At 41.9% G+C, this 60,948-nt stretch overlaps 1 protein-coding gene and 1 long non-coding RNA gene across 3 annotated transcripts; both read right to left on the bottom strand.

The window, feature by feature from the left end:
- Positions 1-249: 249 nt before the first annotated feature.
- Positions 250-38,199, bottom strand: ZNF507 (zinc finger protein 507). 2 transcript variants are annotated; one of them, NM_001260941.1, is given in 7 exon segments: positions 250-2,266; positions 2,382-2,516; positions 23,184-23,298; positions 27,085-27,202; positions 28,867-30,995; positions 36,476-36,569; positions 38,026-38,184. In NM_001260941.1, coding segments are annotated over 5 exon segments (2,862 nt in total). In that variant the 5' UTR covers positions 30,994-30,995; positions 36,476-36,569; positions 38,026-38,184; the 3' UTR covers positions 250-1,899.
- Positions 8,876-13,700, bottom strand: LOC144337371 (uncharacterized). The gene is made up of 3 exons (XR_013410413.1): positions 13,086-13,700; positions 12,670-12,824; positions 8,876-12,237 (listed from the first exon to the last, which is right to left on the bottom strand). It is a non-coding gene; the product is annotated as an uncharacterized LOC144337371 (long non-coding RNA).
- Positions 38,200-60,948: the final 22,749 nt, after the last annotated feature.

Here is a 60,948-nt window from a genome sequence, read left to right as displayed (position 1 = left end):
CCATTTTAAATGTTTTATTTGAATTTGAAATTAAAATGTTTCCATTCTGAAAAAAGGAGAAAATGCATGTAAGTCCACATTCAGTGGATTTGAGGAATACAGTATATATAAATCCATTTCATATTTTTAAAAACCATGTATCAGAAATGGATTAACTTTCATAAATAAATTAAAGCTACCTAAATAAAAAGGCTGCAAAGTTACAATCATTTATGTTTGCTTAAATATCACCAAAATGAGATTAGAAAGAAAAAAAAAAAAAACCAACAAATCAGAAAATGTTGCAAGATGCCTGGCCCCACTTAAATAATTCCTAGTAATAATTTTATAAATATTAATCCAATCATACCTGGACTTTGGGAACAGAATTCTTCCTAAAATGTGCCTACAGCGTATCCCATTCGAAAACCTTCACAGTGTTCCAAGTTGATCGGTCACAGCCTCATCTCAGGTGTTAGAAATCAATATTCAGATATTCGGAAATAGCACCATGAGGATGGTGCACGGAAGAGCGCACCGACCTTTTCACTTGTAGGCAGAATTTACTTTAACAAAACAATGCCTAAATGAGTAATCAGAACTACAAAAACAAAAACACCCTGTTTTCTTCACTCCTTGAAATAATTAAATCACAAAATGTGTAATTAATAAGACTACATCTATTTGATGGTGAGTTTTAATGCTTAAGCACTTTGCATTGGTTTTCCATATGTCCTGTCGCACTCTTAACAAAATAGAATTTCCCAGATAGGAGGAATCCTATATAGACTTGCCAAATGCTATTTGTTATTAAAATTTTTACAAACAACCTGAATTTTTGCTATTAATTTTAGTCACATTTGGTTATATTCCTCTTCTGCTAAATATAACTAAATTAATATATCCCAGGAAGGAAAAGCTCAACACAGCAGTACTCATTTTCAGCAGCTTCTAAATTTCACCCCTCATCCCCTAAGGGATTTTTGGAAATAGTTCCAACTATTTCCAGTGCAGGATGATCAAATGTAAATTTTCATACATGGTTTCTTTTACACTTTCAGATAACAAGTGTGGTCTCATTTAGCAGAGAGTATTAGAAGGTCTATGCACTATGGAGAAAGTATGCCAAATTCTAACAGACACTGAAAAGAACCTCTGAGGACACGCAAGACGATTTAGCATTACTATGAACTGAGATCTGGTTTGAGTCTGGTGGGAATTCACCTGTTTCGCCCTCGGCTCACAAGAAATTCATTGTAAATTTAAGACAACACTTCTTGAATGCCTATTTACAATCTAGTTTTGAATTGAGAGGTCTTTTCTTTTTTAAGGTTATTCCTTAAAACATGTCCTAGATTGAGTATGATGCATTTCTATCAATTTAGGGATTTCAGTAGATCATTTCAAAGCCCTCTAATTATGTTTCCTTGTTGACTCTGTTGGTGACACTGAAAACACCCCTCCCAGAAGTGCCTCCCATTTCTCACTGGAGGCCTCACAGTCTGCATTTGAGAAGTGAGAAGAAAACTAAGCTCTGCTTCAGACTGTGACCTTTTTATGACTTTTAGAATGGTTCCTGAAAAGCCCTTTCTTAACTCTTTTGCTTGCATTTCTACACTCTAATAAGCTTTAATAAATACACTCAACACTAAGAAGGGGTGACAGAGGGTTAATACAGGATTACACCTCTGCTTCCTCTTCGACCCACTCCCCCTCACTCAAAATATTTAAATATCATTACTGCTTGTCCATTTGGAATTCCTTTTATTACAAGTTTGGTTCCAAAGTCACATCTGTCATTTTCTCGAAAATCACATCAATGATTTCTTCTGTGGCTAGGAAGTTGTTTGACAGCGCAAATGTGAAACTGTGGTGAAGGAATCCTCTTCTACTGCTTTCGTGTTTGAGTCATTATTCCACCTAATTTGTGTTTAGAGCTGTGTTGTGGTCCTTATTCAGGATGATGTTTACAATTTCACCCTCGTGCTCTTTCATATGATCCAAGAGGTTTTCTTTGCTGGTTGATTCAAAACCACAAATACAACAGCAGAAGAGTAAAACGCAGTACTCCATACCAGGAGGGGCCAGACTGGAGATTTTTTCTAAACTATATGAGGTATTACTTGTAGGGCTCAGTTTTTCATTCTCGCTGGGACCCAGAACTTCAGTGGGAGTCTGGGAAATCAGTTCTGCAGATGACACTGCATTTTCCGAACTTCCAGTGATGGGATCAGAACTCTCTTCACTGCTCTTTAATGGAGTCTTTCCAGGGGATTTCCCCAGAACTCTTAAAAACAAAACAAACACACCACACCGTGAGGAGGCTATAATGTAGAACTAGTAGATTTAATCCTGGCTTTAATTTACATATAGCAATAAAGGGAGGGGGTAGGATGAAATACCTGCCACTTTGTGAAATTGCGTCGTTAATAGCCTTGTTTACTTGTTCGTAGTTGTAATTTTGGTCACTTGCATGTTTCCACATATGAGACTTCAAAGAAGGAGGATGGCTACACACATACCCACACAGAGAGCATCTGGAAGACAGGCAGGCAAAGGAAAATAAGAACGGTCCCATAACACCAGTGAAAAATTATCATGATTCTGTAACAATCATTATAGCCCTTCTTCCGGACCCTTATTAGACATATCGTATTTCACTGAATCTAAGATGTTACTTAGAATCATTCTAAGAGGTACACTGATTTCAGAGAGGTCCTAGAATAGATGTCCTGGAATCAATGAAAGAAGGTGTTTTATATGATAAAGAATGAGTAACAATCAAGACAAACATTCCAGATTACTTTAGCTATTACAATATTTGGACAGATTTTTGATGTAGTAATATGCAAAATATTTGCTCTAAATTAATCACACACACAAAGAAAAACTTACACAATTAATACTTTATACCACTCTACTACTTGAGAAAGCAAAAAGGAATGAAATGATTTTCAACATGAACTCTGCACTCTTTACAGACCCACAAAAAATGGAAGCAGTCATCTTGAAAAAGCTTCAACAATTTAGATTTCATAAATAAAACAAATAATCTTAAAAAGTTTCTATTAAAAAACAATTGTTCCACATAGTTGGGTACACTTGGTAAAATCTGAATTTAACAATGAAGGATTTTTAGAAAAATTAATATACTTTATTTTTTAGATGTCTTTAGGTTTACAAAAAAAACTGGTCAGATAGAACTGAGTTCTCACATGCCTCCTCCTCCCCTGCTCCAAATTCCTCCCATTATTAATATCAGTGTGCTATATTGGTTATAAATGATGAATCTATATTGATACATTTTTTATTAACAAAAGTCCATAGTTTACATTAGGGTCCGCTATTTGTGTTGTACAATTCTGTGGGTTGTTTTGTTTTTGTTTTTTGAGACAGAGTCTTGCTCTGTTGCCCAGGCTGGAGTGCAGTCTTGCTCTGTTGCAATCTTGGCTCACTGCAACCTCTGCCTCCTGGATTCAAGTGATTCTCGTGCCTCAAACTCCTGAGCAGCTGGGATTACAGGCGTGCACTTCCATGCCTGACTAATTTTTATATTTTTGATAGAGATGGGGTTTCACTATGTCGTCCAGGCTGGTCTCGAACTCCTGGACTCAAGTGATCTGCCCAACCTCCCAAAGTGCTGCGATTACAGGTGTGAGCCACCATGCCCAGCCAATTCTGTGTTTTGACAAAGGTATAATGCCATGAATCCACCATTCCAGTGTCATATGAATAGTTTCACTGCCCTAAAAATGCCCTGTACTCCACCTTTTCATCCTTCCTTCCTGCCCCTGAATCCCTGGCAACCACTGATTTTTTTATTGACTCCATAGTTTTGCCTTTCCCAGAACATCACATAATTGGAATCATAGCAATATGCATGTACGGTTTTTCCATGTCTGTCAGGGGTTGATCATTCTTATTGCTGAGTAATATTACATTGTGTGGATGTACCATAGTTTGTTCACTCACCTGCTGAACAATATCTTGGTTGCTTCCAGTTTTTTGCAAATACGAATAATTGCTGATATGAACATTCATGTGCAAAGTTGTTTTGTTTTGCTTTTGAGACTGGGTCTTACTCTGTTGCCCAGGTTGGAGTCTAGTGGCATGACCAGAGCTCACTGTAGTCTCAAACTCCTGGGCTCAAGCAATCCTCCTGCGTTAGCTTCCCAGCAAGCGCAGGTTTTTATAAGGAAAGCTCAAGTTTTTATAAGGATAAAAGTTGTCATCATTTGGGCAAATACCTAGGAGCATAATTACTGGGTCGTACTGTAAAACTGTCATCTTTTTAGGAAACTGCAAATGCACTTTTCCAAAGACATTTTTGTTAAATACTTAATTACAAACCTAACAAATCAGGTAACTTACCTGAACTCTTTCCTACACCAATAAGAGACACAGTCAGCAATAACGAGGCACAAAGAAAATCAAACGGCATAGGAGTAAATAAAACAATTAAATACGGGCAAAGACTAAACTCTTATTCTGACCCACCTCCAATTTAACTTTGTGATAGCATGCAGCAGTATTCTTTTTTTATACACCCTGAGGAATCAGGCCCAAGGCCAAAGGCCTCTGATCTCAAGAAATACCAGCCCACTTACAGGCAATACACAGGCAGTTCTTTTTTTTTTTTTTTTTTTTGAGACAGGGTCTTGCTCTGTTGCCCAGGCTTGAGTGCAGTGGTGCGATCATGGCTCACTGCAGTCTTGGCCTCCTGGGCTCAAGTGATCCTCCCGCCTCATACTCCTTAAGTGCTAGGATTACAGGCATGAGCTACCATATCCGGCCCAAATAGGCAATTCTTGATAGAACTTCTAATAAACTCAACTATATGAAAAGATGTTCAATCTCATCACTAACAATCAGGGAAATGTATCACACCCCTCAGATTGGCAAAGATAAGTAAGTCTGATAAGATGTGGAATCTGATAAATCTGGTAAGATTTTTCAGAGATGTGGAAAAATGGAAATGTACAAATTTTATGTATGGCACTCTGAAGAACAATTTGGCAATATCTATTAAGGCTGAAGTGGCACACACCTGTAGCCCCACAATTCTGGTGTTCACAAGGAAACACATACAAGAATCATCCTAGCCATGAACAGCAAAAAAGGATACAACCCACAGCCCCTGTTCTTCCACAAGGATATGAAAACAAATTGGTTTATTTTCATATAGTGGAATGTTATGAAGTGGGGTTGAAAAAAAAAACAACCAAAAAATCCCCATAGAGATCTACACTTAGCACCAGGAACCAATGTCAATAATGATCAGTGAAAAGAAAAATAAAAAGACCTGTTAGGCTTTTAACTTAAATAGTTGAAACACCAAAACCAACAGAATGTATTGCTTAATACATCCATATATATGTATATACACATACATATATGTTATGTACATAGAAAAGTTATTCACGAATACCTGAAATGATACACATCACTATCAAGACAATGGGATACCTCTCAGGAGGAAGGGTTGAAGAAGTAAGACATTGAAGCTTTAGCTATATCTACAATGTTTTATTTCTTCAAAATGTGGTAAAATGTTTGACGTTTCATTATTTAAATATTTAAAAAATTGTTCCTCTTTTAAGCTTTTACAGCCTGCATTCTCCTTAAAACTTTATTACAGCTGGTATAATAAAATAAAATCACTACATTTTATTCTTGGTTATCTACAAAAAAAAAAAAAAAAAAAAACTAATCTTAATTCATTTTACTTTGCCCATTGATATCTGAGATGCAGCCATTTTTTGACAAACCTCAATAAATCTATAATATTTTCACTAACATCTTTATCAGAGGGTGGGCAGCTGGCAACTTTTCCACCCCCAAACCATTAAACTCAGTGTCTGTATCTGTGACTGTCACACGGTGGTGGTGTGTACTATAGTGTGGTTACAGTCCCCTGCTCAAATGTCTCTGGATCAGTTGCTTGAGAAGGGCAACTGCCCTGCGCCATGGTGGCTGGGCACCCAGCTCGATGCCAGCCAAGAGATGCCCACTCCCTTCCACCTAGTGCCTCTACCAAGGTGCCTTTACATGTCGGGCTCTCATACGTTAATTTTTATGTTATGCTAAGGGGAAACAGACACGAAATGCTGGCTCTTTAGACACCTGCCTCCTAACTTACATTCAGACTGTGGTCCTGAGGCCTCACCTGAAAATTCTTTATCCGGAATGATCCCCCAATGACAAGTCAGACTTATGCAACAAGAATTTCATACTTTTGCGAAAACTGGGTCAGAAAGTAAACACCAGAAATCGCAAATGTATCCTATAGAACATCTCTGTTATTCCAACCTTTTAAAAATAAGAGAGAACTGTTTACTGTTTTCCTTAAAAAAAAAGAAAGAAAAAAAGCTTCTCATTTTAGAATAGTTACAGATATAGATACAGATACATAGAAAAGTTATTTCCCTTACTGTTAACATGTTACATTCCTGGGGTACATCTGTCACAAATCAGGAGCCAATGTTCCTTACATCATTATTAACTGAAGTCCACACTTTATTCGGATTTCCCTGGTTTGTACTTAACATCCTGTTTCTGTTCCACGACCCCATCCAGGACACAACATGGCTTTTAGTCCTCACGTCTCCTTAGGATCTTCTAGACTGCAATTGTTTCTCCTACTTGCCTTGTCTCTTTTGAGACGCATTTTCACTCTGGCGCCCAGGCTGCAGTGCGGTGGTGTGGTCTCGGCAAACTGCAACCTCCGCCTCCCAGGTTCAAGCGATTCTCCTGCCTCAGCCTCCGGAGTAGCTGGGATTACAGGCGTGCGCCACCACGCCTGGCTAATTTTTGCGTTTTTAGTAGAGACAGGGTTTCGTCATGTTAGCCAGGCTGGTTTCTAACTCCTGACCTCAGATGATCCGCCTGCCTCGGCCTCCCAAAGTGCTGGGATTACAGGCGTTGAGCCACCAAGTCTGGCTAACTTGCCTTGTTTTTAATGCCCTTGACAGATCTGAGGAACATGGGTCAGATATTTTGTAAATGTCCCTCAAGTTGGGGCTGTCTGCTGTTTTTTTCACGGTTAGACTAAGCTGATTAGTTCTTGGGAGAAAGGCCACAAAGGAAAAGGGCCGTCCTCCCGACATCCCACTCTCAGGAGAACTTGCCCCTGACATTCCTCCCCTGGCTGAGCTCAGGTTTTTCCAGGGACAAGCTCCTCTTTCTCAACCCTGTTTCCATAGCATACCACTGGGAAGGTGGTCACTGTGTGCAGCCCACACTTAAGAGCTGGGATGATCACCCGCCTCCTCGAGGGAAGGGTATCTACGTCAATTATGTGGAATTCTTCTGCACGGGATGTGTCTATTCTCACCCACCTATTTATTCAACCATTTATGTACATCAGTATGGACACATGGGTATTTTATACTTTGGGGTATAATTCTGTATTGCACTATTTATTTTGTTGCTCAAACTCCTCCAGCCTTGCCCCCTGGGCCTCTGTGGTTGGCTCCCATGTCCTTCTGCCACACCCTGAGTTTTGTTTCTTAAGCACTTCCTTACTTGCTGGTCCTATGAGACGCTCCAAGATCACCTTGCATATTCCCCACCAGTCCTAGACTAGACTGATAATTTCTCTAGTTCTTTCTATTGGAAAAAGGTATCAGAAACCAAGATTTGGGTGATAGGTGAACTGCTTTAATTTTGTAAATAACTTTTTTCCTGATTTCAAAAATTCACTCTAGAAAATTAGAAATATACAGGAAAAAAAATAAAATAAAAATCAATCATAGCCTTTTCACTAGATATAACCATTATTATTTTGATGTTTATTTTCCAGTATTTAAAAATACATATATTTTTATAAAATTTGAATTATGGAAGGCTACTGTTACAATTTAAACTTTCTACAATAAAGTATTTATTGACCACAATAAGCTGCCTAGCATTTCACATTGGATGGAATTGGTGGAATTCCATTTAATTCTCTATTTTATGCAGAATATATAATTCTGACAATTGACAATCATCTTTGCATAAAAATTTTAGGCACTTAAAGCTTCTAGGAACACAGTCTATAAACTTTAATTTGTGCACCAGCATGTGCTCATTCTTCTAGGGGAGACTTATTCTAGGAATACAGACAGTTCAGTATTAGGAGCTTCATTATTATGAGTCACCATTTGAAAGGATTGGAAGAGAAAAGGCATATTTTCGCTGGTGTTGCTGAGACTAAATCTAAAAAAATCAATATTCATTTTTAAATTTCTGATTATGGAAATCGTTAAACAAAGGCAAAATTATAAATAAAAATGTGACGAATCCGTACCATCCAGTTTCAATAACTGATTGTTGGCATTTTGCTAATCTTGTTTCATGTAGTCTCCTAACTTAAAAAGTTGCTTGATTTTTGCAGACATGTCTTATTCAAATTAGGATCCAAATGAGATCTACATTTCATATTTGGTTGGTAAGTCTCTTAAGTCTCTTTTAATCTATAATATCTCTTCTTTCTTTCCCGTCACCCCTCATGCATGTATCTGTTGAAGATATCAGGCCATCTGTCTTGCAGAATCTCTCACCACATGGACTACACTGAGGACTTTCTGGTGATGTCGTTTATCATGTCCCTGTGTCCTTCATGTTTCTTGTGAACTGGAAGTGAGATCTAGAAAAAAGTTTCTCAGCTTCTGCATTCCTGTCATTTGGGGCTAGGTAATTCTTCACTGTGACAGCTGTCTGGGGCACTGCAGGTTGTCCAGCAGCATCGCTGGCCTCTACTCACTAAATGCCATTAGCGCTTTCTCCGTCAATTGTGACAAACACAGTAATGTCTCCAGACACTGGCAAATGTCCTCTGAGGGGGCCAAAGCACCCTTAGTTGGGAACCAATGATCTACAGATTTCATTTCATTAGATTCAAGGTCATATTTAATTTTCTTTCTTTTTCTTTCTTTTTTTTTTTTTTTACAAATATACTCCATGGGTATAGCTGTGTATTTCCTACTGCCATACTCAGGAGGCACTTAAACCAACAACACCTAACCCAATACACATTCTTAATAAAACTTCTCTACAAAATAAGGTAGATGGGTAATTCTTCAGTATCATCAAAATATAACTTTCTCAACTACAAAACTAGTGTCAAGCTTAATTAGGAACCACCAGGAGCATTTCTATTAAATTCAAGAACAGAACAAGGACATTTACTATCCCCACTGTTATGCAGTGTTGTGGAGGTACCAGCTAGGACAATCAGACGAGGGAAAGAAAGAAGAGGTATACGCCGAGTGTGGTGGCTCACACCTGTAATCCTAGCACTGTGGGAGGATGAGGTGGGCGGATCACCTGAGGTCGTGAGTTTGAGACCAGCCTGGCCAACATGGTAAAACCCCATCTCTACCAAAAATACAAAAATGAGCCACGCATGGTCGCGGGTGCCTGGAATCCCAGCTACTTGGGAGACTGAGGCATGGGAATCTCTTGAACCCAGGAGATGGAGGTTGCAGTGAGCCAAGATCATACCACTGCACCAACGCACTCCAGCCTGGGTGACAGACAAGACTCTGTCTCAAGAAAAAATAAAAAATAAAAAATAAAAGAAAGAAAGAAAAGCTATAAACAGAAAGGGAAGTATGAGAAAATGATTTGCAGATAATGTAATGATGTACCTTAACAATCCAATAGAAAATTAAAAACTGTTAACTAAGCCACAAATCTAACATTCTATACAGATCAACAACTTTCTTATACAGAAACAATATTAAAATGCTAGCAAAATGCTAGAAGAAGGAAAAAACAATTTATAATAGCAATGGAAAAAATAAAATATACAAGAACAAGCCTAACAATGAGTGAGAGTGTGTGTGTGTGTGTGTGTGTGTGGTCCTTGCGTTGCACGGTTCCGAGCTGCATGAATTTCAGTTACTATGGCTTAGTTAAACATTATCAGTCCCCCAACAGCATGGTTCAAATTTCAGTTATTAACTACTATGAGAATATGAACTGTGAGTAACTGCAGAGAACAAACTTCACTGGCAGCTCTTCTGTCTACTATGTAAACAGAGATGTATCATGCCCAGTGACCAAGCAAGCCTTTCAAAGCTGGTGACTGGTCACTGTGCTATGCAGTTCACTCCCCAACAGCAAAGCATGTAGTTATGCTGCATCCTTATCTCCCAACGTTAAACCTGCAGGACATGTTATGAAAATGGATAGTCACAAGAGAGGAACTGGCCAACAAAATTGAAGTGCAGCAAAAACCCACAAAGTGATAATGCTGGAAGCAAAATTAGACATAAATGTAAATGAATTCTAGAACAAATAAATAATTGGCCACAGGAATGCTGACACTGCTGACACTGAAGAAAACTTGGGATATGCAGCCAGAGGATCTTACTGAAAGTGAATTTAACAACGAGGTATGTAGTTCCTGAAGGAAGTTATGGCAGCAAAAAAGTCTGCATTAAATGAACTCTTGGAGACAATTTCTTAGAAAGGACAACTGACCACTTGCCAAAGCATAGGAAAGATGCTCATTCTAGACTGTAAAGGACACAATGAGAAGGCAAGCACTATTCAAACCACTCGATAAGTCTCTTACAAAGAGACAAAACATTTTATTTCTCAAAGTTTCTAAGTGTCGTATGATTTGAATTTACGTGTCCCCCGCCTCCCACCCCCGCCCCCGCCTGCCTGAAATTCCTGTGTGGAAACTTTAACCTCCAAAGGGATAGTATTAAGGTGGGGCCTTTGGAAGGTAACTAGATCATGAGGGCAGAGGCCTTGTGAATGTGAGTGGTATGATCTGGATGTATGTGTTCGTGCCCCCCGCTGAAATTCCTATGTGGAAACTTAATCCCCAAAGGGATAGTATTAAGAGGTGGGGCCTTTGGAAGGTGACTAGGTCATGAGGGCAGAGGCCTTGTGAATGGGATTAGTGCCCTTATAAAAGAGGCTCAGGGGAGCTTTATTGCCCCTTCCAGTATCAGGATGCTGCAAAAAGGTGTTATTTATGAAGTAGGGAGCAGGCCCTCATCAGACATCAAAGCTTCTGACACCTTGAGCTTGGACTTCCCAGCCTCCAGAACCGTAAGCAACACATTTCTGTTGTTCATAAATTACCCAGTCTAAGGCATTTTGTTATAGCAGCCTGAATGGACTAAGACACAGCACCACAGTTTAGATATGGTCTGTCTGTCAACACCAAAACTAACGTTGAAATTTGATCCCCAATATGGCTGTACTGGGAGGAAGGGCCTCATGGGAGGTTTCTGTGTTTGGGGGTGGATCCCTTATAAATGGGATGTTGGTGGTGTTCTCTCAGTGGTAGGTGAGTTCCTGCTCTTCCAAGACCGGACTGGCTCTCGGAATGAATTAGTTCTCTTGAGAGTGGGGTGTTATGAAGCCAAGACACCCCTCAGTTCTTTGGTTCTTCGCATGTGTCCCCCCTTTTGTGACTTTCTCCGCCATGTTGTGTCGTAGCACAAAAACCTTCACTAGAAGCCAGGGCCAGGCCCTCAAACTTTTCGGCCTGCAGAACTGACAGCTGAAAAAAACGCCTTTTCTTCATTTGGAGCATTGTGGGTTATCTGATTTGCCATGCTATCAGAGCCCTTTGCTTATGGATTGTTGTTTTAAATTACTGAGCCAATTCCTGTCCACTCAACTGGTCAGCAAATGCTATCTCTTTATTTAAACCCTTTTCTGATTATATAATCTATATTCCTTGCATAAAAATGGAATATAGGCAAGTATAAAGACAAATTCTAAAAAATTACTTGCATAGCTTTCTGGTCTTTTTAAATGTACATATGTAGATCTGAAGCAAAAGTAGAATCATACTATCGATTTTTAATCCTACTTTTGACAATGTTCCATGAGTATTTTCTCAAGTTAAAAATTATGCATTTTCAATGGGGTATAACGTTCCATCCTACGAAAATATCCTAATTTAACCACTCTACTAAGTAGCATAGAGCTAGAGGTTTTTGATATTTCTGACATTATAAGCAATGCTATAACAAATTATCTTGTACATCAATATAAATGCATTGCAGATTATTCTTTAGGGCAGAGTTCATTTCCCCCCAAGACTCCTTAATAATAATAAAGAATGGGCCGGGCGCGGTGCCTCATGCCTGTAATCCAGCACTTCGGGAGGCCGAGGCGGGCGGATTACAAGGTCAGGAGATTGAGACCATCCTGGCTAACACGGTGAAACCCTGTCTCTACTAAAAATATAAAAAATTAGCCAGGCACGGTAGTGGACACCTGTAATCCCAGCTACTTGGGAGGCTGAGGCAGGAGAATGGCATGAACCTGGGAGGCAGAGCTTGCAGTGAGCCAAGATCACGTCACTGCACTCCAGCCTGGGCGACAGAGCGAGACTCCATCTCAAAACAAAAACAATAATAATAATAATAATAAAAAAAATAATAATAATGATAAACAATGAACACTCCTAGTTGAGACACAGAACATTACCAATATACCTTTGAGACTCCCTGTGTGCCTCACCTCAATTGCCTCCCCTTCCTTTCCAGAGATAAGAACGTTCCTGGGCTGTGGGGCACAGCGTTTTTTTGTTTGTTTGTTTGTTTGTTTGTTTGACATGGAGTTTCACTCTTGTTGCCCAGGCTGGAGTGCAATGGCGCAATCAATCTTGGCTCACCGTAAGCTCCCCCTCCCAGATTCAGGTGATTCTCCTGCCTCAGCCTCCTGAGTAGCTGGGATTACAGGCACGTGCCACTACACCTGACTAATTTTGTATTTTCAGTAGAGACAGGATTTCTCCATGTTGGTCAGGCTGGTCTCGAACTATTGGCCTCAGGTGATCCACCTGCCTCGGCCTCTCAAAGTGCTGGGATTACAGGCATGAGCCACTGCGCCTGGCCGGGCACAGCCATTTTTAAGGCTCTGATCTATAAATGTAGTACCCAGAAAAAGGAGAAATGACAGAAAATATGTTTTGACAGTATGGTAAGGACATAAAAACAGAAATGCAGATCCATGGAACAGAATAAATGGCCCAGAAATCAATCTAAACATACACAGTCAATGAATATTTGACAAGGGCACCAAGAGGACATAATGAAGAAGAATAGTCTCTTCAATAAATGGTGCTGGGAATACTGGATATCCACATGCAAAAGAATTAAAGTGGATCCATATCTTACATCATCCACAAAAATCACCTCAAAATGGATAAAATAGCTGAATGGAATATCAGAAACTGTCAAACTCCTAGAAGAGAGTACAGGGAAAAATCTCGCTGCAGTGGCAATGATTTTTTGGATATGACACCAAAAGCTCAGGCTACAAAAGTACAAATAAAAGGGACAACATCAAACCAAAAAACTTCTGTACAGCAAAGAAAACAACAAAAGGAAAGAGCAACCTAAGGACTGCAAAAAAAATTTGCAAACCACATATCTGATAAGGGGTTAATATCCAAAATCTATAATCAACACTTATAACTTGATTAAAAAATGAGCAAAGGACCCGAAAAGATATTTCTCCAAAGACATAAAAACTGCAACAGTGATATGAAAATGTACTCAACATCACGAATCATCAGAGAAACACAAATTAAAATCACTATGAAATGATAACCTGTTAGGATGACTATTATCAAAGACAAAAGAGAGAACAAATGTTGGCAAGGGTGTAGGGAAAAGGAAATCCTACTACACTGTTGGTGATAATGTAGATTGGTACAGCCATGAAAACTAGTATGGAGGTTCCTAAAGAAATTAAAAATAGAACTACCACATGACCCAGAAATCCCTCTTCTGTGTAGGAGATGAAATCGCCACCTTACCAGGTATCTGCATTTCCATGCTCAGTGCAGCATTCCTCACAAAAACCAAGGTATGGAAACGACCTAAGTGTCCACTGATGGACAAATGGATAAAGAAAACGTGGCATGCGCGCGACACACACACACACACACACACACACAATCATTCCACCTTAAAAAGGGAGATCCTGCCTTTTGCCACAAGATGGATGGGCCTGGAGGCCTCATGCTAATAAGCCAGACACAGAAAGACAAGTATTGCTCAATGTTACTTAAAAGTCCAATACACACACACAGAGAGAAGGAAGGAGTGGTTACAAGGGGCTGGGGGTGGGGAGGGAGAGAAGATTCTGGCATACAAAGCAGCATGTATATAGGATGAACTTGTCTAGAGATCTAATACACAGCATAAGGACTATAATCAAAATGTACTGTATTAGGAATTTTTGTTAAATAAGTAGATTTTAGCTGCTCTTGCCACAAAAAAGTATGTAAGATGATAGATACGCTAATTTGCTTCACTATAGTAACCATTTTACTATCTATATTCTATACTTCATATTGTTAACCTCCAATATATACAATAAGATTTATTAAAAAACAAAACAAAAACATTTAAAAAAAGAAAATATGTTTTGAAACAGAGGTTATGTCTAACAAATCATTTCTAACCTCCTCACCAACAGACCAGCACCAACCATATTTCCACGTAGGGTAAACTGCTCCTTCCTATCCCGCCCCATCCATTGGGCAAAAAAAGTCTTAAACCAAAACGAAACCACACTGACAAAAGAGCACACTGATCATGACACCACCTCTCATGATTCTGCTTTGCTTCCTTGGTGGAGCTGCTGGATGCTCCTGATGACAGAGCCATTTGGGACTCCTCTACCAAGGCAAAGCCATACACATGACATGAGGAAAGAAGTGAACACCCTAACAGTGTGATTGCTGGACTCCTAGAGTGGCCTGTAAATATGGCCATTGCTGAATGCAGGCTTTGGAATGTCCAAAGAAGCACAATTTCTATGTTACCCAATAAAACCCGATAATGTATCTGTATAAAAAATGATTTCTTCCCAATGCAAAGAAGCTACTTCGGCAACCCAAAGAAAGCCAGTGTAGAAACTCAAGGCTTCTTACAACTTGGCTAAAAAGCCTGAGACTGAATTTTTCTACAGACTTTCTCCCACTGTTAGTCAGTCAGTTACTTTGGTCTCAGAACCCCAAGGAGATAAGGATGCTGGTTTAAAAACCCCCACTTCCCTGGCCTGGGACCTTACTTGGTTACTTTCCAGGTCAAATGCCTTGAGGGCTTAGATGGAAGAAAGTAGCTGGATGTCCTACAAGATTTGGGGTGACTTGAGTCTGGCTTGAACACATACACAATGATTTCAACAGAAATTCTGCAATAGGGCTTATCTTATGAACTTCAATGCATTTTCTACGCTTTTAAAGAAATAACTAAGGCCCCCACAAAACAGCCACTTCAAATTTTGTGATGAACCTGAGAGATCTTTATGCCACTGAGAAAAACAAAGTCTTTCAGTTCATCTCTTCAAAACAAAATATACATTTTTTTCCTCCTGATGAAACTATCTCCTTCACTGTTTTCCTTAAACAAACTGAAGCTTTTTAAAGACTTAAGTTTTTCCCCAAGCCAACACATTGACTAAAGAATCACGATGCCTACAGATGAAAAAAGACTGAAGCCTGTAACTCTGGTGGAAGTGATGGGCTGTGACTTCCAAGGTTAGGTCATAAAAGGCAACACAGCTTTTGCCTACCTATCTAAGAAGCTCATTTTGGGGACTAGCAGACCTGCAAAGTCCACAAGGAGAAATCATGTGTGTTTTCCAGCTGAGGCCCAACCAATGCCTAGCACAGCACCAGCCTGTGGTGCTAAGGACATAGCCTTCAGAGGACTGTAACCCCCAGCTGTCTGGGTCACTTCCAGCCTTCAAGCTTTCTCTGATGAGACCCCAGACGGTACGGGACAAAGACAAGCCGTCTCTACTGTGTCCTTTCCAAATTCCTGACCGACCCACAGAATCCCTGAGCATAATGAAATTGCTTCTGTTTCACACCCTGATTTGGTGTGGGCTGCTGGCATGCAGCAGCAGCACACTTCATAAAGAGATCTCCCTGGTGTAGCACAGACAGACAGGATGACACAGTTATTAGAAGCAAGAGTTCAAGCCCCAGCTCTGAGACATGGGGAAAGTTGTTTAAGCTAGCCCAGCCTCTGTTTCCATGTCTATAAAATTGGGGTAGTAATATTCCTAAGTACTGGGCTGCTGTGAGGACTGAACTGACATGTATTGAATGCTTAGCACACCAGGCCTGGCCCAAAAACAATCTTCTCAAAAATATCAGCTGTTATTATCATTTCTAATATAATTATATTTATACAAATCCCATACAATAACTGACTACACTGAGAGGCAACCTTATTATTTCCATTCCAAACTGTCATTCCCACTGCTGAAAGCCTTTCTGAAACGTTTTCTGTTTAGATTTTTTTTAGCTTTAGTGCCATATTATAGTAAACCAGGCTCAGTAATACCTAAGCACACATAGTTGATGCACCATCCCTGAAAATCAGCACACATTTTTATTTCTGTATCATCATCTACCTTACTCAACAGACTATTTCAAAAAATCAAAACCAGTTTCAGAATATAAAGACAAAAAAGTCCTAAACACAAAGATTAATACATTTGACTATATTAAACTGGAAATGTCTATTCATCAAAAGACATCATTAAGAAAGTAGAAAGGCAAGCCACAGTTTAGATGACATCTGCAATATGTCCCACAAAGGCCTTGTACTCAGAATACATAAAGAGCTCCTGCAAATCAGTAAGAAAACAGCAGATGATAGTTTGGATATTTGTCCTTCCAAATCTCATGTCGAAATTTGATCCCCAATGTTGGAGGTAAAACCTGGGGAGAGGCGACTGGGTCATGGGGATGGATCCCTTAGGAACGTGGCTTGGTGTAGCCATTCATGAATAATGAGTTCTCTCTGTTACTGCAAGATCTGACTGTTAAGAAGAGCCTGGTACCTCCTTCCCTCTCTCTTACTCCATGTCTCACAATGTGACATATCTGCTCCTGCTTCACCTCTGTCATGACTGGAAGCCTCCTGAGGCCCTCACCAGAAGCAGAGGACAGCCTGCAGAACCACGAGCCAAATAAACCTCTTCTTTATAAACTACCCAGCCTGAGAATACGTATTCCCTCATAACAATGCTAAATACAACAGACAAAGCAAAAAAGAAGTGGGCAATAGCCCATAAATGAAAAGATGCTCAAACTCAGAAATTATCAGGGAAATGCAAACGAAAGCACAATAATACACTGCTATACATCTACCAAAACAATAGAGATTAAAGACTGACAACACAAAGTGCTGCTGAGGATGTGAATAGGTACAACCATTTTGGAAAACTATTGACACTGTCTACCAGAGCTGAATACATATACATGTCCAATTACCAAGAAATTCCACCCCTAGGTATAAACCCAATGGAAATGGACTCATTTCATATATACGCCCCAAAACATGTAAAACAATGTTCAAACTGGTATCAGATCATGTCAGGGAGGAAAACCTTGCAATAACCCAAATGTCTATCCACAGCACAATGAATAAACTGTGGTGGTCTTAACACTGGAATACTATACAGCAATGAAATGCATTTGTGCTAAGTGGAACTATACACACACACGTTGAGTGAAAAAATCTAAATATAAAGTAGAACATGTCCTGTATGATTCCATTTTTATTAAGTTCAGAAACAGAAAAAACTAATTGATAATGTTACAAGTCAAGATAGTGGTTACCAGAAAGAGGGGAGGGGTAGTTAAAGACTGGAAGGCCCACGAAGGGGTGCTGCTGAAGAGCTGATAATGGTTTGTGTTACGAGCATGAGTTTAATTTGTCATTATTCATCAGCTGTACCATTATGATTTACGCAGTTTTCAGGAGGCATAGGAACATCAAGTATAAAATCTATTTAAAAAACTTAGAGGGAAGGAGGGAGACAGAGACTTAAGAGACTCTCTTAATAGAGTGGCTGGACCTTGTTTGGTTCTCGATATGAAAAAGCTACCTCTAAAAGTACATTTTGAAAAAATTAGGGAAAAACGGGTATTTTTGGACTGGGCATTAAAAAAAATCATCTTATATTATTTGGGCAGTTATTCTACTTAAGGAAGAAAAGGTATAATAATACCACTACACATTTATTTTCAAGAATAAATTAAACTTATATAAAAAACTTAAAGAATCAGACCCATTTTATAGATAGGAAAAACTGAGGGATATGGACAACTATCAGTCAACATTTACTGTGTACGTACTATGTCCTGGGCAGTGTGTGGAGTACTTGAGCCCAAAGCCCCTGTACTTCCCTTGACAACACACTGTCCCCCTGCCACAGTGTAGTTTCAGAACCTAAGCACAGTACAGCTGTGTTTCTGAGGGAAAATGGGTTCCATGCCATACGGTTAAAAAGAAACTGATACTCTCAGGACAACGTTTTGTTCTCCCATCTTGTTCTCTACAAAAGTGGTACTGGGAGATGTAAATCAGAGCAGGTCCAGCAGTGCAATATTAAACTAAATCGATGACCATCTATTATGAAAAATTTTGACTGGAACTTTTCGGTAAAACTTTGGGGTCAATGTTGTAAATGTCAGGTATAATCTCTCACCTTATACAAAAATCAAATCAAAATGGATTAAGGACTTAAACCTAAGACCTGAAACTATAAAAATTCTAGAAGATAACATTGGAAAAACCCTTCTAGACACTGGCTTAGGCAAGGATTTCATGACCAAAACCACAAAAGCAATTGCAATAAAAACAGAGATAAATAGCTGTATCTAATTAAACTAAAGAGCTTCTGCATAAGGAACAGTCAAGAGAGTAAACAGACAACCCACTGAGTGGGAGAAAATCTTCACAATCTATACATCTCACAAAGGACTAATATCCAGAATCTATAACAAACTCAAATCAGTAGGAAAAAAAACAATCAATCCCATCAAAAAGTGGGCTAAGGACATAGACAATTCTCAAAAGAAGATATGCAAATGGCCAACAAATATATGAAAAAATCACTAATAATCAGGGAAATGCAAATCAAATGCAACATCACTAATGATCAGGGAAATGTAAATCAAAACCACAGTGTGATACCACCTTACTCCTGGAAGAATGGCCATAATCAAAGAATCAATCGACAGTAGACGTTGGTGTGGATGTGGCAATAAGGGAACACGTCTACACTGCTGGTGGGAATGTAAACTAGTACAGCCACTATGGAACAGTGCAGAGGTTCCTTAAAGAACTAAAGTAGAACTACCATTTGATCCAGCAATCCCACTACTGGGGATCTACCCAGAGGAAAAGAAGTCATTATTTGAAAAAGATACTTGCACACGCAAGTTTATAGCAGCATAATTCACGATAGCAAAATTGTGGAACCAACCCAAATGCCCATCAATCAACAAGTAGATAAAGAACTCTGTGATATATGCATATATACGATGGAATACTAGTCAGCTATAAAAAGGAATGAATTAACAGCGTTTGCAGTGACCTGGATGAGATTAGAGACTATTATTCCAAGTGAAGTAACTTAGGAATGGAAAACCAAACATTATATGTTCTCACTGATATGTGGGAGCTAAGCTATGAGGATGCAAAGGCATAACAATGATAAAATGGACTTTGGGGACTTGGGGGGAAAGAGAGGGAGGAGGGCAAAAGATAAAAGACAACAAATATGGTGCTGTGTATACTGCTCGGGTGATGGGTGCACCAGGTTCTCATAAATCACCATTAGAGAACTTACTCATGTAACCAAATACCACCTGGACCCCAATAACTTATGGAAAAATAAAATTTAAAAAAGAAAAAAAAGAAATGTCAGGTATAACTATAATTGGTGTATGGTTTACACAGAATAAAAACAAAGTTATTAATAGCTGCATTAGTAGGGACTGGGATGGAATGATGTCATTTTAATCTTTACCTGCCTTCCACAGGAATGGAAAACAGCTCTCTTTTTTCTGGGTAAGAAGAGGGCTTCTGAGATAATCTGACAACTTCATGAGCAGAAAATGGGAATAAGCCCCTTCAATGAACCAAGTAACACGCTGGGTACTTCATAAATATAATTTCACTTAATCTTCACAAAGCTTTATGAGCAGGGAAGTATTCTCCCCGGTTTTGTATGGGAAAAGAGGCTTAGTGTAGCATAACATTCCCAAGGCCACCAGTCGGGCACAGGAAGTGTGTGGTCCAGGCCTGGGATGCTCCCAAGACACTAGAGTGACTCCAAAGCAGCCAGACATAGAACGGGGACCTCAGCAGGGACAGCACTCTGCCTGGGCCCAGCATCTCTCCGGTAAAATGAGCTCTGCCTGCCTACCCTGGCACAGAATTCATTCTTCGTTTCCCTAGTGTTTAGAGGTCATCAGCCTTTTAGTACTTTTCTTTGTTTAGATAATGAATTATTGAGAAGATAAAAGCTGGGCCCAGTAACTACCGGCTACCACTTACTGGCTGCTTATTATGTGCTGGTACCTTATATGGTATTTCATTTCATCCTCACAACCTTAATATCCTCATTCTATTACCGACAAAACCAAGCACGGAGAGGTGAAACAAATCCCACAAGTAAGAGCGCTCAGATTCAATCTCAGGACTATCTGCCCCTAGAACTAGGGATCCATGAAGCCGTACTGCCCAGACCACAAAGATGGGGTCATTGAAGGACTGGAATGACAGCATAAAAAACAAAAGCATGAGAAAGGAACAGGTTTCACCACTACAGAAAACCTATTATGTAACAGGCACACTAAAATAAACAATAAACCTTTTGTGCCCTTCTGCAAAATTTAGAAGTTGTGCAACAAGACCTTGCAGCTCTATAAGAACTCGTTACTGCTGCTTGTGAGCATGTTTCCTAACGAAATGTAGGGAATCAGAAATGCATAGAGTATGGCATGAACTCTGAGAAACCAAGCCCAAACTCTGACCATAAGTGCACCAGGCAACGAAACTGAATGAAGCAGACGCACAATGAGCCAGAGAAACTCCTGTGATCCTTGAATTAAGTCAGGCATTATAAAGCCTACACTTACCAGCTCAGCTTAAGGTACAGAGTATAGGACAGTAAGGACAAAGTCCTAGAAACATCCTGGAATAGAACATGTTAATCCATAATGCTCTGTGACCAGAAATCCCATAAAGACAAAGGATAGCGAGTATTTAAAGAAGGTTAAAAGGAGAGCCATGACATTACAAAATAAGACTTACGAGGAAAAACTGATAATAAGTACAAAGAGGGAGGTATGACAAAATTGTTTCTAAGGCATAAACACACCAAACCCAGTGACAAAGTGCAGTGTGAATAAATTTGGAAAATAACAGACTGAGACTTCTCTGATGTTACACAAAGAGGATTCTCACAGGATGTTGCCCGTTAGTAGGAAGACCCTAGGACAACTGCAACGAATCCTATGAATCTGTGAATATTTTGAGAACATAAGAAAACATCCCTGAGGCACTGACAGCTATCAACATGAATCTTTAAGCTGCAGGACTGACCTAATAAAGTAGATGTGAAACCTTCAACAGAACTGGCATCACTCACCTATTGCATACATTTATCCTAAGTATTTGTGGGTCTACTTGCATACTGTTTGTCTACAAGTTCCATGACAGCAAAGATGATGTCTGTTTTGTTATGACTGTAGTCCAAGAATCTAGCATGGCCCCTGAAGCATAATATTTGCTCAATAAATATTTCTCCATGAATGAAAGAACAATCTAATTCTGGACCCAGAGAAATGTTATTTTCTTCTTACTTAAATCACATGAATCTGGCATAGTACGTCTAAATTCAAGGATACCAAAAATATAAAGGCAAAGCTTTCTCCTCCTATCAGGTAAACTAGTGTTCCCTGTTTCCATCACATTCTCCTAATCATTTCCCAGTATAAATCACGAATGTATACATACTCAGTCCCACCAATTAAATAGACTGATTGGACATGGTGTAACCATGTAATCCCAGCACTTTAGGAGGCTGAGGTGGGCAGACACTTGAGGCCAGGAGTTTAAGACCTGGTGAAACCCCATCTCTAATTAGCTAATTAGCATGCCTGTGGTCCCAGCTACTTGGGAGGCTGAGGCATGAGAATCACTTGAACCCAGGAGGCGGAGGTTGTCAGGAGGCGAGATCACGCCACTGCAATCCGGCCCGGGCGATGACAGAGTAAGACTCTGTCGAAAGGAAGGAAGAAAGAAAGAAAGAAAAGAAAGAAAAGAAAAGAAAAGAAAAAAGAAAAGAGAGAAAGAGAAAGAAAGAAAGAAAAGAAAGAAAAGAAGGAAAGAAGGAAAGAAAGAAAGACACTGATGAAGACTGAGGCAAGGTCAAACATCTTCCACAGTTTTAAGACCCTGCAAACAGATGTACTGTCTCAAGAGTGATTATAAGTAAATCTGCTGGTTTGCAAACTAAGCACGTATTAAATATTCGAAACCATACACAGATCACCACACTATGGGATTAAACAATGACCTTTTATGGCACAGTCTATCGGGTTTTCATTGAGATTAACAGAATAACTTTCCCACACTCACTTGTATATCTATAAATTCTGGGGAGAGAGTTAAAACCTGCAAAGTTCTGATAAGAGGGTGAAAGAGTTCATGCCCATGGCCTAGCACTATCACTGAGAATGCCTATATTTTCTGAAATACATATTTGAATTGGCTTTTGGGAAAAATCAAGTAACAACATTAAATGACTTATTCTATACATACTAGCTTAATTTTGAAAAATGGACTCTTTAATAGGAAATTTTATTGCCTTTAAGTTTTAAGTATCTTTTGCTGGAATACTGAGTACCTTACTGCCAAATTACTGAAATGAACTCTAAGGCACTGAAAATTGCTATGAAATTTATACCCATATGAAATGAAAACATAAAATTGACAGATAAAGACAATTTCCTATATATCAACTAGACAAAATGCCTACTGTCCTAAGATTCAAGCTTAAAGTTCACATCTTAACAAACCAAACAATACTTATAAAACCGGCCAGGTGCAGTGGCTCACGCCTGCAATTCCAGCACTTTGGGAGGCTGATGTGGGAGGATCCCTTGAGGCTAGGAGTTCGAGACTGCAATGAGCTATGATCACACCACTGCACTCCAGCCTGGGCAATACAGCAAGACCCTGACTTAAAAAATAAGTAAATATATAAACAACAAAATATAAAACCAATTAGTGGAAATTTCTTACTTCTTAACCTGTGTTTCAATAAGTGCTATACATTTTTAATGATTTCATTTTATTTTTTTACTATAAAATATTTTAATACAAGCATTAACATTCTAGAATCATAACACTTACCTGTACGGCTTATCAGAGTTATGGATTCGCCTGTGGTTTCTGACACCAACATATGTTGTGCTTGTATAATCACACACATCACATCTATACTGTTTCTGGACTGAAGACTTATTCCCTAGACAAGGTATTTCAGAGTTTTAGTAGCAGGCTTTGACAAGATTCAAATGACAGCATTTACATTCCATTGTAAATGAAAATTTATACCACATAGTTGTATTAGTATTTCAATTACGGCTTTCTTGCTGTTTTAACAAGTCTGAAGTGGTTTTATAGGTTTTCCTGCATATACACTATCAGCAGATATAAATTGAACATCATCTGACCTATAAACACAGATAGGTTGGGATGATTTCTGCATAACCATGTACAATATTCTAAATCATAATGAACTTGCTTCCGGCTGACTGTGTAGGAGCTAAATTAATCAGAGACACCCTGTTGATCTGTATCACCAAATAGGTGTTACTCTAACCAATACTGGATATACTGTCTTAAAGAAACACTGACTTGCCAACAAGCTGTAATTTAATACTATACTCCAATATTATAAAGTGTAGCTATGAAGCATATATAACCAACTCAATATAAAAAGCCTGGCTGGCTGGGTGTGGTGGCTCATGCCCATAATCCTAGCACTCTGGAAGGCCAAGGTGGGAGGATCGCTTGAGGCCAGGAGTTGGAGACCAGCCTGGGCAACAGAGCAACAGATCTCTCCCCCACTCTCACCCTGCAAAAAAAAGCCTAAGGTCTTTTCACCCAGTGCATTTTCTTTGTTTACCACTAAACGTTAGCTATCAATGCAACAAGAAAGGAAAAGCAGCCGCAAATTTTTAAGTGCTATGCAATGTATAATTCTTTCTAGTTAACTGACAGGTTACAGGGACAAAGGTTATGACTGACATGAATATGCAGCTCTCCGAAACGCAGGAAACATGGATCCAATGAAAAGAAGCCATGTTACTAAACTCACTCTGCAACAACAGGGCTGAGTAATTCAAGTTGGGGTAAGCTTATGTCAACACGAGTTGAGTGACTTGATCATATAAAACGATTTCCTGAAGATATTCAACGCTTCATGTACTTGTCTGTCAGCATACAGTCCACAGGCTATTCACACTCTGCTTTATATTCAGAAACAAAACAAGCATGGAAGCTCATGAAAAAGGCAGAGCAGGAAGAACTGTGTATCTCTTGGCAGGAAGAAAGCTTAGGTAGAACACCTGTATACACTGCATAAAAGTAAAATCCGTGGTATTATACAAAGGGAAACCCACACTGAAATTTCAACAAAGAAAATCCTTAAGTTAAATTTACAGCTTCTGAAATTGAAATTTTCTTTTGCTAATAACTACTGCCAGGCAGAACAAAATGTCCTAATTTCCTGGTATAAATCTATAACATTAATATACACACTAATCATAATTATAATCTAAGTATTGCTCTTAATTGGTAGGTTAAAAACTTGGACTTGATTATAAATGGCACTGTTCCAAATACAGTTTTTAAAAAACCCTAAAAAATGAAGTGTGAAATATTGGATAATGGTTTTGTGTGAGAAATATTACAGATCAATGACAACTAATAAAACTGACAGATGGAAAAACTTAATATAGCACAGAATGAGAGCCTGTGATACTTCAAGCAACTGTTTCCAATGGAAAGAATATTGGATTTAAAGTTCAAAAACTTGGGCTTAGTCCTCGCTCTGCCACTTTCTACTAGTATGATCATGGGTAAATTATTTTGCCTCTTGAAGTCTCAGTTTTCTCATCTACAAATTGGAAATGCTAGAACCTCACAGCATAGTTTAGTAAGTCCGACATTTTTCCTTTAGCAAAGTCTGTACTGTACCTGCATGTCTCGGTAAAATCTCTGCCCTGTCACTAAATGTCTATTCTCTGAGGATAAGGGATCTGCTTGTTTTGTTTAGACTGAATCCCCAGGGCTTGGCAAATTATAGGTTTCCAATAAAAACCAATTTAATTAGGTTTCATGGAGTAACACCACACGAAAGGGCTTTGCTTGCGGCTCTATTTGAGCTCCTGTGGTATCTGCTGACATACCATCAGCCTCGTTCTGTCTTCTTCACTGAGTTGGGTTCCTGAAGGGCAGTGATGCCTTTCACTGCACTCCCAGCACCTCCACAGTATCTAGCTCAAGAGAGGCAGGCACACCTTTTGGCCAAGCAAATGTTAAGCTGAAACATGCCCTAAGGTATCTGTGCTGTCAGAATGGCAGAGACTGGGGATCACAGAGGCACACATCTCTCTTCTTGTTTAACAAGTTTACTAAATGGTTAAAGAAGTTTTAACAAAGCATGAATTATTATTACCTTATTTGTGAGCTAAAAATTTTTTCTTTGACCTGACAACCAGATTTCAAAATATCTAATAGTGAGCTAATAAAGTACCCATCCAGGTATAAATATGCAGTCATCTGAACTGCTACAGTACTGAGAGAAAAAAGCAAATGGAGCCAGGTGGAGGAAAAGAGGCATGGCAGGCAATTTAAAAATCCATACATGTAACCCTTAAAAAAAGGCATGAGCCACAAAGAAAAGATGCTGCAACATAAAATATAGTAAACATACATCAATACTGTAAAGTCTGAAGTGGTTATTTTAATCTTGAGCTGATGCTTTAATCTTTTTATTAAAATTGTGAATTTTAACCTGTTAACTCATTTGGACAGTTAGAAATGTTTGCTTTTTAGGACGGTGCTAAAAAAGACATCTTCCAACACTGATATTAACTGCAGGTGGTGCTACTGAGTAGTATTTACTTCATCCCTTCATTAGGGATTTATAGTCCAATCATATCAAACGTTTTAATGTCTCCTTTAAAGGAGATATGGAAACATAATGAATTAAAATAAAAGGAGGCATTGAGGGCTATTTTGTAAAAAGGAAACAAAACTGTTTTAGCTCAGCCATCTACTGCAGAAACAGATGCTACGCCATAAACTCCTTTTGTTTTGGAGAGTTTTACAGGGATGACATCTGTTTGACATGAGAATTTTGGTGCTACAGTGGTGTCAAAATCAGTTCTTTCAGAAACATTCTAGAATCAGTTATGCTTTCTGGGGTATAATTTAATGAAACATTATGGTAAAACATTTCACTCTGTAGTCGTTTCTAACTTTAATTCTTAGTAAATCTAAAAAGGAAAGTCACCCCAATATGTTTTATCTCCCATAAACATTATGCGCCACACTGGAGACATTTAAAGTATATCAATTTAAGTGAGCTGCACCAAAGCGGCACAGCTTAGTACACTTTATACTTAATTCTCTGGATGTGGCATCCGCCTTTTCATGGAGCTCTAATTAAATCTTTTGATTCTAATATTCCTATTACCAGAAACTCGGTAGACTGCTACCTAACTAGTACATAAAAAGATCTTGTGTGTCTATGTGTGAGTATTTTTTTTTTTTAAATAATGCAGATGAAACCTGGCAGTCATACTTGGGTAAGAATAAGATCACAGTGGGAAGCCCCAGTTAAAGTTTGGGGTGGGGGCCTACCATCTGCAAAAGCTCTGTTCTCAGTAGGTCAACTGGTGCCGAGAGAGGGAAGGGAGGCCTGTTTTCCATGTTGTAGCTTTTCTGGCTTTCTGGTACATCACCTTCTAAGGGGTGCTTAAGTTTCAACTGCAATATCTACCTACATAGCTGAAGATGAATCCTTACTATCTAGGGCTTCTCACCTAGGACCTAGTAATCATCTGCTTCATTCAGTACTTGGCATTTCGTCAGAAACAGAGATCAGATTCACTCACATCCATGGTACAAAAATGGAGAAGAATATAGGCTTTTGCCCTGAAAATAACCAGTCATGACAACTAAGGGCACTTTTACATCATGTGCGAGTCACTGCAGCCTATATAACAAAATACATAGATACCTTCCTGGACACATTTTCCATCAGCTGTATCGCTGGAAATTCTTGGCTCATTAGAAGTTGCTATTGACAAGGTATCTGGAAGACTGTGCTGTTCTCTCTCATGATTCCTCAATTGACTCTAAAAAGTGGAAAGAAATATGTAATTTTCAATAAATATACATGTCCAACTCTTAGGAGGCTGTAGAAGAACGAGTTCATTGCTTTCATGGCCTAGTACAACGAATTACCGTATTTTAAAATCAAGTCTGCTAAAAGATCATTTGACACATTTGACAATTTATAGAAAGAGGTACATTAGCAAATCATAACATCATGCAATGGACAGTTCCTCTTCATATTCTCTGAAAGGAAGTCACCGCTTTCTTAAGTGATTACGCAGGGCGTGTCCGTATTTACTGAAACACTGGTAGGCCCAGAGGAACCAGCAGTGTTCAGAATAATGCAACTTCACAAAAATAAATCCAATCTGTAATCGCCAGACTCCTAATTTTTCATTTAAATATCTTAATGTGTAAGAGACCTAACTGGAAGTGCTCCTCCAAGGACATCCTGTCTCCTCTACTTCCATTCCCACGAATGAAGAGCTCAGCAGCAAAAGAAACTCCTGGAGACTTGTGGAACTTGTCTTTGCAGCCTATGTGGATGTCCTCCTTGGAATTTCATGAGTGTAATCTGAGAAGCAGTGAACCTCAGACTCAAGGGCTTTTTTATTCCTGTTACCTTTTTGTTTGTTTGTCTGGTTGTTTAGAGACGGAGTTTCGCTCTGTTGCCCAGGCTGCAGTGCAGTGGCACGATCTCAGCTCACTGCAAGCTCCATCTCCCGGGGTCACGCCCCTCTCTTGCCTCAACCTCCCGAGGAGCTGGGACTACAGGTGCCCACCACCATGCCTGGCTAAGGTTTTGTATTTTTAGCAGAGACGGGGTTTCACAGTGTTAGCAAGGATGGTCTCGATCTCCTGACCTTGTGCTCCGCCCGCCTCGGCCTCCCTCCTGTTACCTTTTTATTACAGCTAGACCCCAGCTCTCGGTAATCTGAGGGAAAAAGTCTACCTTCTAATTAGCCCTTAGGATAACACTTGTAATACATTTTCAAGGAGTCACCTGGCCCACTGAAGAAGAAAAGTTCTAAACCAATGATTCAACGAGTTTCCTTTACAAAATAGCACTTCATACAGGATGTTGGTTTTGATAAGGTCAGCACTTGATAAAAATCAGACAGTCAAAATAACTTTGAAAGTTCTTTACCCTGCCCATAAAACATGACACACGATTCTATTTCCATGACAGTGCCTTTCAATAGGTCCACTATAGCCCATTTTTCCTTCTGCAATGACACATATCACTGTTGGTTGTGCAGAAGCTGAACTGAATGCCTGTTATTTTGGGGCCATATAAGATGAAAAATACGTATTTTTTTGTCGTGATGATGTACGGTTAAATTTAAGTCAAACGTATGTATGATGTCAATCCACTACACACTCCCTATAATTCTCTTGCAACAGAAAATCAACACTTTAAATAAACTATACACACTCAAAACACAGAGGCTGTTAAGGAGGCAGCAGGCAGGGCAAAGGATTCTACAGCAGAAATTCTGAAGACCTAGATTTCAGTCCCAACTTTAATACTGATAAGTTGGGATCCCCTTGGGCAAATTATCCAACTTTTCTGGGACCCAGTTTCCTTATCTATAAAATGAGGTGGTTGGACTAGATCTACAAAGTTCCCTTCTCACTCTAAGATGCTAAGGTCCTCTGAAAGACTTCCTGAACCAATGCTTACCTTATAATGGAAGGATTCTTCACACTGCTTGCACTGGTATATTCTTGTCTTACAGTGGTGGATCATGTGGCTCTCCAAATCTTTGCTGTTGTCTGCTATGTGCTCACAGATAGGACACTGATAAGGCTGTCTCTGTCGATGGACTCGTAAGTGCTGCTTGATGTAGCCCTTGTTGCCACTTGTGTAATGACACAGGCGGCAACGGTAGGGTCGTTCAGCATTCGGGATGTATTCCACCACGTTGTTTCCGGACAAACTTGTATCGCTGTTGGGTTGGCACTGGGCGTTGTCCTGCAACTCTTTCAAAATGTCGTCGTCTGAAGCATTTTGATCTGTCCTCTCTCTCAATTTTTCAATGACAGTGAGTAAGGACATGCTGATGCCTGTCTTAACTTGCCCATCTGACAATTCCTGCCTACCCTCTGGGAGTGCTACCAAGGTGGAGTTGCTTTGGTTAAGACTAGTTAATCCATCTGAAGAGTTTTTAAGTGGCGACATCATTTTTGAGTATGCTGCCAATGTACTATCTACTTGCCTTTGACTAGTATCTGGATCTAAAAGGTTTATATCTCCATAGTGCCCCAGGTTGGCTCTTGTCAACTCTGCAGCTCTTATAGGCATTGTGACAAGGGCTTCTGCAGCTAATGAGTGTAATCGAAGAGACTCAGAATTTGTCCTTCTCCGGCCTGGTGGAGCATTCTCATCAGCGGCCAGTCCTTTATTTATTAACTCATCTTTCTCCTCTGAACTGCTCCAGCCTATGATCAATCCCCCAATATCAACAGTACATTTATCAGCACGATAAACATCATCCGTTCCTTCGCACCTAATCTGGGCTTCTGTCGGGCTCAGGTCCTTCCCTTCCTCCATTTCAGTGTTCATGAGGAAGCGCTTCTGTGAAAGGGTTTCTTCAGCACTTGGCAATCGCTCTACTATCACGTTAACATGCCCTTTTTTATTGGGGCTGCTGCTGATGATTTTCTGTGCTGAGGTAAGTAGGCTATCAGCAATCAGATTCTCCTCTGCATCAGAAATCACTTCCAGCATTTCTTCCTCATTGGGGTCCAGGGTAACTGATTGACTTAGGTGTATTCCTCTTTCTGCACTCTGTTCTAAAGGAGATGAAGATGATAATTGCTCTGAGCTGCAAATCTGCACTTGCACTGATGGCCCATTGTGGATACTCAGTTCACTGTCTCCAATAGCAATGACCACTGCATCGACCCCACCAGGCGCAGTGGCTGCTGAAGAATCCAGCAGGCCTAGGGGCTCGTTTTCATTTTCAAAGATTGGATAAGAGCAATCAACCTCCCCAGCATGTTTCCAAGCATGTGTTTTCAACATTCTCTGCTGGCCACAAGTATAACTACAAAACAAGCATCGATACATGCCGTACTGTTCGTATGCATACCATTTCCTCTTACCCATTTCTGCCACAGATGCAGTTTGGACAGTATGAGTCTGTAGATTGTCCACACTTACTGGGATGTCTGGAATGGTTTCATTTCTTTCTGTGGTTTTGCGACATAAAGAGTTGGAGGGGCTTACGCACTGTTGGGCTTTGGATGGGGTGTGGCTATTGGCATCATTGTCATGGTCATTCACCACATGAGCTTCAAGTTCCTCCTGGCTTCTAGATGTAATATGGCACTCTGAGCACATTAATATCACTTCATTCTGCTGACCATGCTGCTTAATATGATCTTTTAACACGGAAAAAGATGATGACAGAAACTTACAAAGGCTACACTGATAAGACATAGCCTTCCCCTCATTCTGGGCAAGAGTGTCAGGGGTAAAATTTGTTTGTGACATCTCAGCTCTTCTAGTATCAGCAGCAGGTGACTGGGTTACTTTAGCCGGAATCTCACAAAGTTCTTGTGTTTCAAGAGAGTGCGTTGCAGCACTTGAACGTGGGCGTTTCTTCCCAATTAAAAGACATTTTTGTGACTTCTCATTTTCCACTATCTTGCTTAACTTCTGGATAACATGGATTAATGGATCTGGTTTAGTTTTTCTTTGTTCATCAATTTCCAATGAAGGACTGATGATACTTTCAGCAGTCAATACAGCTTCCTGTTCCCCAATATCTGGCACCAACATGGCAACACTGCTACTTTCTTCCATATCTAAAAAGGATAATGTAAAACAAAAATTCCAGGTTACAGGATAATTACAGGCATGTATTTAGGAAATATAAGCGAATTTTAGTGTCAAATCTAACCTAAGTATTTTCCACGCTGGAAGCTCCACGTCCACACACCTGGCGATCCCCAGTATAGATTTAAATTGGTTAGAATTTCTCTTTAGAATGCAATCTTCTATCAAGACTAATAATAAAGATACTCCCCTCTATCACTTATTTCTTTGGAAATGATGATATTTTTCTCCATTTTTCTTCACTTTCTTTGCCTTCAGCATCCAGCAGGACTAAAAGGACTCGCTCCCTTTTGCACAATGCCAAGAAAGAAAGAAAGAAAACAAAAAGACTCCTATTCCTTGATTAAAGGAGCATAGCCATTCTCAAGGCATGTGAAACCCCTCCAGTTACTGTGAAATATCACTCTGTAAAGTCAATGACTGATACAATTCTTGAGAGACTATTTCTTATACTAAATACAGCTGCAGTTTTATTACTAAAATCACAGATTTGTTTATTTTCTCCCTAAATCTTTGGAATTGTGAAACTACAGTCATGTAGTTTGTACAGGGCATAGTGAATTTGGGAAAGTACTATATAAATGAAATTAAATAAAAGCAGTGATCTAGTTCCTACTTTTACTTCCTTCATCTTCCTGAAGATAAACCACAAACTATCCTGTGGTTTTTTTCTAGAGGTCATATTAGTGGCCAACTGTTACTCATATCCACATATATGGGGTTTTTTTTTGTTTTCTCTTGTTTTTTTTTTTTTCCTGAAAGGGTAAGGGACATCAGAGAAGGAAAAAATTGATATCCCAGTTGTGTTTCAGGTCCAGATATGAACAGAGTTTCCTTAGAAGGGGTTATTTGTTCGTTCTAATAATGCATTATGGCTGAGGAAGTCACTAAACATAAAATACCCATAAATCTTCCTGCCTAAGTCTAGAATACTCTTTATATTTCCTGGCAGTACTTTCATTTCAAACATTTCCTTTGGCTTAAAGTGAGATTAATTTGTTGACTTGGATCACATTTTTAAGTTTAGGCTTTTTTCCAGCAACAAGTTTTGTTTTTCCACATTTTAGGTGCATTCTGGAATCTTACTCACAACATTCAATAAATGCCAACAAAAATTTTTAGTGGCACTAGCTATAGACCAGAGACCACACTATTCTTAAACTTCAGTCCCAGGCTCTGAATTCTTATTTTAGGTGGTGAATCATGGCTGTTCTTCCCCGCATGGCTGAATCAACATATAAGGGCCCTTCAGGCCCTGCCAAGATGGTACCTAATGTCCTGCCAGGCTCCGCCCTTCCTCCCCACCGCCCCCCCCCCCCCCACACACACAGTGCTGACCAGCTTCAGTGCCAGGTCGCCCACAACTCTGGGCAGCAGCTATGGCTTTTCTTCATTTTCTACTCCTTCTGGCAAGCCAGCTTTCTAGATCTACGTCCACATCAGGCAAAAATGCAAACACGTTACTCTTGGCTTCTTCAGTACTACTTCTTCCCTTCTTCCTAACAATACTCTGCCCTATGGCATCAGCTTTTTTCTCTTTGCTACTAGCTGTCTCTTGCTGCCCTCACAGCAGAAAATGCATTCCATGGCCATTCCAACAATGACAGCTACCCTGGCTCCCAAAGGCCTGTGGTCCTTCAGCCACTCTCCCTTAAACAATCTCTCAAAATACTAGTTCTGTTTCATCTTTCTCAGGTAGAAGGAACAAAAGTCTTTTTAGATCTCTTCGCTCAGCTGCAAGTCATTAAAGAGGAGACCAATGGGGGAACAATTTGTTTCCTTAGAAAAACCCTTTTGTGACTTCCTAAGTTGCTTTATTGTCTTACAATTCCACATTTTTAGGCCAAGGGGAGCTGGGGCTCTTCATGTGACTACTGATTTCCCTTTAAGGTGATTAACTTAAGGCCTTATTTCTGTCAGTTCAATGGTTAAATGCAAATTGGTTAAATAATAAGTTTAATAATAGGAATCCCCAAACATTCAATTTTCTGAACATGATACGGCTCTCTACTGTAGATCTAAGGTCTCCTTCCCCATGAAATGTAACACCCACGTAGGCTGACTGATCATCTGGAGGTTAACAAGTGAATGTTTGTTCAAGAGACTTTGCACACCCATAGGGTTACGAAGGTGACTCATGTTATCTCTCTTCTACTTAATGATATAAGAGAAGTGACACAGACCAGTGCAAATTGCTCCCTGTGGATATTTCAATGTGTACCTTAAAAAGAAAGTGAAATGAAGAAAAGGAGGAGTTCATCTTAACTCAAGAAAAAGACTAATACAAAAGAATCTGACAAAACATTCAGATTTTTAAAGTTGTGTCTGCTCAGGCATTAAGAGCTAATGGAAATTTGCAGCAGATGCTCCAATTTTCCCTGAACATTTATGTAAGTATCTCATTTTAAAGGCTGCATACATTTGGGGATAAGTACAGTAATGGCAGCTATAAAACAGATATGACAACATAAAATACGCCAGGAAACACCTGAAAAACCAGTTTGGGTCCACATGCAAAACCAATGCACAGGTTAATCTCATAAAAACGAGTCTCTGTTTAAAAAAAAAAAAAGGTTAAACAGCTCATAATAAAGTATACACAGAGGGGAAGCTACTGTAAGTCCAACTCTTCCAATTTTCACAAAAATTTTACTTAGACCACTAATGCAGAAATACATATATGTATGATATGTATGTGCGTGTGTGACACACATACACATATATATGAGATTGCGTGTCAAGTGAAGTAAATCTGAACAAAAGAGATGAAATAAGGAGTACACACACAATGTCAGTGGCTCAATAGTGATGACAACATAAACTATGACAATCTGCATACTTTCCTTGGCCTCCAAGAGATCCATGTAAAACAATTACCTTGGTGATAGTGCAGTGGTAGGGTGGAGAGTATGAGAATAAAGTAAGAATGACTAATTCTGTAATTAAAGTTGAATGATGAGTACCTAGGAATTCACTGTTCTTTCTACTTATATAAATGTTTAACATTTTTCATAATAAAAAGGCTAAACAGCTCATAATAAAGTATACACAGAGGGCAAGTTACCTTATGGCCAACTCTTCAAATTTCTTGATTACTTAGAATCCCAGAAATTTTACTTAGACCACTAATGCAGAAATACAAATATGTGTGTGCATGTAACAAGCAAATTGTTACATGCAAGGCGCAAGGCAAAGTATCAGGAAAAATTTTATATTCTTAATACTTGTAGTTTAAAACTGAGTTGAATGGATAAGGCAAACATTTGGAAGTTAAAAAGTAACGGCGTTTAAACAATGCAATAGTACACAAGGTAAAATAAAAGGCAACAGTCAATGACTAAATCCCAAAAGAGACTGAAGAGCTCCTTTGGGCTAGCAAGGTAAGCAAAAGCTTCGTGGAGAGGTTAAAATGTCCACTGGTTCCCAAAGGATGGGTAGCATGCCAGACATCATCCGTTTGCCCTCCAGGCTCACTGTATCCTCCTTTCCATTCTGCTCTGTGTCAGAGGGATTACATCACTAGGCTCCCCTGCCCTCTGCTTTCTGGTTGAGGTCAGCCAATGAAGAACCATGACAGATCAGAGGGAGGTAGCAGAGTGAGATCAGAATATTCATTGTCCTGGTTCTCTATCTCTAAGTCACCTTGGATTGGCCATGTTCCTCAATAGAAGGCTATTTCTTTCCAGGTAGGCTGCTCTCCAAGACCCTTCTTCGGATTCTGATACCTCTCCCTCTCCTAATGCTGCTAGCTCCAGATAACTGCATTATGCTGTGGTTTGCTTATTGAAGTCCAACACCTTTATTACTAATATCTTTGTAAATATACCTTCCTTGAATTATCCTCATTTCAACGTGCCATTTGCTTCCTTGGAATACTGCTGATACAAGTTGACACAAGGGTAGCAGTGACCAGAAAAGCAGCCATGACGTGACTGTATTTTTAGAAGTGAGAATAAGCATGCTATCTGGGGGTGAGTGAAAAGATCGATACGGCTGAATATGAAAGTTCACTAGGAGGAAAGACGACGACAGGCATTAGCAAAACAGGAGATTTCTTGTTTGGAATGTTTAGACATAACAACATTAAATATATTAAATTGTTACAAATAAGTAAGTAATAAAAGTTTTATCCCAAACCAGAAAAGTTCTATAACCCTTTCCACCAACTCTCTCAAATCTTTCCTTGACAACAGTATTCCACAGGCAAACGCTTCTAATTAATATCTTTCTCACAAAAAGTTAGGAGCCAAATTATTTCAGTTGTCTTCATTTCCTTATAATTTGCTATTTGGTGATTTGTGTATCTAATTAGTTCCTTATAGTTACAGTAGTATGGTTATCATGAGTAAAATCAAGGTGAACAATCTATCTGGGCCTGGAGAAAAGGCTATAATTTTCTGTGTATATATGAAGAACAGTACAATACAATACAAAAGAACCTTCTCTTTCAGAACAAGAATTTTTTTCCAAAATGAAAAAAAAAAAAAAAATTGTGCTATAGAAGTAATGGCCAATAAATTCCCCATTCTTCCAGATTATTGTAATTCTAAAATATGACACATTTATTTTGCTCCAGCCAAAAGAAGGCAGGGGACATAAGCTCAAGGGTCCCTCCCCTAAAGTGCCCTCAATTAGCTGTGTGACCTTAGGCAAGTCACTGTCTCTGTGAGTTTTAGATTGCTCAGATGTAAAACAAGAGGGTGAAGCTAGATGAACTTTCAGGTCCCTGAATTATAAACTGTCTATAAAGTTACCTGGAAACTGCTTACACATTATTTATAGATTTAACTCACTATATTGGCTATAATTTATCTGATTTAAAATCTTCTGAGTCCAAGGTAATTATTAATTACCACTAAGAAAAAAATGAGTATAAATATCACAAGTATACGGAGTTTCATAGTCTAGAGTTTCTTAGTTGGCACATAGCCTGAGAGAATATTCTAATTTGGCAGCTGCAATGAAGACATAAGGTCTAACTAACATTAACCAATATTCAGATTTACTATCATTTATTGAGCACCTATAATGTGCCAACCAGAGTGCTGGAGACTACAAAAATGACTGAGGAAATCCTCGCCCATGAGGTGCAAGTCTAGGGAGTAATGCCTCTGTAGATTCTGTGTAATATTCAAATTTTGTGTTTTTTTTTTTTGCAGATGAGGAACCTGAGACTCACAGACACAAAGTGGTAACTGGTTTAAGAACAGGAATCCAGGCCAATCTCATTCTAAAGCCATGCTTTCTCTAATACACCAATTTTCCTCTTAATTCTCAATGAGACTAAACATGTACAAAATACCAATACTGAAAAGAGTAACAGCTCCTTACAGCTAGGCTCTATCAAACATGTTAGTGGTATCTGATCCTCATAACTCTTTGGGACAGGCTAGGTGGGTTATACAATCTTATAAATAAGGAAACACTCAGTGTGGTTTAAGTGACTTACCCAAGGTTACATGGCTGTTAAGTGGCAGAGCCAGTGTCTTTCAAATCAATTCCTGAAATTAACACAGTCCCTTGGATCAATCTTCAAAATCCAGCTGTGGCCAAGAACGAAAGTATATAGTATCAAAACATTTCTCTTTCTTGGTGAAACAAAGTAACGATTTTTTTTGGCAGTGAAAAATGTCTCAATATTCCATGTAAAAAGAAATTCAGAGGAATGTTCATGCAACCCCATTACGTAATGCAAATTTAAATAATTTATCTAACAAGCCGACTTGAGGGTTTTGCAAAAGTTAGGAAAAAATAGCTCTAGAAACTTCTCCCAATAATTGTGTATTTTGTTTTACCTCAGAATTTACGTACTGGACTCTACACGATTGCTTTTACTGACACCATTTTCTAATGAGAATGGAACAATAAATTGCACATTGCTATTTTAATCTAAACTAAAAACACAATCTAACGAGTGATTCTGCAAATTTTGCAAGCACAATAGGCAGAAAAACAGCGTAAAAAGATATGACACAGTGGTGTGACCTATATATCTTCTAATGCAGTTTCCTACTCTGGTCCTACATTTCTTTGCCACTGTTTCTTATACTGGCTAGAATAAATCTAAAAGATAAAAAAATGCTTATTCGTTTCACCTACAATGCAACTACCTTATCGATTACAGTTAAGTAAAATAGCTCACTGCCAGGGCAGAAAAAACATCTTTAGGGCTCCCCTGAAGTTAATTTTCAACGAGTTAGTGAGGTAAAGGAATGAAGGGCCAGGCTTTCTTTTAATCAATAACGCAAGCCATACTCTGAGTGAGAGCAGAGTACTGGAGGAAGTGCAAACTCGAAGAGGTGATAAATCCAGTAATTGCCTGAGAAGAGCGATGCAGACTGATAGCAAATTACAGCCCACTGCAGAAACTTAAAAAGACCGCCTTGGGGTTGGGAAAGTGGCCTCCACCTTATTAATCATCCCGGCCTTCTACACAAACCATTCATTCCGATGCCCCAGGTCTTAAGAGGTGGGAACTTTCCCTGATGGTCTCCGTGATCTCTGGAGATATCATTCTATCTCCAGAGGACGGTAATAAATGCAGAAGACCAGGACTGCGTTTCCGTACTAGCTTTTTCTACACCACGCACTGGCTAAAGGACTGAGGTGATGGGTGGGGAATGAGGGGGCTTAGAAAATTAATCAAAAGATGCTGTGAGAACATCGCTGCTGGGTCCATCCCGGCTGGCCTAAACGATCTCACGTCCGCAGAAGGAAGCAACGCCTGCGGGCGGGCCTGCAAGCGGGCAGGGCTGGTGACAGTATGCGGGGAGCAGCGGGTTCCCCCCACCCCCAGCTGCAGGGCAAGCCCGGAGTCTCCGCAGGCCTTGCTGCACAGAAGACAGAACCGGGACACGGAACTTGGGGCTTGTGGCTAGCACCGGGAGGGGCTCGGCCGGCTGAGGAGGAAGCGAGCGCCGGCAGAGGCCTGAGGGGAGGATGCACATGGCCGGCGGCGGCGCTAACAGCGGGCGGAGGGGCGGCCCCGGGGCGCGGTACCTGCGGTCAGGCGGCGGCTGCTGCTTCCGCGAGCCTCGTTTGGCCAGCCAGGACCCGGCCGTGCCCTCGCCCTCGTCCTTGCCCACCTCTCTCCCGGCTCTTTTCCCTCTTTTCCCCCGCTTTCCCCCTCCTCATCCGGAGCTCCAAAATGGCGGCGCTGGGGATGGATCACGTGAGCCGCCAGTGGGTCAGGTGACCCGAATGGCGGGCAGCGGGGGCGGGGCGAGGCTCAGGCCCCGCCCCCGGGCATCCCGGGCCGCTGAGGCTGGACCTGCGAGAGGGAGGCTTCCTAGGCGGCTTAGGCCCTTGCAAATCCCGGCTCTCAGGCGGGGTTCAGGCCCAGTTGTCTGGCTCTTACGGCCCCTTCCAGACGTCTAGGTTTAGAAGTCACCTTGTATTCACTTTGGCATCTCCCCATGTCGCCTAAATCCGCTCTGGGCTAGCCTTATCACCCCACTCACCCCGCAATTGGTTTTCAACAATGAGCATTGTTTTTTTTTTTTTCTTTAGACTTGTGCTTCTAGATTTGTATTAGTTCTTTTGGTAGGACTGTACATTTTGAGGTGTTCTTGGCTAAAATATAGAGGTCCTAGCCAGATTCGCAGCTTGGCTTTAAGGGGTGCCTGTTAAGGACAAGGGCTGGGGGGGAAATCTCTTTGCTTGAGAGATTCAGAATTTTCAGGGTTTGTAGGACCAGAGCCAGTAACACAACCTCAGCCCTCCGAGGGCACGATGGTGTTTGTCATTCGGATCTGTTTTATGAAAGATACTAGGGTGGTTCCCCTGCTAACAGTGAAAAACGGACTGAGTGAAGCTTTCCAACCAATTTCACCAAAAATGCTGGATAGTTTTGCCGTATTAGGAACTACTCAGCGTGGTGCTTGGTTCTGGACTCCGGGTGAGCGGTGGACATGAGCAAGGAAGTAAAACTGAAGATTCTGGCCATTGTAATGGAATGGACTCGTTTGGTGAGATACCTCTTGGGGATCTATTCCAGATCTTTTAGAAGCCTTTACAGCTGGCTGGGCTGTCCACGGTCCTGGGAGGAAGAGCCAACAAAATTTAGAATCAGAAAGGCTGATAATTCCTGTTACTGTATTTCGGAATACAAATTCATCTGAATTTGGGGGTTAGGAAACCAGCAAAGTTAGAATTTTTATTTTTATTTTTTTGAAACAGAGTCTCACTCTCTCCCCAGGCTGGAGTGCAGTGGCGCAATCTCGGCTCACTGCAGCCTCCGCCTCCCAGGTTCAAGTGATTGTCCTGCCTCAGCCTCCCCAGTAGCTGGCACTACAGGGCGTGCCCCACCAGGCCCATCTAATTTTTTTCTTTCTTTTTTTTTTTTTTTTTGAGACGGAGTCTCTGTCACCCAGGCTGGAGTGCAGTGGTGTGATCTCGGCTCATCACAAGCTCTGCCTCCCGGGTTCCCGCCATTCTCCTGCCTCAGCCTCCCGAGTAGCTGGGACTACAGGCGCCCGCCACCACGCCCGGCTAACTTTTTGTATTTTTAGTAGAGATGGGGTTTCACCATGTTAGCCAGGATGGTCTCGATCTCCTGACCTCGTGATCCGCCCGCCTCGGCCTCCCAAAGTGTTGGGATTACAGGCGTGAGCCACCGCCCCCGGCCATTTTTTTGTATTTTTAGTAGAGATGGGGTTTCGCCATATTGGCCAGGATGGTCTTGATCTCTTGACCTCAGGATCCACCTGCCTCAGCCTCCCAAAGTACTGGGGTTATGGGCGTGAGCCACCGCACCCGTCCGCAAAGTTAGAATTCTGCCGTTCCACAGAATCCTTTGCCAATTAGACCAAAGAGCTATGAAGAAATAAAAATAAAATGTCGAGTAATTTTTTTTCAATAAAAGGTAAGAGATTGAGCAGGAGACTAGCATAGAAGGGTGGAAGGAAAAAACAGTCAAGGAAAACCAGAAATACGAAGTGTTGAAAGGGAGAACAAACAAGTAAGATGAACAATTCCTTCCCTAGGGCTATTGGCACAAACCATCTTAGCTTATCATTATCTGAAGAGAGCCTTTTCATTACTCATGTCTTAAGTGTAATGTCCATGAATCTGAAAGTAGGTAGACGAAATGACAGAATTATTTGATCAAGGGAGAGTGCGGAAACAGTATAATATAATCCAGGGAAATAAAGAACTTCTACAACAAGCGAACTAAAGTGTATCTTTGTCTGAAGTTCCTGTGGTGGTCATTACTGGTATTCACCAGCTAGTTCCCATTGTCCCTCTTCTGGCATAAGGTTAGATAGAACTTCTTGGCCCTGTGGCTTGGGGGTGTGGCCAGTACTGGTGTTGGTGAATGGATGGTGTGTGGGAGTGAGGGCATTCCCTTCATGCTGGAGCATTTAATTGCCAGTGCAGTTCCCTCCAGAATACATTTCCCTTTGGCCTTGATGACTGGCAATGTTTCAGGTGGCGGCCACCCCGTCAGCCAGCATCTTAGAGGGACAACGATGAACTAAGTCCCCAGCTGACCCATGGTGGTGGATATGTAGGGTGAGCAAGTCTCTGATGATTTTGGAGCTGATTTTTTGTTGTTGTTTTTTGAGACGGAGTCTCACTCTGTGGCCCAGGCTGGAGTGCAGTGGTGCGATTCCATCTCACTGCAACCTCCCCGTGCTGGGTTCAAGCGATTCTCCTGCCTCAGCCTCCTGAGTAGCTGGGATTATAGGTGCATGCCACCACTCCCAGATAATTTTGTATTTTTAGTAGACGAGGTTTCACCATGTCAGCCAGGCTGATCTCAAACTCCCAACCTCAGATGATCTACCCACCTTGGCCTCCCAAAGTGCTGGGATTACAGGCGTGAGCCACCACACCTGGCCTGGCCTTTTTTTTTTTTTTTTTTCCTTTTCTTCAATTTTAGATTTGGGAGGTCCATGTGCAGATTTGTTACATGGTATATTACGTGATACTGAGATATGGGCTTCCATTGATTCCCTCACCCGAATAGTGAACATGGTACCCTACAGGTAGTTTTTCAAAGCTTTCCCCCGTCCATGCCTCTCCCATTTTGGGGTCCCCAGTGTTCATTTTTCCCTTCTTTATGTCCATGTATACCCCATGTTTAGCTCCCACTTATAAGTGAAAACATGCAGTATTGGGCTTTCTGTTTCTCTATTAATTTGCTTAGGATAATGGCCTCCAGCTGCATCCATGTTGCTGCAAGGGACATGATTTTGTTCTTTTTTATGGCTGCATAGTATTCCTTGCTGTTAATATGTATTGCTTTTTCTTTATCCAGTCTACCATTGATGGGCATTTCGGTTGATTCCGTGTCTTTGCAATTGTGCATAGTGCTTCAGTAAATATAGGAGTGCAGGTGTCTTTTCGGTAAAATGATTTATCTTCCTTTGGGTATGCACCCAGTAGTGGGATTGTTGGGTGGAATGGTAATTCTAATGTTAGTTCTTTGAGAACTCTGTTTGTTACTGTAGCATGACACAGCCACTGATACCCACTCCCTACTCTGATGTACCTGCAACAGCCAGAGCCATTAAGAAGAAATCATTATAGGCAGAAAGGAATGATAATGAAAGAATTAGGGCCTTAATTCCTGAAGACTGAGAAAGTATACAGTGCAGAATCTGATAGAAAAACCAAGTCAACTTCAAAAAGCCTGGGACACAGAACCTCAGTATTTGTTTTTCCTAGAAAAGAATTTGCTGGAAAATTACAGTCACCATTTTTAAGTCAGAAGAATGCAAAGGCGTTCAGATGTAGTTCCACTGAACTTGTGGACATCTCACCTAAACTCTTCTCAGCACCTCTCACCTGCCACAGAGTGTTATTTATCATGATTTAATTAAACAATCCTAGTAAGATTTAGTATTATAGATAGGAAACTCGCTTACTCAGTTATCTAGCGCCTATTCAGTGGAATCTGATTGTGTCTCCAGATGAGGGATGACCCGGTAACTGAATCCCTATCTCCACACACCTCATTATTTTACTTTGAGGCCATTAATTAGTTGATGAGGCTAAAGGTTTCGCTTCTCCTACAAGTATCATAGGTCTCCGTATCTCCTAAAGTCACCATGGAATTTGATGACACATAGTGCTTTACAAGTTGAACTGGAGCACTGCTTACATTTTGGGAACACTGAAGACAGTGCCTCGAGTAAGTTGCCAAGGTGATGACTGGTTGTAAACTGAATGAGACATTGAACCAGTTGAAACTGGAGGAAGACCTACTTGTTTCCAGCCACAATACTTATGAAGGACACCTTGTCTTTGGTGTGATAAGATTAGATTTCTTTTGAAGGAATTAATCATGTAAGTCTTTGGCACAGCACAGAAAATTGGACGAGACGTGTGGCCCGTATTTCTTTAAGCTGTAATTTTTATCATGACCTTTAAAAAATACACTGCCTCAAAAAAGGAGAGATGGTACAAGGGTGAGAGGAGGCAAAAGAGCTAAAAGGGAAAAAAGGATGTGGTAGTGTGAGCTGAGAAAAATAAACCCAAAAATTGTCCCTGACTTTGCTACTTAGCTCTTGTGGGACTGTGAGCAAGTGGGCTCCGTCTTTCCGATGTTTTCACCTTGCTTGTAAAACAAGAAGTTCAATTTATCCCTTTTTTGAGCTCCAGGTGACTGGTATATAGAAGCACAGAGTTTAATGATAGGAGTCCTCTGGGTTCAAGATGGAACTCTATCATTAAGAATAATGGCAAGACTTGATTTTATTAATGAATGAAAAGATTGCTTGATGTAAGTCAGAAGGAATGTAAGATGAAAAGATGTGATATATTATTATATATACAGCTGTCAGTAATAAATTAACATTAGCTCTGGATTCCTTACACTTTGCATCCTGAATATACACCTAGAAATACTTCATAATTATAGTTCAGGTCTCAAGGACCATCATAAATTATCCATCTGTCATTCATTCTCTGCTAAAAGCCACAGACCTACGTTTTTTCAACAGCACATCGACATCTAAAATCCCTGGTGCTATGAGGCATACATATTAATTGATTTCTTATTGAGGGCCCAAGTAAACCAGAAGGATACAGAATGATCAACCATGACGACGAAGAGGAGGAGAAAGGGCAGGGGACGTGATTGTGAAAGTTGGCTCTGGCTAACACTGGACTTTGCTTAATTTGCAGCTCTGCTGTTTTGGGGCTGAGATGCTAACTTATTTAGAAAAGGCCCACCGAGGAACTCAGACATAGCAAATATAGCAGTCCTGCAGTCAACACTGGGACAGAATTCTCTCCAGAGTTCCCCTAGCCCTGAGACCCTGTCTTAGACTCAGGACCTGGGTATAAGGACAAGAATCAATAATGGTGACATCTAGCGGCCCACCTGCAATGTGCAGCCAAGCCACAGGGCACTCCAGTGGAAAGTGGGACCTGTGCCTGGTCCAAGCCAACTGAGGCCTGACCCCAAGCTCCTGAATCAGCCTAAGAGTTTGGTGTCTGGCAGAGATTCCCTGCATTCGTGTTGATTTGTGATTGGGATCCAGGAAACGCACCAGCAGGCTGGGAGTGGAGGTGGAGGGGGGCTGCTTTTGAGGCCGACAGGAGGCTCCTTTCAGTCTAGTCTGCATATGCCACAGACTGGTGCTGCAGGAAAGCGTGGCTCGGCGGAGCTAGTGGTGGAGCAGGGAGCTTGCCTCCGCCAGACTGTCTTTCTGCCTCAACGCAGACTGGTTATTGGAACGCTCAAGCAATTTTCAGTCGTCTTTGTCAATAAAGTCAGTCTCTTCTCTGCAAGGGGAATGAAAATGAGATTTTGAGGCCTCCAAAGAGCTCTCTCCTTTGGCCATTTTTCTCTCCCCAGTAGCCAGGGAGTGGCTCCACCGAGCTGGGTGGGAGCTATTTGCTCTGCCCCAAACCCCTGTTGACAGGTCATACCACCTGCTTCTGAACAAGACAATGTGATTGTAATAGGATACTGTTCAATTCTTCCTAGAGAAGCAGTTTCCTGAAAACAGTGGCCTTTATTGATGAGTGGAGCAGAGGAAGAAAATGAAAAGAAGAAGGAGGAGAAGATGAAGAAAGACACTAAAAGAAAGAGTAACTGCTAATCAAACCAAGAGAGCCCAGCTAAGGGGTAATCCTGCAACTTAAAAATATGTCATTTGTTATTTTGACAGCTCCTCTTGAGGTGATAGACTAGGAGGAGCTGCTGGCATCATCACTGACTGGCTGGGAGTTCTACTTCTTGCTTCTTTAAGACATCAGTAAATGGATAACTGTAGATTGCAAGGAGTCTGTCCTCTAAGGTTCCCAGCTTGAGCTCTTCATACTGGGGAAGACCAAGCAGAGGGAACATAGTATTTGACCTTCTGGGATGTTGCTTCATTTTATTTTAAATATTTATTTATTTATTTATATTTGTTTTTTTGACACTGACTCTCGCTCTGTCACCCAGGCTGGAGTGCAGTGGCGCGATCTCAGCTTATTTCAACCTCTGCCTCCTGGGTTCCAACGATTCTCTTGCCTCAGCCTCCCGAGTAGCTGGGAATACAGGCGTGTGGCACCATGCCTGGCTAATTTTTGTATTTTTAGTAGAGACAGGGTTTTACCACGTTGCCCAGGCTGGTCTTGAATGCCTGACCTCAAGTGATCCACCCATCTTGGCCTCCCAAAGTGCTGGGATTACAAGCGTGAGCCACTGTGCCCAGCCTGGGATGTTTCTTTTACTGAGAGAGAGACATGAGTGAGAAAGAAGAGGAAAAAATGCATATCGTACCCAGAGAAAGTTCACTATATTAGTCCATTCTCACACTGCTCTAAAGAGCTATCTGAGACTGGGTAACTTATGAAGAAAAGAGGTTTAATTGACTCACAGTTCTGCAGGCTTAACAGGAAGCATGACTGAAAGGCTTCTGGAGACTTACAATCATGGCATAAGGCAAGGGGAAGCAAGCACATTTTACCATGGTTGGAGCAGGAGAGAGACAGAGTGAGGAGGAAAGTGCCACACACTTTCTTTCTTTCTTTTTTTTTTTTGAGACGGAGTCTCGCTGTGTTGCCCAGGCTGGAGTGCAGTGGCACAATCTCGGCTCACTACAAGCTCCGCCTCCCAGGTTCACGCCATTCTCCCACCTCAGCCTCCTGAGTCGCTGGGACTACAGGCGCCCGCCCGCCACCACGCCCGGCTAATTTTTTGTATTTTTAGTAGAGACGGGGTTTCACCATGTTAGCCAGGATAGTCTCGATCTCCTGACCTCCTGATCCACCTGCCTCGGCCTCCCAGAGTGCTGGGATTACAGGCTTGAGCCACCGCGCCCGGCCATGCCACACACTTTCAAACAACCAGATCTCGTGAGAACTCACTCACTATCGTGAGAACAGCAAGGGGGAAGTCCGCCCACGTGATTCAATCACCCCCCACCAGGACCTTCCCCAACACGTGGGGATTACAATTTGAGATGAGATTTGGGTGGGGACACAGAGCCAAACCGTATTATTCACACTGCAAATAGCAAATTGCATGCCCCTTCTGGCCTCTTCATCAGCTCCACAAGGCCATAAGGCAGGAGGGCCCAGTAGAAATCTATCACCAGGTATAAGTGGTGCATCCCGAATTAGGCATGAGTGGAGCTATGAGGTGCATGAAGCTTCATGAGTAGGTGGTCAGGCTGCCATGCCATCCATCCCTCTTGCATCAGGTCTCCTCCTTCAGCTCATATCTCTAGGCCACCTGCAGGGACATCTCTAGGACCAGGTAATGGGAAGGCAAAACCTGAGCTAGCTAAGTTCAAGAATGGGTCACCTTGGCATGTGGAAGAAAGTGGACCAACCTGAATGGAGCAGGGAGGTGCACATGGACACAGGGCATCTATTTGGATCGTGGAGACCCCTCTGCTGGGGTTGAAGGACTCAGTATGGGGAGCAGGAAGAGCTCTGACCAGAAAGGCAGATTGGGGCTGAGACTGAGCCAGACGGAGACAGGCAGCAGGCCTCTGTTGAGGGCCTTCCGATGGAGGGCCCATGTTAGGGGCTCTGCTTGTGTGATATACTGCATCTTTGTGGACTTCACTCTCTTGTCATTAATTCTGTGTGTAATCACTGTCTCAACATCTGTCTACCCTGGTGGGAGATGAGCTTCAAGAGCCCAGGAGAGCTTGTCAGTTTTGTTCATCAATATCTCTCCTGCCCTCCCGGCCTAGAACAGGGCCTAAAATTTAGCTACATTCAGTAAACACTGAGTGATCAAAGAAAAAAGTGATTTCATTTAGCAGACATACTCCCAAGCATAAAGTTTATTGGAGGAGCCACTCAAAATAATCTTTTGGGAAGACAGGGCGTGAGATTGAGGGCCGGAGGCTTGGAAAGAGAATAAACATGGCACCCGGTTAGAGACAAGGGAGTTGGCCACAGAAAGGTCCTAAGAATCCAGTCTGTGGACTGTTTTTCACTTACCCTGTGCTTCAAAACCTGTTAGCACTCATTAGCTGTGTGTCCTGGGCAAGATACTGTACTTCTCTGTGCCTCAGTTACTTCATACCTACCTTACAGGGCTGCTGAAAAGTTTAAAGAACCGAAGGTATGTCTGACTCATAGAAAGCAATCAATAAGCAATAAAGTATTGTTATTGCAAAGACTGGGACTGGAATGATATGAAATGGAAGGAAAAGTTGGAGTTGAAGGACACTATGAACAAAGAATATGTCGCATTCGATGGCTTGTTGGAAACAGGGTGGGCGCTTCTGCTCTTCCACACGCCCTTGATTGGAAGCTGCTGTTCGCAAGGCACAGACGGCTCTGAGCTCCAGACACCGATGACAGAGGCAGGCACAGAAGTCAGACAACACACGAAAAGAAGAAGGGCAGAATCGCCCAGCGACTCCATAATCAGCTTATGTCGTGGAATTTGATGTGAGCACGTTAGGAATGTCACATACGACTACGTGGGTTTTTCAGCCTATTTTTCCTGAATGCGGATTTTGTTGGCAACTGAATGTGTGCTAACACCCTAAGATTTAGTTGCATTTTGGTTAAGAAGTCCAGAAGACATTGGACTTGGCTTTGAAAAACCGAAAGTGAATTGAATTTGCATTATTTAAGGGGCTTATTCAGATGAACACTGCTATCTCTTCAGATGTAAAAATTCCAAGACTCAAGAGTTGATATTTCAGCAGCAACAATGACATCTAGGGGTTGGTTGCTACAGGTTTCATCTTAGCTATATATGGTCTACATTTTGAAAATGAAGAGTGCTAACATGTTGATGCAATCCAGAATGTCTGCTTGGACTGTGTGAACTTGGTTGGTGGCCAGGGCAACGCTGATGGATCAAAGAAAAGAAAAAGCTGAAAGTGGCTTCTGCTGTCATCTAAGAAAATTACTTTCCTTCTGAAATTGCAACACCTCTCAGTTTGCTTGATATACTCATTTTCCCCCTGACCTTTTAACCAGGGATGTGGCATCCCTCTCAGCTTTCCTGTTTAATCCAGGTCCACTCTTTCCATGAGTGACAGAACCAACTTTCCTGCACGGAGTGGGGCTGGGGCCTCAGGTTCTAGCCCCTTTTGGTTTTTCCCATCCTTTGAAGAGCCGGTGGAGCAAGTCTTTGGTGGTTCATTTCATCTCTCCCCTGTGGTTGTTTGTTTGTTTGTTTGTTTGTTTGTTTTTGACACAGGGTCTCTCTCTGTGGCCCAGGCTGGAATTCAATGGCATGATCCTAGCTACTGACTCTTAGCTGAGCCTCCAACTCCTGTACTCAAGTGACCCTCCCACCTTAGCCTCCAGAGTAGCCAGGACTACAGGTGCACGCTACTGCACCTGGCTAATTAATTTTTTTTTTTTTTTTTTGGTAGAGATGAGAGTCTTGCTATGTTGCCCACCCTGGTCTCAAACTGCTGATTTCAAGCAAACCTTCTGACTCGGTCTCCCAGAGTGCTGGGATTACAGGTATGAGCCACCGTGCCTGGCTCCCTTATATTTTTATCAGATTCTTTCATTTTCATTTTTATTTTTTTGAGACAGAATCTTGCTCTATTGCTCAGGCTGGAGTGCAGTGGCATGGTCTCAGCTCCCTGCAACCTCTGCCTCCTGGGTTCAAGCGATTCTCCTGCCTCAGCCTCCCGAGTAGCTGGAATTACAGGTGCATACCACCATGCCCGGCTGATTTTTATATTTTTAGTGGAGACAGGCTTTTACCATGTTGGCCAGTCTTGAACTCCTAACCCCAGGTGATCTGCCTTCCTTGGCCTCCCAAATTGTTAGGATTATAGGCGTGAGCCACTGAGCTCAGCCGAATCAGATTCTTTTAAATGGAGACTAAATAAATCTCTTGACTTTATGTCTTTGACCATCGGTCGCAGAGGCAGCCTTTGGTCTGTTGTCAGTAAGTCAGTCAACTAACAGTGTTGATTAAGCTCCTCTGAGTACAGTCGTGTAGGGGGGTGGGGGTGGGGGGAAGGGAGTGGGTGGGTGGGGTATGTGTGTTCCACTGGTGCTTAGATGGGAATGAGGGTAACCTGAAAGGCAGTACACATGGTATAGCCCACATGAAAAACACATAGTTTAATTAGAGGATACCAAACATACATGTTAACAGAAAATAAGCTATATATGAAAACATATGTGAGAATACTGGAAAAGTTCACAAATATTCAGATAATGTTTAAGTTTCCTTCCAGCATGAACATTCCATGATTTTTGTGCAGATTAAGACCAGTACCCTGCTCTATGGATGCATAATAATGTTGGTGTCATCACAAGAATAGCTATGTTATAGATTTTTGAATTTTTTGTTTTGTTTTGTTTTTTGAGACCGAGTCTCACTCTGTCACTCAGACTGGAGAGCAGTGGCCCGATCTCGGCTCACTGCAACCTCCGCCTCCCGGTTTCAATCAATTCTCCTGCCTCAGCCTCCTGAGTATCTTGGATTACAGGACTGTGCCACCAACGCCTGGCTATTTTTTTTTTTTTTTTTGTATTTTTAGTAGAGATGGAGTTTCACCATGTTTGCCAGGCTGGCCTCGAACTCCTGATCTCAGGTGATCTGCCCGCCTTGGCCTCCCAAAGTGCTGGGATTACAGACCTCACGTCTGCCTAGAGTTTTGTTTTGTTTTAGTGAGAGCAGTGCAAAATAGAACCCATCTCCGTGGTTGAAGATAGGTTGATTCTCATTGTTATTAAGCTCCGAGATTTGTTTCTGGGCCATTTGCAGAAGTGTACGTTTGCAGTTAACTGAGAGTAGCGAAACTTGGCCTGACTGTACCACTCTGGAGATGTGTGCCCTCAGTGTTTAATTTTCTGTTTACCTTAAGATGGGCCAGGAAGTCCTTTTCATTCAGCCTTTGCTGTTGACCTTTCTTTTTCTCTCTTTAGTGTGTCTGTCTAGTCTCCTGCCTCAGCAAGCAGAGTGTGCCGAACGGATGCATAGCAGGTTGTGAGTTTCAACTTCTACATAGTCCTCGAATCTGTGCCTTTCTGAAGGAGCCTAAAGGTTCCCAGTGGCTACTCATAAAGATCCAGACCTTCATCTCATCTTCGAGGCCCAGCCTGATGTCCCTAGGCACTGCCCCAGCCTCCGCGCCATCACACCTGCCCATCTTCACCAATCTACACTTCGGTTTTCCAACCAGACCAAGTTCCGTGTCCTCACTGTCTCTCCCCACTCCCCATTCATTCTCTTACTCTTCCTTCAGGTCTTAATGAAAGAGCTATTTTCTCAGGGATGCCTTCATTGACCTCTGTGACCGGATTTAAATCTCTTTACCCGCTCTTAACACCGTGTGCCCCTTGCTATAGTTGCAGTTTATCTGTGTAGTTTGGGGATGAATGGCCATCCCCTTCTATAGACTGGGGATTCTGTGGGGTCATCCACAATGTTGTATCAGCATCTGGCATGGTGCTAGTAGATTCTTGTAGTGCTTCAGATCTGTCTACCCAATATCACATTGCTCCATTTAACTGTGTAAAATAGAGAACTGGATGGTAGACATCCATGGTAGACTGGTTGGGTTATCAAGGGTTATATTTATGTGGGTTGTTGGATCCACTGAGGAAATCTTGATTTTCTTTTTCTTTTCTTTTTGTTTTCTTTTTTCTTTTTTTGAGATAGGGTCTCACTCTGTTGCCCAGGCTGGAGTGCAGTGGTGTGATCTTGCCTCACTGCAACCTCCACCTCCCAGGCTCAAGCAATCCTCCCATCTCAGCCTCCCTTGCTGGGATCACAGGTGTGCATCCCCATGCCTGGTTAATTTTTTTGTATTTTTAGTAGAGGCAGAGTTTTGTCATGTTGCCCAGACTGATCTTCAATTCCTGGGCTCAAGTGATCTGCCTGCCTCAGCCTCCCAAAGTGCTGGGATTACAGGCATGAGCCACCACACCAGGCCAGAAATTTTTATTTCAATGAATACTTAATTAACATTAGCGGGCATCAGTGTTGAGTATAGAAAATTCCAGTTACTTAAGGGGTCTCGTTTATCAAAGGCCCCCCTGCATGTTGACACTGAAATGTTGTAAATCACAGGGACACCTGAGGGGGCCAGTTTTGCATCAGTGGAGAAGTTCATCTTTGTTAGCTGGAAATTCTTGTACTCTACACCCTTGGCAGAGAGTCCAAGCTGTTTCTGCCTGCTCCCGCCTTCGCTCTGCCAATTTAACCTGGGGTTGCGTTCTTACAGCTCAGGGAAGAGCTGCATTCAACTCTCTCTTGGAAAGAACTTCATGTGCCTCACTAACCGCAGGTTAAGCATAGTCTTGAAGTTTTACCTGTAAGGGAGAGATTATCATGTGACATCTTAATTTGGAGCAGGGATTTGTCACTTGCAATCTACTTGGAAAGAAAAAATAAAAAATAAACTCAAGGTTGTAGAGCAGAGGGTTAGCACCCAAAGTCCTCTCTTGAGATGTTTTTCTAATTATTTTTGAATTTATCCTAGTTTTCAAAGTTGGGAGAAAGAGAAAGCCTAGCACGGGGGTTAAGGACAGAGATTCTGTCTGGAGTGCCTGGACCTATTTCCATCACTGTCACTTGCTAACTGTGTAACCCCAAGTCCTCACCTGTCACGAGCAGAGAATTCTATTTCCTACCTCCTGGTGTTGTCTTGTGAATTTTATGAGTAGCTGGGATTACAGGGGCCCGCCACCACACCCGGCTAGAGTTTTTGTTTGTTTGTTTGTTTTTGTTTTTTTGTGTTTTTAGTAGAGACAGGTTTTCACCACGTTGGCCAGGCTGGTCTCGAACTTCCGACTTCAGGTGATCCGCCTGCCTTGGCCTCCCAAAGTGCTGGGATTACAGGCATGAACCACCGCGCCTGGCCCCACTTTCTTAAGTTTTAAAGCATCTAAGATGTGCACAGTGCTGAGGGAGAAGGGATGCTTTCACAGAAGCCATGATCTAGTTGGATAGAGAAGGTCCCTGTAAGCACAACTTCAGAATGTGCCGAGTCCATTCATTCATGCAACAAATATGAATGGGGAGAAGTGGCTCATGCCTGTAATCCCAGCACTTTTGGAGGCAGAGGTGGGAGGATTGCATGAGGCCAGGAGTTCGAGACTGCAGTGAGTTATGATCATGTCACTGCATTCTAGCCTTGACGACAGAACGAGACACTGTCTCAAAAACAAGAACACAACAGAGAAAAACAGACAAACAAACAAAAAAAAATGTTTCTTGAGTATCAGCCGTGTGCCGGCTACTGTACTTGGCGCCAAGGATACAGTGGTGGAAGGAATACACCAAATTTCTGCTCTCCTGGACCTTAGAATCTAGTGAAAGAGACGAAAATAAACAGGCAAAGAGGCAGACCAATGCAAAGTGTAATTTCAGTGCTGGAAGAAACTAGAACAGAGTGAGGGGATGGAAGGTACATGAGGGAGGTGGAGGTTCTGTTTTAGAGAAATGGGGTGTTCAGAGGAGGCAGCACTGAGGAAGACCAGAAGGCTGGTATCCAGGGACTGGACTCTTCCAGGCTCAGGGGACCACGAAGTGATTAGAGCCAGGGCGGAACACCACCAAACACAGCAGGGCCACTCGGGGAAATCTCAAAGGAAATGACAGGTGTGGATTGGCAGAGGAAAGGCAGAAGATATTTCAGTGCTCTGTTGGTGAGATCTGATGTGGTTTGGCTCTGTGTCCCCAACCACATCTCATGCTCCATTGTATTCCCAGGTGCTGGAGGTGGGGCCTGGTGGGAGGTGATTGGATCCTGGGGGTGGTACCTAATGGTTTAGCACCATCCCCCAGCACTGTCTGTTGTTTAGAAGTGTGTGGCACTTTGGGCTGGGTGTGGTGGCTCGTGCCTGTAACCCTAGCATTTTGGGAGGCCGAGGTGGGTGGATTACCTGAGGTCAGGAGTTTGAGACCAGCCTGGCCAACATGGTGAAACCCCATCTTTACTGAAAATACAAAATTCACCCAGGCATGGTGGTGCCTGCCTGTAATCCCAGCTACTTGGGAGGCTGAGGCAGGAGAATTGCTTGAACCCGGGAGGCGGAGCTTTGCAGAGAGCCGAGATCGCGCCATTGCATTCCAGCCTGGGCGACAGAGCAAGACTCCATCTCAAAAAAAAAAAAAAAAAAAAAAAAAAAAAATGGTATGTGGCACTTTACCCTTTGCTTTCTTCCTTCTTTTTTTTTTTTTTTTTTTTGGGAGGGGATGGAGTCTCGCCGTCACCCAGGCTGGAGTGCAATGGCGCAGTCTCGGCTCACTGTAACCTCCTCCTCTTGGGTTCAAGCGATTCCTCTGCCTCAGTCTCCTGAGTAGCTGGGATTACAGACGCCCACCACCATGCTCAGCTAGTTTTTGTACTTTTAGTACAGACGGGGTTTCGCCATTTTGGCCAGACTGGTCTTGAACTCCTGACCTCAAGTGATCTGCCCGCCTTGGCCTCTCAGAGTGCTGGGATTATAGTCGTGAGCCACCGCACCCAGTCTGCTCTCTTCCTTCTGCTCCCGTGGCTGCTTCCCCTTCATCTTCCACCATGATTGTAAGTTTCCTGAGGCCTCCCCAGAAGCAGAAGCCTGTACAGCCTGCAAAACCATGAGCCAATTAAACTTCTTTTCTTTGTAAATGACCCAGTCTCAGGTATGTCTTTATAGCAGTGTGAGAACAGGCCAGGAGAAGGGGCGTTGGGTGGAGCGGGACAGCTCATACTTCCCTCACCTCTGTGAAGGGCCTTGCAGGGTCTATGGAAGGTTTCTCTGCCTGGTGCCTCAGGACCCAACATTGTGGGTTTCTCCAGCTGGTGCCATGTCAGGCTCAGCCCCTTATCCTCCCCATCTCAGGATTGGAAAGCTGGGCAGGTGCAGTGACACCAGCGGAGCGCCCAAGAGCAAATGGGATTTTAAAGTTGTTAGGGCATTTTGGCATTTAGTTCCCTGAGATGAACAAAGTGTCTTGTCTGGTAATTGCAATTAATGGCTCTGCTATTCAAGCATATCCGTCAATAAATCTCCTCTAATAACCGATTGGGCACAGTCGTTGCCATAGTTATGTCTCTAAATTGAGCTCAGGGTAGTTGGCCACGACACTGACCTTAGTGGGGTCAGGGCTGCTTCCTGACTGTATGACTGCATATCCCAGGAATTAGAATGACCCTCCAAATGACTGGCTTCCAGCCAGCTGAGAGGCACGCTCAGCCCCTCAGCTTAACTGCCTGGAGATTTCCTGTAAATCTCTTAAATGCAGAATAAAAGTCTGCGAAACCCTGTAACACCGGTGGTTGCAGTAATTCTGTCCAATCCACTTCTGTACAATGCTGGGATAGAGTCAACGGGGAGACCCCACATCAGATTGGTGGTTACCAGTGTTGTTCACGGCAGGCCTCATCTCAGATTCCTTGGTTGATGAGGTCGGTGCCCTACAATGCATTCATTCTCTTAATTTGTTCCCTTCTAGATAATTCCTTCTCCACTCCCAAGTACTGTCTTTAGGAGTCCATCTATCTCTCAAAAACAAAAACAAACAAACAAACAAAATTTCTTGGAGTTCTAGAGTGCCATCTCAAAACCCAGTTTGGAACAGGGTCTTGCTCTGTTGTTTAGGCTGGAGTTCAGTGGGGCAATTATGGCTCACTGCAGTCTTGAATTCCTGGGCTCAAGTGATTCTCTTGCCTCAGCCTCCAGAGTAGCTAGTACTATAGGAATGGTCCACTGTGCTCAGATAATTTTTATTTTTATTTTTTTTTGTAGGGATGGGGTTCTCTCACTATGTTGTCCAGGCTGGTCTTGAACTCCTGAGCCCAAGGGATCTTCCCACCGCAGCCTCCTAAAGTTTTGGGATTATAGGCATGAGCCACTGCACCCAGCCAGGAGTCCATCTGTCTCTTAATCCCACCCTTTGGTTCTTTCACGGGCCTTAATTCTTCAGCCACCATGCTTGCTTGTTTGGTTCAGGGGTCAGTTTCCTGAAGCCCCAGCCGTTATTCAGAAGTCACATCTGCCATTGCGCCCTCGTTTCATGACATGCCTTGCGTCTTAAGGAGATCTTGGATTTCTAGAGTGCCATCTCAGAGCCCAGTTTGACACCTCCTGAGGTGGGGGTACTTTAAAAAGTGTCTGTTATATATGATTGAGATGATTGCAGATGATCACACAGAAGGTGGAAAAAGGGACCTGGAGGCAAAAGAAAAATAGTCTCTCTTAATTCATATCTGCGTAAAACCCCTAAAATTGGGAAGACAATGGAAGCCCATTTCCTGTCTCTGACTGGGACTCAGGCTTGATTAAATTTTCTTTCTTTCTTTTTTTTTTTTTTTTTTTTCCAGAGTTTTCCAGTCCCTCAAGTCTCTTTTATTATAACACAGTTCCATTTATTTATTTATTTATTTATTTATTTATTTATTTATTTATTTTACTTTAAGTTCTGGGATACATGTGCAGAACATGCAGGTTTGTTACATAGGTATACATGTGCTATGGTGGTTTGCAGCACTTATCAACCTGTCATCTAGGTTTTAAGCCCTGCATGCATTCTATACTCTTATTTTCTTTTTTCAGAGTTGGGGTCTTGCTTTGTCCTCCAGGCTGGAACGCAGTGACATGACATAGCTCACTGTAGCTTCCAGTTGCCGGGCTCAAGTGATCCTCCCACCTCAGCATCACGAGTAGCTGGGATTACAGGCATGTGCCATCACGCCTGGCTAATTTTTAATTTTTTTTTTTTTTTTTTGGTAGAGATATGGATCTCACTATGTTGCCCAGGCTGGTCTCAAACTCCTGGGCCCAAGTGATCCTCCTGCCTCAGTCTCCCAGGTGGCTGGGACTGTTGGCAGGTACCACCATGCCTGCCTATTTAAAAAAATATTCTTGTAGAGACAGGAGCTCATTATGTTGACCAGGCTGGTCTTGAACTCCTGGGCTCAAGCGATCCTCCTGCCTCCACCTCTCAAAGTTCTGGGATTGCAGGTGTGAGCCACCGTGCCTGGCCGTATTTTTCATTGCTCTCCATTTTTGCTGTCCTGCTCTTCTTCTATTGTTTATCTCAGAGTTAATGTTGTAGAATTTTAGAGCTGGAAGGATCTCAGGCATGGGAAAAGCAGAGAGGTGGTGCAGCTGGGGGCCCACGGAGCAGAGGCCTGGACTCAACCATCCTGCCAAGGACCCAGTTTCTGCACCATTTTCCGTTCTGGAGGACCGCTGTAACATGGTGTGGCAGGGCTTAGCATGTTCACCTCCTCTTGGAGGATCTCTGTGAGAAAAATGGAGAAGGATTTCCATAGGCCAGACATCTACCAAGGCATCTCTTTAAGAGGAAATAAAGTGTGTATTGGTTTGCTTGTAGCTTTTTCAATAACCGTCAAATAGAATAAAAACAATGTGTCTGTTTTCAAGGTGGATCAAGTTGGAAAACTCACTGAGTTGGTGCAGGAATCCTAATTTTTGAACTCTAGCATTTCAAATTAATATCAAAAGAAAACCAACCGGTTTTTATGTGGGTTTGGATAGATGAAATGTGCACCTTTTTGAAATGCCTCATATCAGTGGCTTATAAAAGTATTTTGATGGATGGTTGATGGAATTTGAATTATTGAGCAATGTTAAACAGAATTTTCGCTTCACTGTTAATGATGTACTGTTGAAAGGAGTTATAAACATAGCGGGTGATTTGCTTTAATAAAGGAGGAAAAAGGGAAAGGCAAGTTAAGTGCAGTAAACGCATGATGCGGAACAGTTGGAGGTCCTCGCCTCCTTCCTTCGGCTCCGTTTTCTCCTCTGTGTGTGGCGTTCTCTTACCACCTCTGCTGACGTATTCAGCACATTCAGCTAGTACTGGGTTTTCCTGGGTCCCTGTCTGAAAGACTGTGGGTGGAATCCCCACCCCAAATGCGTGAAATATCTCCAGATTTCTAGACCCCATCCCGGATGCCTTTCTTCTACATGTTGACCAGTGCTGTCCAAGGGGCAGATATATTGTTCATCACTGTGGTATCTGAACTTAGAGAAGAAGATAAACAGACAACTCTCTGCTGAGCACTTTGAGGCCCAGAAGAGGGCAGATGACAGATGGGGCTGTTAACCGCAACGCAGCTTGTTCACACTGTTCGGGCGTCCCGGGTGCACGCAGTGTGTACCTGGCAAGCCCGGTCGTATACTGGCACCAGCACAGAAGGGCTGGCTCTGGTCCTCCTCACGGAGGGGGCTGGGGAGAATCCTCAGAGACAGGCAGAACGTGAGAAACCAGGGAAACTGAAATGAGAATTGACCACTAGGAGAGTGAATGGAAATGCAGAGGAGAGTAAATGGGAAGTGAGAGGAGAATGGAAGAAGGGGCGAGATTAGGGAAGAAATGCAAATTCAGGCTGGGTGTGGTGGTTCATGCTTGTAATCCCAGCACTCTGGGAGGCTGAGGCGGGTGGATCACCTGAGGTCAGGAGTTTGAGACTAGCCTCAGCCTGGTCAACATGGAGAAACCCAATCTCTACTAAAAATACAAAAATTAGCTGGGCATGGTGGCACATGCCTGTAATCCCACCTACTCAGGAGGCTGAGACAAGAGAATTGCTTGAACCTGGGAGGCAGAGGTTGCAGTGAGCCGAAATTGTGCCACAGCACTCCAGCCTGGGTGACAGAGTGAGACTCTGTCTCAAAAAAAAAAAAAAAAAAAAAAAAGAAAAAAAAAGAAAAAAAAAGAAAAAGAAAAGAAAGAAAGAAAAAGAAATGTGAATTCAGGCTGGATTAGAACAGAGAAACTGTCAAGGGGGGGATGTGGGAAGGATGGTGGAGGGAAGCAAATCCCTGGCCCCCAGTGGCAGCCCTCACCCGCCCTTCTTGTATCCTTCTACTTCTGTCCTCTCCTCTGTGGCTTCTTTCCCTCCCCCGACTCCCTCCTTCCTTCCCTCCCTCCCTGCTCCCTCCCTCCCTCCCTTCCTTCTTTATTTTATTTTTTCTTTCTTTCTTTTTTTTTTTGTTTTGAGACAGGATCTTGCTCTGTTGCCCAGGCTGGAGTGCAGTGGTGTGATCATAGCTCACTGCAGCCTCGACCTCCTTGGCTGAAGCAGTTCTCCTGCCTCAGCCTCCTGAGTAGCTAGGACTACTGGTGCGCACCACCGGCTCAGCTAATTTTTATATTTTTGTAGAGATGGATCTCACTTTGTTGTCCAGGCTGATCTTGAACTCTTGGGCTCAAGTGATCCTCCTGCCTCAGCCTCCCAACAGACTGGGATTACAAATGTGAGCCACTGAGCCTGGCCGGTCTTTTCTTCGTAAATATTGACTTTTTATTTGAATTACAATCCAAAGCAGTTTTTGAAGTGTTTTATTTTTATGTATACATTTCAAGTAGTTAACACATATATACGGTATACATTCAAGACAAAAATGAGTGTATAGTGAATTTGAAGTCTCTCCCACCTTGTTACCAGTCCCCTAGTTCTTCCTACAAAGGAACCATTGTTAGTGGTTGATTGTGTTTTTCCACAAAGATTCTATGCAAATACATACACTCTAAGCACACTATACACAACGTTTTGCACATTGCTTTTTTTTTTAACTTAACCGTATGATCTCGGAAATTGTGCCATATTGGTACATATAGAGCTGCCTTGTTGATTTCAAAGGCTGTACAGTATTCCATTTTATGGATTTACCATAATTTACATGTCTTCCGTTGATGGACATTTAGTTTGTTTCCAGTCTTTTGCTGTGATAAATTTCCTTGTACATACATCTCTGTGTGCACACGTATGTATAGATCTGACAGATACATTTTTAGAGATGAGATCGCTGGTCAGAAGGTATATGCATTTTAAAATTTGGAAACTATCACCACATATTCCTCTTTTCTAATTTACAGCACTACCTTGCCAAACCAGTGTGATCGAAAGTTGATCTTTGACAATCTGTTAGGCAAAACATGTATCTCCTTGAATCGGCTTGTTGGCATTTCCTTTTCCGTGAACTGTTTGTTCATGTTAAGGGTAGTTTTGATAAATCCAGACGGAAGAGTGTCAGGGTCATGGAGGTCACCAACTGGGAAAGATTGAAGCGGGAGGGAAAATAGCCAAGCGTGCTTTACGAACGCAAAATAAACTCAAGGACGAGGTCTCTTTCTAAAGAAACCACTGTATCTGGATGACGCTGTGTCAATATGCCAGTGGCACAGATGGTTCTTCAATTTCATGCACTGACATTTCTTCCCCTGGACTGCGACGTAAAAGCCTTTTCTCTCACAGATCCAGCACTCACACTGCCATAGTAGCATTACTGGAGTATGTTTGCATTGAAAATTGTGTATCAAACCCATTGTTTCATTGCAAATAAAAGTTTAGATTTACCGTGACGTGACCGCAAAGTGGTATTTTCATCCATAAAGCCCTCAGTTACTTATGTGCTTTAGTGCACTAGATTGGAGTGAGCCACCTCATTTTCAGGGACTGACCTTGAGATGGCAGCAACATTACATTCAATTCTGGGATGCACCAAGTCCTTTACAAAGTGAAAGTAAAAATGGCAATCAATCAGAATAATACTGATTGTTATAATTTTATTATCAGAGCATTAAGTCCATAAAACTTATCTGAAATGTCATTTGAAATTGTATACAATTTTTACTAGTTATTCAGTATGTCTTAAAAGCATGCTTAAAACAACAAAATGAAGAAATCGTGGATAAATGGTGCAAAAGCTGAGATTTAACTCATGCTGTAGTAAAACTAAATTCTCTTTTGATTTTTGCTTTGTAAAAATTTTCTTTTGCAGACTTTTCTTTTTTCTTTTTTTTTTAGATGGTGTCTCACTCTGTTGCCCAGGCTGGAGTGCAGAGGTGTGATCTTGGCTAACTGCAACCTCCACCTCTCCAGCTGAAACAATTCTCGTGCCTCAGCCTTCCAAGTAGCTGGGACTACAGGCGCCCGCCACCACGCCCGGCTAATTTTTATATTTTTAGTAGAGACAGGGTTTCACCATGTTGGGGAAGTTGGTCTTGAACTCCTGACCTCAAGTGATTCGCCCACCTCAGCCTCCTAGAGTGCTGGGATTACAGGTGTGAGCCTCTGTGCCTGGCCTTTTTTGCAGACTATACTATAATGCCTACTGTCTGCCCAGCTGTATTTAGTGCCTGATTGTCTGATTACTTATTTTCTTGCAGGTTGTCTGGTCTTCTCTCATTTGTGATTTTATATAGGAAGGTCATCTAATATACGACATCCTTTCAGGACAGGAGAATGTGGTTGTTTTTTTAAATAATGAGGAATAATGAAACTTATTTATGAAGGAAATCAGAAAAATTTATTGATGAATCACTATAAGGGAAACATGCAAATTAAAAAAGCCCTGCTTAATAGCATATTCATTACCAGGGAGCTTCCAAGGAATGAAATAGGCACGTAAAAGGCAGGATATTAGGTGATGTAATATTGCTTATATCAGGTACAATACATCATTACTGTGCATTTTTATCTTGTCAATTGCTATTAGATTATCATAGTATTACTGTGTAATTAGTTAAAATGCAAGACACTAAAAATGTTTAGGTCCGTATTTTTGTAACTTTTTTTTTTCATTTTGTGATGGATTGCTGACATGTAAATTATGGAAAGTAGGAAAAATAGATTGTGAATGTATCCCTAGTTTGATATTAATGATGTTCTGGATATCCCTTGGATCTTGGTCTATGATAAAATCATTTTAGGCTGGGTGTGGTGGTTCACGCCTGTAATCTCAGCACTTTGGGAGGCTGAGGAGCTTTGGGTGGATCACCCGGGGTCAGGAGTTCGAGATCAGCCTGGCCAACATGGTGAAACCCCATCTCTACTAAAAATATAAAAATTAACCAGGCATGGTGGCGGGCACCTATAATCCCAGCTACTCGGGAGGCTGAGGCAGGAGAACCACTTGAACCCAGGAGACAGAGGCTGCAGTGAGCCGAGATCATGCCACTGCACTCCATCCTGGGTGACAGAGTAAGACTCTGTCTCAAAAAAAAAAAAAAAAAAAAAAAAAATTTTAAAGAAAATTGCAGGCCAGGAGCAGTGGCTCATACCTGTAAACCCAGTGCTTTGAGAGGTGGAGGCAGGATGATCTCTTTGAGCCCAGGAGTGTGAGACCAGCCTGGGCAACATAGGGTGATTGTATCTCTATAAAAAAATAAAATTAACCTTCCTGTGGTCCCAGCTACTTGGGAGGCTGAGATGAGAGGATCACTTGAACCCAGGAGGTTGAGGTTGCAGTAAGCTAGGATCGTGCCACTGCACTCCAGCCTGGGTGACTGAGCAAGAAGCAAAGGTGAGGTGCTCTGCTGTGGTGTGCAGACACTGGACTGGAAGTCAAGCAGCTTGAGTTGCCCTTTGACTGTGCCACCATCCAGTTCCATGGCCCCAGTTAGAGGCTTGGCCCCTCTGACATTGCAGTCGTCTGCGCAGTGAGCTGGGGTTGCAGCGAGTGCATATATGCAGTCACTCACTCAATCAGCAGACATTCATGAGTGCTAGCTATGGGCTGGGAACTGTGTTGGGGCTGGGGCTCCTGAGATGAATGAGGTGCGACCCA

Source organism: Macaca mulatta, chromosome 19, assembly GCF_049350105.2.
Source record: "Macaca mulatta isolate MMU2019108-1 chromosome 19, T2T-MMU8v2.0, whole genome shotgun sequence".
NCBI lineage: Eukaryota > Metazoa > Chordata > Mammalia > Primates > Cercopithecidae > Macaca > Macaca mulatta.
The sequence above is the reverse complement of the archived record's forward strand: the minus strand, read 5'-3'. Positions and strand labels throughout refer to the sequence as shown.

Coding starts and splice junctions, on each gene's coding strand:
- ZNF507 (XM_028838384.2), bottom strand. CDS start 30,993: ATGGAAGAAAGTAGCAGTGTTGCCATGTTGGTGCCAGATATTGGGGAA. Junction 27,203..28,866: donor AAGAATCCTTCCATTATAAG/GTAAGCATTGGT, acceptor TCCACTTTTTAG/AGTCAATTGAGGAATCATGA. Junction 2,267..2,381: donor GCAATTTCACAAAGTGGCAG/GTATTTCATCCT, acceptor TTTGTTTTTAAG/AGTTCTGGGGAAATCCCCTG.